The sequence below is a fragment of the Zingiber officinale genome, chromosome 1B (genome assembly GCF_018446385.1).
Source record: "Zingiber officinale cultivar Zhangliang chromosome 1B, Zo_v1.1, whole genome shotgun sequence".
Taxonomy (NCBI): Eukaryota; Viridiplantae; Streptophyta; class Magnoliopsida; order Zingiberales; family Zingiberaceae; genus Zingiber; species Zingiber officinale.
Window position 1 is genome coordinate 50,138,064 of NC_055986.1, and position 72,089 is coordinate 50,210,152.

General features: G+C 40.0%; 2 protein-coding genes and 1 long non-coding RNA gene across 3 annotated transcripts; 2 read left to right on the plus strand and 1 right to left on the minus strand.

Moving 5' to 3' along the window:
* Nucleotides 1-27,500: 27,500 nt before the first annotated feature.
* Nucleotides 27,501-27,820, minus strand: LOC122056164. The gene is made up of 3 exons (XR_006133059.1): nucleotides 27,744-27,820; nucleotides 27,604-27,661; nucleotides 27,501-27,519 (listed from the first exon to the last, which is right to left on the minus strand). It is a non-coding gene; the product is annotated as an uncharacterized LOC122056164 (long non-coding RNA).
* Nucleotides 27,821-28,435: 615 nt separating this feature from the next.
* Nucleotides 28,436-45,316, plus strand: LOC122038293. The gene is made up of 2 exons (XM_042597960.1): nucleotides 28,436-28,495; nucleotides 44,951-45,316. Exons 1-2 carry the CDS (start codon nucleotides 28,436-28,438, stop codon nucleotides 45,314-45,316), a joined length of 426 nt encoding a protein of 141 aa, XP_042453894.1.
* Nucleotides 45,317-45,723: 407 nt separating this feature from the next.
* On the plus strand, nucleotides 45,724-47,320 carry LOC122038299 (sulfite exporter TauE/SafE family protein 3-like). Its single transcript, XM_042597975.1, has 8 exons — nucleotides 45,724-45,948; nucleotides 46,046-46,205; nucleotides 46,387-46,587; nucleotides 46,674-46,738; nucleotides 46,810-46,839; nucleotides 46,922-47,005; nucleotides 47,095-47,181; nucleotides 47,264-47,320. Exons 1-8 carry the CDS (start codon nucleotides 45,724-45,726, stop codon nucleotides 47,318-47,320), a joined length of 909 nt encoding a protein of 302 aa, XP_042453909.1.
* Nucleotides 47,321-72,089: the final 24,769 nt, after the last annotated feature.

Genomic DNA, 72,089 nt, shown 5'->3' on the forward strand with positions numbered 1-72,089 from the left:
TTAACACTCCTCCATAGTTATGACTTCATCTCCTAAAGTAAACACAAAACCCCGAGGTCGACTTACTATTGTCCCTATCTGATTGGATGTCAAAATCCGTGTAACCCACAGGGATCAAATTATCTACCTTGTAAACTAGCATATAATCTCTAGTCCCTCTAAGGTACTTTAATATATGCATTACGGCAGTCTAGTGTCCCGGTCCTGGGTTACTTCGATATCTGCTAACTATGCCCTGGGCATAATAGATATCTGGTCTCGTGCACAACATAGCATACATTAGGCTTCCGACAGCCAAAGCATAAGGATCTGCCTTTATGTCCTCTATCTCCTTTGATGTCTTCAAAGATATCTCTTTAGATAAAGCTACTCCATGCTGAAAAGGTAAGAAAACTTTCTTGGAGTTTTGCATGCTAAAACAAGCTAGAATAATATGAAGCTCGGGATAAGCACAACATTCTTTTCTTGTGATCACTCTGATCCCGAGAATATGTGTGCATTCTCCCAAGTCTTTCATATCGAATTGCTTGGACAACCATACCCTTACTTTCGACAACACTTTGATATTATTTCCAACTACCAAATATGTCATATATGTTGGTGCAACATCCCTCAGGTCAAGGTTGACCTGGTTGACCAAGCTGAGTCTTGGTTTGAGTTTAGATGTTTGACAATAAGATATTGATTGAAGAAGAGTCAAGTTGGTCAAGGGAGTGACCGGATACTTGACTGGGAAGTCCTAGTGAGTGAAGCTAGGCAGATGGAAAGTCCTAGTGAGTGAAGCTAGGCAGATGGGAAGTCCTAGTGAGTGAAGTTAGGCAGATGGAAAGTCCTAGTGAGTGAAGCTAGGCAGATGGAAAACCCTAGTGAGTGAAACTAGGTGAAAGTCCTGGTGAGTGAAGCCAGGCAAGGGAAAATTCAGATGGATCAAGGATGATCGGACATCTGGTGTTGGGAAGTCCAAGTAGGTCAAAGGATTGACTAGATACTTGGCATGAGGAAATCCAGATGGGTCAAGGTTGACCAGACATCTGGTGGAAGTCCAAGTAGGTCAAGGGAGTGACCGGATACTGCACGACTAGAAAAGTCAAGTGGGCAAAGGAACACCAGGAAGTCAATCCAGGGCATCTGGATCGATCATTGCATGATCCAAGGAATTGGATTGATCCAGCGATCGAACTTGGGTCGAACAGAAAGGATCTGGATGGGTCGCTGGATCGATCCAGACCCTGGATCGATCGCTGGATCGATCCAGATCCTTTCTGTTCGACCCTGGAAGGATCTGGATCGATCCAGCGACCGATCCAGGGTCTGGATCGATCCAGCGACCGATCCAGATCCTTTCTGATCGACCCTGGATCGATCGCCGCGCGATAGGCGCCGGATCGATCTGTGGATCGATCCAAAGCCTCCCCGATCGATTGGGAACATTTGAATCGATCGGGTTCCGACCGTTGGCGTCGATTTAAGCTGCAGGCGTGCGATGGCTGCGGCATCTCTTCTCCGATTCACTCCAGATCTTTCGCCAACTTCCCCACAGCGCTCTCAAAGATCAGATCGCCAGTTCTTGAAGGATCTTGGAAGCTTTCCAAGTCAAGAGGCGGATCAAAGGCAAGAAGAGAAGCTAGGGTTAGGGTTTTCTGTACTCATTGTAAGCTTTGCGCTTGTATTTAGTTTCCCTTTCCTTTCTTCTTGTACTGAGAGTCTTGTAGGGCTTCTCCGCCCTCGGTAGTTACCGAAAAGGAGTGTTTTCATAGTGGAGGGTGCGTGCGTGGTGTGGATCCTTGGATTAGTCACCTCTTGTGAGGTGGATACCAAGTAAACCAACCTTGTTAGCGTTGTGTGTTTGTTTCTGTTATTTTCCGCTGCATATCCTTGAAGAAACAAGCCACGCCGAGCGACGAGGGAGCAAAGAGCTATTCACCCCCCCCCCTCTAGCTACTTTTGGTCCTAACAAGTGGTATCAGAGCCCGGACTGTCAGAAGGTTTAACCGCCGACTGTGCACAAGAGCTATGGTCTGATTGAGCCATGTGGGTACAATATTGACCTCGAACAAAGAAAGTGGGGGCTCCTATGTTCAGATCAAGAGGACTAGACACCAGGCAGGATGTCCTAGTTGCGACTAGGCAATGAAGTCCTAGTAGGTCGGGTGGACCGAGGGGCAGGAAGACCTGGTGGGTCGAGGATCGGACGTGGGAAGCCTATGGTCCTTTGTTTGAGGGGGGGATTGTTGGGGTTGCAAGGTTGCAAACATAGTCCCATATTGGAAACACATGGGAAAGATCATGGGTTTATAAGAGAAAAGATATCTCCATTGGATGAGGCCTTTTGGGTAGAGCCCAAGAGCAAAAACCATGAGGGCTTAGGCCCAAAGTGGACAATATCATGTCATTGTGGAGATATCTAAATTCTTTTCGATCCTACAATTGGTATCAGAGCGAGGCCGCTCTTCACCGGAATCATCGCCGGAAGGGTCAAGCATAACAAGAAAAGCTAGAGGGTGAAGAAGTTGGAGCAAATTCTTCAAGTTCAAGACTTTATCAAGCTCAACTTCAAGATGCAATTCCAAGATGGACTTGGATTTGACACAAGGGTGGCTCCACCATACACGTCTACAAGTTTCGATTCTTGGAAATCAAGAATCGAAAATTTTCTTATGATGGAGATAGAGCAATGGTTTGCTCTAATGGAAGGCTTCAAGGCTCCAAGAAATTCAAAGGGCAAAGTTCTCAAGAGGAGCAAGTGGAGCCAAGAGCAAGTCCAAAGGTGCGAGGCTAATGACAAAGTGACCAAGCTTTTGGTCAATTTATTGCCAAGCACCATCCTTTGCAAAATTGGAGAATTTGAAGATGCAAAGGAATTATGGAGCAAATTGGACAAGCTTCATAAAGAGATCCCCTCCACTGTACAAGATCATGAAGAATCCAGAGAGGGTGACTCTTTGAAGCAAGACCAAGAGGAGGACTCCGAGGTTGAGAGATGCTCAACCTCCGAAGAAGAGGAAATCCAAGAAGCTTCATCCTCAAGGGAATGCAACGAAGGGAACAAGGAGGGAGCATACTCCTTGTTTCATGTTCAAGATGATGAAGCCTCCACCTCTAGGATTGAGGGGGAGCAATCCTTGGTGACGCCGGATCAAGAAGAAGGAGAAGCTTCGACATCCGGGTCAAGTGAAGAAGAAGAAGGTGGTGCCACCTCCGAAATTCAAGAAATAGCAAATGGAGGAGGAAGTGCCAACCCTACACAAGAAGGTATAAATGTTTCAATTAAAAATAAAAATCATATAATATGTTTTGAGTGTAGGGAAAGTGGGCACTACAAGAGCAAGTGTCCCAACTTGGCCAAGAAGAAGGACCAAGTGGCACAAAAGGGCAAGGAGAAGCCCAAGGAGATCATCCCCGGAACAAAAAGGAGCAAGGAGCACATTGTGTGCTTTTCTTGCAACCAAAAAGGGCATTACCGAAGTCAATGCCCCAAAGGGAAGAAGATGGTCAAGGCTCAAGGAGGCATTAGTCAAGGGGGAGCCTCCAAGGTAAAGAAGAAGGTAACATTTATTGAGCCTACCCCTTTACATTATGGTAAAAAGCATGATAGTTCTAACTTTTATCATTTTAATGCGATTTACCATAAGAATAGGAAGCATGAGGGCTTTAAGGAAAAGCATGTGGCCCTACATGCCAAAACTACTACACCTAAGGCTAGGAATGTAGGTAAAAGTCTAGGCAAGAACTCTAAGGATTGTAGTTACAAGCCTAGAAACAAAAATGCTCATGAACTTAATGGAAAAACAAAAACTAAGGACTTAGTGATGGAAAATCAAGTCTTGAGGTCAAGACTTGATAAAATGGAAAAGACCCTAAAAAGGATGGAAAATATCCTATTAGGGCAAAAAGAGCATAACCTAGGTTTAGGGGTACAAAAGCCATCCAATGGCCATAGAGGTTTGGGATACAAACCAAAGGCTAAGAAGGATGTGCCCACTTACCATAGAGTTCCATATAGTTATGGAACAAACCCTAGGTCTATAGGTCAAGTCAAAAATACTAGGGAAGTCATCCCTAAGAGTGTTTTTGCAACAAACGTGACGAAGGCTTCTAAGAAGTCTAAGAAAGTCACAAACAAGGTCACAAGGGAGGCTATCCCTAGAGTTGACCTAGAAAATGTGACCAAGGCTTCTAAGAAGCCAAACAAGGTCACTAGGAAGGTATCTAGGGAAGTTATCCCTAGTGAATATCTAGAGCATCCAAGGAGCACCAATAGGTGTTGGGTTCCTAGGAGCATCTTCTCTACCCCATAGATGGGTTAGAGAGTGTCAACTCTGATTAGAAGGGTAGTTAACCCAACTTTGAGGAAATTGACACTCAAGGAGCATTTTCAAGGTTTTTGTTAACCTTTGAAAATGAAATGAAATTATTATTTACTCCTTGAAAGAGTAAAATGTGCCTAATGGTGGAAGAATTGATTTTAATCTTAAATGGCACATATTGGGAAATTCATAAGAACTACCAAGTTGGGATTTTGGTATGCTCTTAGGAAATTTAAGGCAATCCGGCCCTTAATTTAACTGTGCTACTCTTGTGGAAAAATGAAATATGCCAACATTTGAGGAATATGCTTAATTTCAATTGGCAAAAATTAATCAAGGGAAGTAGAAATGCCAATTTAGGCTTTGGCATTTTCATGAAGCACTTTAGGGCAATCTAGGTTTAAGTTGTAAGTTTAGCTAAGATTTCAAGGATACTTAGATAGTTAATCTAGGTATATTTTATTTAGGCTAAATCTTGCCATGATTGTTTGTCTATCATATGCCATGACATCATGTCTATTTTTGCATTCATGTTTTATTATGCAAAATCCAAAAATACCATGTCATGACATTCATACATCATGTAGTTATAGGAATCTTTCTTTTGAAAGTTATTTTATTTTGATGTATGCCATAACATTATCATGCATTAGTTTAATTCCTTGTAATTAAGGACAAATGGCATTTAACAACACTTATTAACGAGTGACATCCTAGGTGGATGTCAAATATCTCTAAAATGCCTAGATAGATATGCATGATCCCTAGTTCAGGGCAAAACCAAAATCTACATCTCACAAAGACTATAAGGTGACTTGTATGTGGTTTAGTGCACATTAGATACAAGTGAGATGTTAGGATGATGAACAAAGCTTTAGATGTTGATTTAGTGCATTCTTTTGAGCTTTTAGGTTCATCAAAACACATAGTTATGTGTTTTTCCCATCATTGGGAAAGCTAATGTACAAGTCATGTGCATTATGTCCAAGGAACATGATGGGATATTGGTTTTGAAAATGTTTTTAAAATGTTTTTGGAAAACCTTGGTGAAGACTATCTTTTGATAGTAATCACCGTTGAATAGTTAGACACAAACTTGAAGAAAACGCTAAAGTTTTTGCAAGTTTTCAAGTTTGTGTCAATCTTTGAAAATATGAAGTATTTTCATAGAAAACTATTTTTCCATGATTAAGTATGCCCTAAATAATGTCTACACGAAATTTCATGATTTTTGGATTTTTGTAGAATTTTCTAGGGGTTTCTGAAGTTGGCTGAATTTAAAATTCAGCAACTATCAGAGGCTCCGATCGATCCATGGATCGATTGGAGTGCCTGAATCGATCCGTGGATCGATTCAGAAGGCAACTCTTGCGAGCAGAAGCTCGCTGGATCGATCAGCCGATCGATACACACATCCTGAATCGATCAGTGGATCGATTCAAATAGGTTGAATCGATTGGAACCCAACTCCAATCGATCCAGGACGCTGATTTTGGCTGGGAATGTCTGATTTCAGCACTCTAAACCTATTTTAGTCTAGGTAACCATTCCAAACCCCTTAAAATATATTTGTATACATAAAAAGGGTGTTTTCGTGTTGAAAACAAGGATGGAATGGTTAAGGAAGACCTCATTGAAGTTTAGGTTGAGGTTTGTTTCAAATCTTGAACATTTGAACCTCAAAACTTCTAAATCTGGGTTTCCTAAAGGTTTAGGGATTCCAAGTCATTGTTGGTGCAATGACAGAAGTTACCACCATGTCTTTAGGGGGAGGGACTCTTTAAAGGCATGAAAATTATTTTTCATGAACCTTGGAAGGTGGTTAACCTTCTTTAAAGAAAATGCTCATGGACGAGCTTTTGAACTTGAAATGGGGAGTGGATATCCTCATTATTTCAAGTGGAAACTCAAGTGGTTAGAAAATGCTCAAGGTTGGGTATTTGTCTACATTGAGGGAGAAGTTAAGGATAAATGAAGGGTATGGGACCTTCATTGTCGTGTTGATCACAACGAGTGATGTTGTGAACAACGATGAGCAACTCTTCAGGGGGAGAGTTGTCAACAAATGGATTTGTTGATGTATACCCAAAATTGGGGCATGGGTTGATGTGTGCCCAAAGATGGGTTGATGTGTTTTATCAGTAGGGGTTTGATGTGTGCCAATAGGGGAGAATGAAAGGACTTGTGAATGGGAGTAAGTTAGGCTTTCATTACCTAGAGGGAGTTTGCCCTCTTAGGGGGAGAATGAAGAGTCTAACTTATGTGTTCATTACCTAGTGGCATGAAGAATGAGGCTATGGGATTAGCTTAACTTACATGTGGTATTGTAAGTGTTATTGTGGTATTGTCAAACATCAAAAAGGGGGAGATTGTTGGTGCAACATCCCTCAGGTCAAGGTTGACCTGGTTGACCAAGCTGAGTCTTGGTTTGAGTTTAGATGTTTGACAATAAGATATTGATTGAAGAAGAGTCAAGTAGGTCAAGGGAGTGACCGGATACTTGACTGGGAAGTCCTAGTGAGTGAAGCTAGGCAGATGGGAAGTCCTAGTGAGTGAAGCTAGGCAGATGGAAAGTCCTAGTGAGTGAAGCTAGGCAGATGGAAAACCCTAGTGAGTGAAACTAGGTGAAAGTCCTGGTGAGTGAAGCCAGGCAAGGGAAAATTCAGATGGATCAAGGATGATCGGACATCTGGTGTTGGGAAGTCCAAGTAGGTCAAAGGATTGACTGGATACTTGGCATGAGGAAATCCAGATGGGTCAAGGTTGACCAGACATCTGGTGGAAGTCCAAGTAGGTCAAGGGAGTGACCGGATACTTGGCACGACTAGAAAAGTCCAAGTGGGTCAAAGGGATTGACCGGACACTTGGTGGGAAGTCCTAGCAGTCAAGGGTGACCAGATGCTAGGCATGATGTACCAACGGGTCAAGGTTGACCGGATGTTGGTTTGGGAGTCTTGGAACTTGGTTTTGGGCAAAAAGCGCCGGATCGATCGTGATCGATTCAGAGCCGGATCGATCGTGGATCGATCCGTGCTTTTCAGAAGCCTCGGATCGATCCGTGATCGATTCAGATGTCCCAATCGATCGCGATCGATTGGGACGCTGCGATTCGCGGCGCTCTGGATCGATCCGTGGATCGATCCAGCGCTGAACAGAAGCGCTTGGATCGATCTGTGGATCGATCCAAAGCCTCCCGATCGATTGGGAACATTTGAATCGATCGGGTTCCGACCGTTGGCGTCGATTTAAGCGGCATCTCTGCGGCATCTCTTCTCCGATTCACTCCAGATCTTTCGCCAACTTCCCCACAGCGCTCTCAAAGATCAGATCGCCAGTTCTTGAAGGATCTTGGAAGCTTTCCAAGTCAAGAGGCGGATCAAAGGCAAGAAGAGAAGCTAGGGTTAGGGTTTTCTGTACTCATTGTAAGCTTTGCGCTTGTATTTAGTTTCCCTTTCCTTTCTTCTTGTACTGAGAGTCTTGTAGGGCTTCTCCGCCCTTGGTAGTTACCGAAAAGGAGTGTTTTCATAGTGGAGGGTGCGTGCGTGGTGTGGATCCTTGGATTAGTCACCTCTTGTGAGGTGGATACCAAGTAAACCAACCTTGTTAGCGTTGTGTGTTTGTTTCTATTATTTTCCGCTGCATATCCTTGAAGAAACAAGCCACGCCGAGCGACGAGGGAGCAAAGAGCTATTCACCCCCCCCTCTAGCTACTTTTGGTCCTAAAAAATATACGTATAGTACAAGAAATACCACCACGTTTTCATCACACTTCTTGTATACATAAGACTCATCCAGACACTGAATAAATCCATAGGTCTGGATTTACTTTATTAAACCGGATGTTCCAAGACCTTGAAGCTTTGCTTCAGTCCATAGACCGATTGAGCTTACATACATGATGCTCTTTGCCCTTTGCAATGAACCCCTCTGGTTGCTTCATATAGATGCTTTCTTCAAGACTTCCTTTAAGGAAAGCTGTCTTGACATCTTCTTGTCAAATCTCATAATCCATATGAGCAACAATAGATAAAAAAATCTGGATAGACTTAAGCATGACTACCGATAAAAACTTTTCCCTTTTCAAAAAGCCTTGCTTTGAAAGTTTCAACTTTCCCGTCTGTCCTTCTTTTTCTATTGTGGACTTAATGGCTTTTACACTATTTGGTTATTATACAAGCTCCTAGACTTCATTAGAATACATATATTCTAATTCTGTATTCATTGCTCTTTGCCAAGATGCTACATCCTTATCTTGGAGTGCTTCATCATATCTCCGGGGATCAGGTTCATGTTCACCAGGGATCAAGTCCAAAGACTCTCCCAAAACATGAATTTTCAGGTCGCCTAACACCCCTCCCACTACAATGAGGCACTGTCTGTAATTGTGTATCATTTGTAATATGTATTGTAGTTTCTTATGATATCTCATCTTGTACAGTTGGTACTAGATTAGACGTGTCCTTTATTATGTTATTAAGAACAAATTTACTTATGGGTTTGTAGTTCATTACATAGTCCTCTTCTAAAAATTGGACATTGGTGCTAACCATGACCTTCTGATTTTTAGGACTATAAACCTCCTTTCGTTTCTCTAGGATAACCCATAAACAAGTGAACTCCTGTCCATCTTATCAGTGTCTCCCTTTAGCACATGTGCTGGACTACCCGAATCCGAATATGCTTCAAATTAGGTGTACGCCTATTCTGCAATTCTATATGAGTAGAGAGTTCTGACTTAGAATGTATTATGTTCACTTCTGTTTCCAGAGTATATCCTCAAAACGAATTTGGTAATTTTCTGAATAACTCATCATCGATCTAATCATTTCTATAAGAGTCCTATACCTTCTTTCTACTACACCATTCTGTTGGGGTGTACCAGGTGCAGTTAGTTGGGATTGAATCCCGACTTCTGATAAGTGACTCCTAAACTCTCCCAAGAGGTACTCGTCACTACAATCTCACTGTAGTGTCTTGATACTTTTACCTTGACATTTCCCCACTGTTAGGATGTATACTAAAAGCCTAGCTTTTGGTATAAACATTTATCTAGAAATAAGAATCACATTGGTCAAATGTTTACATTTATGATAAATGTAGTTGCTCAATTAATTTATATTGAAGATAACATGGTGTGTGGTGTCACACACAGAAGATCATGTTATCGGTTCCTTATAAATTATAAACAGTAGCTCATGACCAAGATGGAAAGGAACAAACCATTGGAAGGTCGTAGTGTAATTAGGTATTAGTTTATCTTAACTATATAATTACACTAGTACACTTAGAGTGTATTGAGTAGGACCATTTGAGTTCATTCCTTTTATACTGACTTTATAAAGGAACAAAGGCCTCAGTTATTATGGAAGTGTGTGCTCTTAATCCTAATATAATAACAAGCACATATATTTGATATTTATTTCTTTAATTTATCAATGGGTGAGATTTAGTTCGATGAATCAATAAGCCCGATAAGTTGGGAAATGATATCACTTATAGTGTGTGTTGTTGATTATAGAAGGAAACTGTGTCCTAGAGATACTAGGATGAGAATGTCCCCAAGAGGAGCTCAAAAGGATTGTCATGTTAAACCCTGCAGGTGGACTTAGTCCGACATGACGATGAAGTTGAGTGGTACTACTCTTGGACCTAGATATTAATTAAGTGAGTTGTCAGTAACTTACTTAATTAGTGGACATTTGTTATCTTAAACACAGGGAGACTAACACACTCATAATAAGAAGGAGCCCAAAAATGTAATTTGGGATTGGTGCGGTAGTTCAATAATAATTCTCTAGTGGAATGAATTATTATTGATAAAATTAAGTTGTGTGTTCGGGGCGAACACGGGATGCTTAATTTTATCGGGAAACCAAAACCAATTCCTCCTCTCGGTCCCTATCGTAGCCTCTTGATTATAGAGTACTATACCCACCTATACCCACCTTCTTACCCATCCTATAGGGGGCCGGCCAAGCTAGCTTGGAGACCAAGCTAGGGCCGACCATGTTTTGGTTCATGGGTGAATTCATGTGGCCGGCCCTAGCTTGAACTCAATCTTAGGTGGCCGGCCCTATTAAAATAAAAAGGAATTTTATTTTTAAAATTTTTCTTATGTGGATAACATGATTTAAAAGAGAGTTTAAAAATTTAAAAATTTCCTTTTATAAGATTCTACAAAAGATTAAGAGAAGAGTTAAATCTCTTTCCTTATTTGTAGATTAAAAGGTTGATTTTAATTTTGGTAAAAACTTTCCTTTTAATCATGTTCATGATTTAAAAGAGAGTTTAAAAATCTCTTTTATAAAGCTTCTACAAAGATTAAGAAAAGACTAGATATCTTTCCTTATTTGTAGATTGGAAGAGATTTTAATTTTTAAAGATAACTTTCTTTTTATCCACATGTTTAAAAGAAATATTTTAATTTATAAAATTTCCTTTTTATTGACCATCATGAAGGAAAATTATTAGAGAAATTTTTTATAAAATTTCCGAAACAAATTAGGAAAGTTTTAATTCTTGATTGAATTAAATTTCTTTGCTTGGTTTAAAGTGGCCGGCCATTGTTGATGAGAAAAGGGAATTGATTTTTAATTAAATAAATTTTCCTTATCAAAGGCAAAGAATTAAGGAAATTTTTATTTAAATTTCCTTATTTGCCAAGGCCAAGGATTATAAAAGAGAGGGTAGAGGTGCCTTCATGGCTAACAACTCTATTATTTTTCTCTCTCTTTTTCTTCCTTGGTGTGGTCGGCCATCCTCTCCTCCTTTCTTCTCTTGATGGCCGAACCTCATCCTCTTGTGGAGACTCATATGGTGGCCGGATCAAGTTTAGAGAAGAAGAAGAAGAAGGAGAGAAAGAAAGCTTTGTTTCTAGCATCCCTTGGAGCATGGTGGTGGTGGCCGAACCTCTTCATCCTAGAAGATGTTTTGATGGCCGAAACTTGCAAGGAAGAAGAAGGTGCTTGGCGGTTCTCATCTCGGAAGATCGTTGCCCACACAACGTCCGAGGTTAGAAGAGGAATACGATAGAAGATCAAGAGGTCTTTCTAAAAGGTATAACTAGTATTTTTCCTTTCCGCATCATACTAGTTATTTTTGGAAATAATACCAAATACAAGAGGCATACGATTTTAGTGTTTCGAATTTGTTTTCGATATAGTGTTCTTTTGTTTTTCTTTTCCTTGTGATTTGATTGTTCTTTTCGGTTGACCTAAAGTTATTTTAGGAAATTAAATATTAGCTTTCCATAAAAGGTTTTGTCTAGTCGGTGGTGGTTGCTCCCATATCCAAGAAGGCCATGTACCTCGCCATGTCAGTACTGAGAACCAATTATGAAAATTAATATTTAATGGAATTAATAACTTAAGGTGATTTGGATCGAACGTGTTAAGTTCCGCAGGAGATCCAAGTCTAAACCTAAAAGAATAAATAGATTAAGTTTTGGATCAAACGTGTTAAGTTCCGCAGGCGATCCAAAATTTAATTTAAAAGAACACATGGTAGCTAGGAAAATGTTCAGACCTTTGTACAAAATTTTTGTACAGTAGAACCTCTAGGTTTTCCGAGTAGCAACCAACAATTGGTATCAGAGCTAGGGTTTTGCCTCTGTGTATTTGGTATTAGTTTAATTATGCACATGTCATACATAATTTAGGCAGGTTAATAGTAGGATGTGCTAACTTTGTGGATGCAGGATCCAACTATTATGGCTTATAGTTATTATGTGTGTGATTGGACCCTTGGACATGTCAAGGGCATTTTATTGTGTGTGCATGATTGTATCATAAAATACAGCAGGAGCTGTATTTAGTTTTATTAGGATTTTATTTTTTGATCTAGTTACATGTACATTCCTTTTATAGAATATAGGATCGATGGATGTAAATTTTATTTTATGTTCGATCTAGTTTACATGTACATTCCTTCGAAGAATATAGGATCAAAATGTAAAATTCTATTTATGTCGCGAATCGAATCTTGCAAAGCGTGGAACCTTCTAAGGACCAGAGGCGCAGCGGAACTAGGAGCAAGATGGATGCGAATATGGCAGCAGCTTGGGATGGCAGCAGCTTGAGATGACAACACACGAAGGACAACTAGAGATAAAAGCCATAATAGTTGAAAATTAGATTTTCTATTTATTGCTTTTATATTATGCTGTGTGTGCATGTTAGTTTACATATTTAGTAGGCTAGCATAGTTAAAATTCCTCATTTATAAATAACTAAGTGGGAGAGGGATTTTTAAGTAAATCCCATGGTCTCCATTACTGGTTTGTAAGTGATGCAAACAAGCTTGCTGGTTCTAAGTGCCTTCCTCCATAACGGATGAGCTTGTTTGTGGATCACTAGAACAGACTTCCATTTTTGGATGACTATAGGAAGTTAATTAAGAGCGTGTGATCTTCCCCAACGGAAGGGGCATAATCTTATTAATGGACTTAGTGTCAAGTAATGGTATACACTTAGACACATCTAATAGTATCCTCCCCATCGGAGTCACTGCTATTATTTGTGTGACCAAATGAAACCAACTATTAATTTGTCATAAAACTAGGTTGACAAGATAATAAAATTAAAGGGTTAAAACCCCTCTTACAAATGATTGATTTTGTATACGTCCACACTAACGTGGCATACAAAATTAACGGTGTTTGAGATAATTTTATTTGTCATAAAGTTAGGTTGACAAGATAATTAATGGGTAAAACCCTCCTCTTACAAATGTTGATTTTGTATACGTCCACACTAACGTGGCATGCAAAATTCATGGTGTTTTGAGGTGTTGGTAAATTTAAATAGTATTGTTAGAGGAATCAATATTATTTTAAATATAGAGTCTTGACCAAATATTTGATCAAAGACAGACCAACTATTAATTTTATTTGTCATAGGTTGACAAGATAATAAAATTAATGGATAAAATCTCTTTTTAGAATTTGTCCACACTATCGTGGCATACAAAATTCATAGGGATTTTGAGATGTTGGCCTTGACCAAATATTTTTGTGATTCTTAGGTTTTCAAATGATTAATCAATTCCCTAGTTGTTATACTTTAGAATAGACTTAATTGTCCCAATTTGTAATGATTGGAAATAGGACTTGGACATTAAGGTAGACTGTCTTCTTAGAACTAAGAACAATATAGGTGTATTTAATTCATTAGTTGAAACATGTTTAGTGGTGTTATCTACCAGAACCTGGAGTGTAGATACAGATGTCATTAATCATGTCCGCAATTCATTGCAGGGTTCCAGGAAACCCGGCAACTAAATGAAAATTAAAACACCGTCCACATGGGCACTACTGTAAAAATGGTAGTTGTTGCAGTGGGAGATGTTTATCTTTTGATAAGAATAAAACATGGATTTTTGAGTAATTGTTTTTATATACCAAGTTTAGAAAGAACTAGTTTTCAGTTTCTAAACTATTCAAAGAACTTGATATTCTACCTCTTTTACTAACAAAGTTGTTATTAAGAAAAAGAGGGAAGTTATCTGTTCTGGTATGTTGGTTGGCAATTTAAAAATCCAATAACTCCCACGATGCAACAAATGGAAATTAGTAACACTTCTTCTAACTTTAAGAGAAAGCAACCTTCAGAAATGAACCAATTATATCTTTGGCATCTAAGGCTAGGTTATATTATCTTGAGTAGGATTCATTGGTAGCTGATGAACTATTGGGTTCATTAGTATTAGAAATCTTTCCAACCTATGAGTCTTACTTGGAAGGAAAAATAACCAAGAAGCTTTTAAGTCTAAGGGGTATGGAGCCAAAGATATGTTGGAATTGGTTTATTCTGATTTGTGTGATCCTATGACTATCCAGGCAAGAGGTTGTTTCAAATATTTCATCTATTTGAGATATAAATACATTTACTTTATGTGCCGCAAGACTAAGTGCTTTAATTAGTTCAAAGAGTACAAGTCTGATGCGGAGAAATGATAAAGTAAAAGTCACTATGGTAAGATAGTAGTGGCAAGTACCTCTTGGGAGAATTTAGGAGTTACTTATCAAAAGTAGGGATTCAATCCCGACTAACTGCACCTGGTACACCCCAACAGAATGGTGTAGAAAAAGGAAGGTATAGGACTCTTATGGAAATAAGTAGTTTGATGTGTTATTTAGAATATTACCAAAATCATTTTAAGGATATACTCTGGAAAAGGAAGTGAATATAGTACCTTCCAAAGTTAGAACTCTCTACTCATATAGAATTGCTGAATAGGCGTAAGCCTATTTCGATGCATATTCGGATTCAGGTAATCCAGCACATATGCCGAAGAGAGACAATTCACTTGTTTGTGGGTTATCCTAGAGAAATGAAAGTAGGTTTATAGTCTTAAAAATCAGAAGGTCATTGTTAGCATCAATGACTGATTTTTAGAAAAGGACTATGTAATAAACCACGTGCCCATAAGAAAATTTGTTGTTAAGGAAATAATAAAAGACATGTCTAATCTAGTATCAAATGTACAAGATGAGATACCACAAGGAAACTGCAACACGTATCACAAATGATACACAATTGCAGAAAGTGCCTCGTCGTAGTGGGAGGGTTGTTAGGTAACCTAAAAAGATTCATGTTTTGTGAGAGTTTTTGGACTCGATCCCTGGAGGACATGAACCTGATCTCCGGTCATATGACGAAGCACTCCAAGATAAAAATACAGCATCTTGGCAAAGAGTAAATGAATAAAAGAATTAGAATATATGTATTCTAATAAAATCTGGAAGCTTGTAGAACCACCAAATGGTGTAAAAGCCTTTAGGTGTAAAAAGTTCTATAATAGGAAAAGAGGGATAGACAGGAAGGTAGAAACTTTCAAAGCAAGGCTTGATGAAGAGGAAACTTTTTCACTGGTAGCCATGCATAAGTCTATTCAGATTCTTTTATCTATTTAGCAAGTGGATGTCAAGACAGCATTCCTTAATGGAAGTCTTGAAGAAAGCATCCATATAAAGCAACCAGAAGGGCTCATTGCAAAGGGCTAAGAGCATCTTGTGTGTAAGCTTAATCAGTCTATGGACTGAGGCAAAGCTTCAAGATCTTGGAACATCCGGTTTATCAAAGTAATCCAGACCTATGGATTTATTTAGTAACCGGATAAGTCTTGTGTATACAAAAGGTGTGATGGAAGCGTGGTGGAATTTCTTGTACTATACGTAGAAAACATTTTTGGTAGTTGGAAACAATATCAAAATGTTGTCAGAAGTAAGGGTATGATTGTCCAAACAATTCGATATAAAGGACTTGGGAGAATGTATATATTCTTGAGATCGAAGTAATAAGGGATCGCAAGAAAAGAATATTTTACTTATCCCAAGCTTCATACATCGGAAAAATCCTTGCTTGTTTTAAGCATGCAAAACTCCAAGAAAGGTTTCTTACATTTACAGGATGGATAACTTTATCTAAAGATATGTCTCTGTAGACATCAAAGGAGATAAAGGAAATAAAGGCAGTTCTTTATGCTTCGGCTATCGAAAGCCTAAAGTATGCTATGCACAAGATCAGAAATCTGTTTTGCCAAGGGCATAGTTAGCAGATATCAAAGTAACCCTGGACAAGGATAGTAGACTGCAGTAAAGCATATATTGAAGTACCTTAGAGGCACTAGAGATTACATGCTAGCTTACAAGGCAGTTAATTTGGTCCCTGTGGGTTGCATGGATTTTAACTTCCAATCGGATAGGGACAATAATAAGTCAACCTCGGGGTTTTGTGTTTACTTTAGGAGGTAAAGTCATAACTATGGAAGAGTGATAAGCATAGGTGTTTTTCTAGATTCCACCATAAAAGCTTAGTATATGGCAAGCCTCTAAGGTAGCCATAAAAGCTGAATGACTCAATAACCTCAAGATAGACTTAGATATGATTTCTGGTTTGTCCAAGAATTATTACAATTTATTGTAATAATATTGGTGCAGTAACAAACTCGAAGAAACCATAAGTCTATAAGGCAAGTAAACACAATAGAGCGCAAGTACCACCCAATACGAGAAATCGTATAAACGAGGAGAAGTTGTTGCCGCCTAGATTGCATCAGGTGATGACCTATAGATCCTTTCACTAAGGTCCTTAAGGCAAGAGCTTTTGATGGGCATGTTGAAGGATTGGGAATCAGATGTATGGCAGTAGATATAACAGCTTAGTCTTTTAGTATAAGTGGGAGATTGTTAGGATGTATACAAAAAGCCTAACTTTTGGTATAAACATTTATCTAGAAATAAGAATCACATTAGTCAAATGTTTACATTTATGATAAATGTAGTTGCTCAATTAATTTATATTGAAGATAACATGGTGTGTGGTGTAACACACAGAAGATCATGTTATCGGTTCCTTATAAATTATAAACAATAGCTCACGACCAAGATGGAAAGGAACAAACCATTCGAAGGTCGTAGTGTAATTAGGTATTAGTTTATCTTAACTATATAATTACACTAGTACACTTAGAGTGTATTGAGTAGGACCATTTGAGTTCATTCCTTTTATACTGACTTTATAAAGGAACAAAGACCTCAGTTATTATGGAAGTGTGTGCTCTTAATCCTAATATAATAACAAGCACATATATTTGATATTTATTTCTTTAATTTATCAATGGGTGAGATTTAGTTCGATGAATCAATAAGCCCGATAAGTTGGGAAATGATATCACTTATAGTGTGTGTTGTTGATTATAGAAGGAAACTGTGTCCTAGAGATACTAGGATGAGAATGTCCCCAAGAGGAGCTCAAAAGGATTGTCATGTTAAACCCTGCAGGTGGACTTAGTCCGACATGACGATGAAGTTGAGTGGTACTACTCATGGAGCTAGATATTAATTAAGTGAGATGTCAGTAACTTACTTAATTAGTGGACATTTGTTATCTTAAACACAGAGAGACTAACACACTCATAATAAGAAGGAGCCCAAAAATGTAATTTGGGATTGGTGCGGTAGTTCAATAATAATTCTCTAGTGGAATGAATTATTATTGATAAAATTAAGTTGTGTGTTCGGGCCACGGGATGCTTAATTTTATCGGGAGACCAAAACCAATTCCTCCTCTCGGTCCCTATCGTAGCCTCTTGATTATAGAGTACTATACCCACCTATACCCACCTTCTTACCCATCCTATAGGGGGCCGGCCAAGCTAGCTTGGAGACCAAGCTAGGGCCGGCCATGTTTTGGTTCATGGGTGAATTCATGTGGCCGGCCCTAGCTTGAACTCAAGCTTAGGTGGCCGGCCCTATTAAAATAAAAAGGAATTTTATTTTTAAAATTTTTCTTATGTGGATAACATGATTTAAAAGAGAGTTTAAAAATTTAAATCTTTCCTTTTATAAGATTCTACAAAAGATTAAGAGAAGAGTTAAATCTCTTTCCTTATTTGTAGATTAAAAGGTTGATTTTAATTTTGGTAAAAACTTTCCTTTTAATCATGTTCATGATTTAAAAGAGAGTTTAAAAATCTCTTTTATAAAGCTTCTACAAAGATTAAGAAAAGATTAGATATCTTTCCTTATTTGTAGATTGGAAGAGATTTTAATTTTTAAAGATAACTTTCTTTTTATCCACATATTTAAAAGAAATATTTTAATTTATAAAATTTCCTTTTTATTGACCATCATGAAGGGAAAAATTATTAGAGAAATTTTTTATAAAATTTCCGGAAACAAATTAGGAAAGTTTTAATTCTTGATTGAATTAAATTTCTTTGCTTGGTTTAAAGTGGCCGGCCACATTGTTGATGAGAAAAAATTATTTTTAATTAAATAAATTTTCCTTATCAATGGCCAAAGAATTAAGGAAATTTTTATTTAAATTTCCTTATTTACCAAGGCCAAGGATTATAAAAGAGAGGGTAGAGGTGCCTTCATGGCTAACAACTCTATTATTTTTCCTCTCTCTTTTTCTTCCTTGGTGTGGCCGGCCATCCTCTCCTCCTTTCTTCTCTTTGATGGCCGAACCTCATCCTTCTTGTGGAGACTCATATGGTGGCCGGATCAAGTTTAGAGAAGAAGAAGAAGGAGAGAAAGAAAGCTTTGTTTCTAGCATCCCTTGGAGCATGGTGGTGGTGGCCGAACCTCTTCATCCTAGAAGATGTTTTGATGGCCGAAACTTGCAAGGAAGAAGAAGGTGCTTGGCGGTTCTCATCTCGGAAGATCGTTACCCACACAACGTCCGAGGTTAGAAGAGGAATACGATAGAAGATCAAGAGGTCTTTCTAAAAGGTATAACTAGTATTTTTCCTTTCCGCATCATACTAGTTATTTTTGGAAATAATACCAAATACAAGAGGCATACGATTTTAGTGTTTCGAATTTTTTTTCGATATAGTGTTCTTTTGTTTTTCTTTTCCTTGTGATTTGATTGTTCTTTTCGGTTGACCTAAAGTTATTTTAGGAAATTAAATATTAGCTTTCCATAAAAGGTTTTGTCTAGTCGGTGGTGGTTGCTCCCATATCCAAGAAGACCATGTGCCTCGCCACGTCAGTACTGGGAACCAATTATGGAAATTAATATTTAATAGAATTAATAACTTAAGGTGATTTGGATCGACCGTGTTAAGTTCCACAGGAGATCCAAGTCTAAACCTAAAAGAACAAATAGATTAAGTTTTGGATCAAACGTGTTAAGTTCCGCAGGCGATCCAAAATTTAATTTAAAAGAACACATGGTAGCTAGGAAAAGGTTCAGACCTTTGTACAAAATTTTTGTACAGTGGAACCTCTAGGTTTTCCGAGTAGCAACCAACACCCACATCATCCCTGTACTCTTTAAACTTATCAAAGCACTTAGATTTACGACGCATCAAGTAAATGTACCTGTATCTTGAATAGTTGCCTATAAAATAGATAAAATATTTGAATCCACCTCTTGCCTGGATAGTCATAGATCCTCACAAATAAGAATGAACCAATTCCAATACATCTTTAGCTTTATACCCCTTAGACTTAAAATCTTCTTGGTTATTTTTCCTTGCAAGTAAGACTCGCAGGTTGGAAAGATTTCCACTACCAATGAACCCAAAAGTTCATCGGCTATTATCCTTTGAATCCTACTTAAGTTAATATAACCTAGCCTTAGTTTTCAAAGATATGATTAGTTCATTTTCGAAGGTTGCTTTCTCTTATTAGAGTTAGAAAATATGTTATTAATTTCCATTTGTTTCATCGTGGGAGTTATTGGATTTATAAATTGCCAACCAACGTATCAGAACAGATAACTTTCCATTTTTCTGTTGGACCCCGTGGTAGTTTTGATGTGATCAACCAAGTTTAGGTTAGGTCCTATTTGTCTTATCCCTATGTCTAAGTGTGCAGGGACTTAGGAGCGCAGGAAGTCGAGCGGAAGACGCAGCTAGCGAGAAGGACGGCACGGGAAGGGAGCCGACGGGCTCGGTGCGTCCGAAGGATGAGAGAGCTGCGGAAGAGTATACCGGTGGGCGTGATGAACGTACGTGGCGTTCGAGGGATGTAAAGCCGGGACGGAAGACTGCTCGAGGAGAAGGCCGGGAATTGGGTTCGGGTGAGCCATATTCCGGTTGGCCGAAATCACCCAAAGAAGCTGAACGAGAGCAAGTCAACTGAAAGTTGACTTGTCAATGGTTCGATCGATCGAACACTCTAATTGGTCGACCGAACCCCTTTGCATCAGAGCACAGCAGTTGGTGACACGTCAGCATCACATCAGCCAACGGTGAAGTGATCGGTCGACCAAACTTCATGATCGATCGATCGAACCCAAGTTTATCCAAACACCAGGCAGGAAGTCCTAGTTGCGGCTAGGCAAGGAAGTCCTAGTAGGTCGGGTGGATCGAGGGGCAGGAAGACCTGGTGGGTCGAGGATCAGGCGTGGGAAGCCTGTGGTCCTTTGTTTGAGGAGGGTAACTTTTAGTTTCAGGCAATTCACCCCCCTCTTACCAGTCCCCGCTGCACCAACAAGTGGTATCAGAGCCCAAAAGCCTCAAAAGGACTAACTGCCGTCTGAAGCACAAAGATCAGAACAATGGCCGGTGCGAACATTCATCCCCTAAAGTTCGACAGAGATTTTGCTACATGTAAGCGAAAAATGGAGGTATTTTTTAAAACTGAATTTGATATACTTTTAATAATGAAATATGGATATGCAGCGCTGAAAGATAAAGAAGAAAACACGTGGAGCAAGAAGGAGCAAGCCGATTTTGTCGCCAACGGAAAGACAGAATTCCACTTGCTTAGCATGCTACCACCACAAGAGGTAAGTCAAATCGGAAGCTACGACTCCGCGAAAGACCTCTGGGAAAAATTCCTGGAGCTTCACGAAGGTACCTCGGAAGCTAAGCTAGCGAGGCGCGACATCCTCCGGACTCAACTTACGAACCTTCGGATGAACCAAGGCGAGAAGGTAGCGCAACTCCAAGCAAGGATCAAAGAACCGATCGCGCAACTAACCAATCTTGGAGAAGAAGTAACAAACCGGGACTCGATCCGGTACGCACTCAACGCCTTCCCGAGAATTCCCGAGTGGGCCTCCTTAGTAGATGCGTACTACATCTCTAAGGACTTCGAGGTAAGTACTCTAGAACATTTGTTTTCTACTTTTGAACTTCACGAATCTCGAGTCGCAGAGCCCATTGGAGTAGAGAAGACTAGTCAGAACATTGCCTTAAAGGCAAGAATAAACAGTTTTGACTCCGAAGCCTCGGTCGACGAATCCGAAGCGGCTCTACTGGTAAGACGCTTTAATAAATTTTTTAAATCTAATAAATTTAGATCACAGTTGAAAAAGCTCCAGCAAAAGAAAAGGATGGTTCGTTGTTAAAATTGCAACGACGAAGGACATATCAAAGATGACTGCCCAAAACTGAAGAGCAAAAGTAAAGAAAAGAGTAAGAAGCCAGCTCGACCCAAACACAACCTAAAGGCCACGTGGGATGATTCATCATCCTCCGAATACGAAGTCGAAGAATTCTCGGGACTAGCACTGATGGCCAACCATCAGTTAGAAGAAATGTCTAGCTCAGAAATGAGCATAGATGAAGGGGGATCATCGCAAGACGAGGTAAGTAAGGTACGAGCCCTAAACCCTAAATAGTCCTTTCGTTTTATTAAAGTTATTTCTAAAGAATTAGATAAAATAGAAAAATAAAATGAATATTTGAAATCAGAAAATGAAGTTTTAAAATTAGAAATTAAAACATTGAAAACTGATGCATGTTTTAAAAATATTTTTCCACATTCAAAAATAAAGTTATATGGAAAATTAAATTGGTACATAAGGAAGAATCAGGGTCAACTTAGGAAAATACCAAGAAACTATGTACCCCCTAAATTTTTGAGTAACCCAGTAGGAAGGAATCTATACTGGATTCCAAAATCTTTACTAAATTAAAACTAGATAAGTTTAGAGCTTAACAGCGAGTAAATTAAACAATGAATTTCTTTATGAAGCTTTGTCTAAGGAAGTGGTTGTTGCTCCAATAATCAAGAAGGCCTAGTGCCTCACCATGACTTGGAAGCTGAAATATTGAAATAAAATGTTCAATTAACTTTCTGATAAAAGCATTAAAATTAGAATTAAATAGTGCTTTGAAAAGTTCTTTTTAAACATTTCCTTAGAAATTCTTCAAAAAAAAATTTTCTTAGTTAAATTTTTTTTTGTTAAACTTAGAAATTTTCAAAAGACTTTGACAATGTTTTTTTGTACCCCGTTTTTACTGTGATCAAAGGAGGAGGATAAGTGTAAGTTCAGTTAATTTTTTTTTTTTACTAAATTTTGATGTTGCAATTACTTCAAATTGCAAATTTATTTCTAAAATGTTAAGTTTAGTAATTTCTTTAAATTACTATGTGTTTGTGTTTGTTAGCTAGAGCCCTAGAGCCAATCATTTGATGATTGTATTTTTGGACTTGTTGTATCATATTCTATATAAATAAAGACATTTGATTTTTGGTTATTATACTTACTTGTATTGGTGCCAAATAAACTAAGTATAATAACGTCCTTGAGTAGAAGGTTCTTACCTATATCAATCGATTGGTTGAATCGATAGTGAGATGATATAGGGAACACTACTCTTAATCATTCCTAGTCGAGTATTAACATTCAGGGACAATGTTAATGCAATAAGACTAGCATGTAGGTCAACTCGATGACTTGATCTCACAAGTCATGGATATAGAGATATCAAGTTGACACATGGATATGCATTAGAGAATGTATACTAAATGACCCGCCATGAGAAAGTATCATGGATCGTTATATGAGTGTCATATACTTTCTCATGTGGCTATTAGTATGACTACTAGTCCTTAGACCTGAAGTCACCATGGTTCCCTACATAAGGAGTTATGTACTTTGGTTTTGTCAAACGTCACCCGTAATTGGGTGGACTATAAAGGCGATTACTGGGTATGTAACAAATTATGCGGAGGGATGTGAGTGATGTAGATGAGATCTATCCCTCCTATATGACGGGAGCAACATCGATATTCTTGATAGAGTGAGATCATGAAGTGCATGGCCATGCCCAAATGAGTCAATATGAGATATTGAGCTCATTTGAGTGAGTCTACTTGGAGTTCAAGATTTCGATTGATTAGAGGATGACACGGTCTATGCCTCACATTAATCAATCTAGATGTCTAGGATAGAAGGACACTTGTCATATTTTGTGAGGAGTCACAATTAGTAGTCACAAAGGTGATGTTGGATCTCAACATTCTTGTAACATTGGGTAGTAATGATGTGTTGCTAGATACCGCTCATTACTTATGCTCCTAAATGGGTTTAGGGGCATTGCCAACGTTACAAGAACCTATAGGGTCACACACTAAGGACAATTAGATGGAGATTAGGTTCATATGATGAACCAAGAGGATTAGATTCATTTGATGAATGAAATTGGATTAAGAGTAATCCTAATTGGGCAAATTGAGTTAGACTCAAGTTGATTCATGTGTTTAATGAGTCTAATTTGGATTATGACTCATTGAATCAATTTAATTAAATGAATTAGATTCATTATATTAAATTGGCTTGAATTAAATGGTTGGATTAGATCAACCATGAGAGAGATTAAGTCAAGTTTGACTTGACTTGAGAGGAAGATGAAGAGTCAAGTTTGACTTGACTTTATGCTACCTCATTGGTGAGTTGGCATTGATTGGTCCAATGATGATTCTCCACATCATCATGGTTGCTTAAGTAGGATGCCACCTCATGGGAGTTATCAAGAGTTGTGACTCTTGGCATTCCATGGAGGTTACACATCTCTTAATGTGGCCGGCCACATTAATAGGAGGATGAGTTTCATTTTGGTGAGTTCATCTTCTTCCTTGCTCCAATTTTGCTCTCCCTCTCCTCTCCTTGGCCGAATCTCATAAGGTGCTAGCACACCTTGTTTTGGTCATCTCCACCTAGTGTGTTCGTGTGGATACGTATAGAGAGTTGTCTACGTTGACAACTTTGAGATCCGGCAAATCTTGGACGAGCGGAATACGAAAAAAGGCACGCATCGAAGGTATAACCTTTTTTTTTATTTTGTAGATCTAAGTGTAGATCTAGGTAGAAACTCGTATTCGTATGTTTTTCAAATTTTTCTTTGCACGGATCCGTTGGCTAGGGGCTTTCGGGGTTTCCGCGACGCGAAAAAGCAGTTTTCGCGGTCCGAAAAATCCAACAGTGGTATCAGAGCCACGTACGAAGACGAATACGAGTTTATTTTGTGTTTTATGAAAACTTTTCAGTTTTGTAATATTCTGTAAATTTATGATTTTTATAGTTTTTATGGGTATTTTTCTCGTAGAAGCGAAGCACAAGTGTTTCGATACTTGTAGGCTTCGACTACCGAGAAGAATTTTCCAAAACGGCCAAGTTTCACCTCAAAACTTTTGGGGACAGCGGGCTAAGGCACTGTTAGATCGCAATGGAACCCTCGCGATGGTTAGATCACGGGTAGGGGCGCTGCCCCTGGCCCCGCAAAGGGATTCATTCCGCGATTGCGCCCGAAAATCGCTAAACGGAACCGCCGGGAAATTGTACTCGTAAAAATTGTAAAAATTATAAAAAAAAATTATATAAAATTATAGAAATATATAATTTTGAATTATATATTATTTTTGTGATAGTCATGGCCCAAAGACCTAATTCGATTGGATAATTTGTGTTGTAATTCATAATACGGCCTGCGTGCCGTGATGTGATGTGCGTGTTGTATTTTATTTTATTTTTTTCGTGACCTGCCCGTCGTGCCTTTCTCTTTTATTCTTGTTGTAAATTAGATTTAGACTCGAATGTAACTCGAGTTTCAAAATGTAATGTAAATTTTGAAGCGGTGGAAGGTCCACTCAAGACGGAGTTACGAGGAAGGCGCGAGCAACACAAGGTGGTCAAAAGGAAGGCGCTTGAGAAGCTGTTGACCTTAGGTTGACCATCCGATCTTCTCATTGGCTTGAGAAGATCGTAGTAGGGCCATGACATAATCACAAAATTATTTAATTAATTACTTTTGTGTGTATGTGATGCATGCTAGTTAATTAAGTAATTAATTAGTGCCTAACGATTAGATTAGATCTAAGTCGTGCACATGATGCACCCTTCGATTAGATTAGATCTATCGAGTATATGATACACATCATCGTTTAGATTAGATCTAAATCGCGACAACTCGTAATGCCTACCATGCCGTGATACCTACCACTACTTCGATCGCATGTTGTTGTTGAATCTGCCAAAGCAAAGCAACACATACAATCTTGGTAGGGAACGGAGGGACAATCTTAGTCCCGCCTATCAACGCATGGGTGAGTACAACTCAATTAGATTGAGTAACTAGTTAACTCAATTGGATTGAGTTTAACTATAGGCATTATCCAATGGTTGGTAGATAGGTCACACTACAACAAAAACCTTCATAGACATCAGTTTTCCACCGGTGTCTATTTCATTTTCGACCGATGTCTATGAAGCCGATGTTAAAAGTCTGCCATTTTAGACATCGGGTTAAAACCGGTGTAGTATCACTTAACGACACCGGTTTTACAGCGGTGGAAAACCGATGTAATATTAGTTAATAACACCGGTTTTACAGCCGTGGAAAACCGATGTAATATGTATATTTTTTTCACAAATTTGATTTCCGAAACCATGAAAAACCGACAATAACAAAAAAAAAACACAAATATTCACAAATTATACAAATATTCTTCATTCAATAATATCCATAAAATACACAAATATTAACAAATTATATAAATAATCTTCTTAGAACAATATCCATAAAATACCCAAACATTCTTTTTACATCAAAAGCTAGCTAATAGATATACTATCCCTAACCATTAATGGGTACCCCACGGAGCAGTAGGCCTCACTTCCTGTCCAGATCCAACATTCAATCCTTTCCCTAGGTCCCATAGCATAGTTCAGTGGTCGGCTCTGAAGTCCTCAGTGGTAGAAGTCCGACCCCATTCTCCTTTTCTCGTTCGCTCCTCCCTTTTCCCAGTCATCCCTCTTCCCTGTCATCTGTGCAATTAGTTTGTAAATTCAAATAACCAGAACACGAGAAAAATATACATATTCAATGACATTCAATAAAATATATAATATAGTTAAACAAAGTGAAGACCTTGACAAAATTAAGACTCCAATGGTTTAGTCATGCATATTGCATAGAGTTCAATTGAGGAGTAAGAACTAAGAACCATATAGCTGACCAAATAGTTAGCAAAAATATGGGTTCATTGATGTTGATAATATATTTCTCTGTCCTATTTACTAATAACCACCTGATATGGGTTCATTAAAAATTTTTGTCATATTTTGTCAAAATTAGAATCAACTAGCTATAGACTGAAACTGAGCCTAAGCAGAATCAGAATCATAAACTTGCTGAACAATCTTGGGCATCCTACAATAGATTATCCAAAAGTTGCAGAACAAAGTTGTAAAAAGTAGTAAAAGATTTGCAACTCTTATTCGATGCATAACAACAATTTTGATTTTGACACACGAGGCATTAACACCTGTTTTAACTTGACGCTATCTACTTGATAAAGTCAAGCAAAGACATTTACCTTCACTTCGATCCTTGAATCCTCGAATAATACATGCAAGACTCCAAGGCCTTCCACCAGAGCATGCTTTTGCTCCACCTTTTAATATGCCATTGTGTTGCTTCACTCTGAGAATATGTCATCTTTTGTCAAACAATGGGAAGGGTTTCACTTACATATGCACGAATCTATATATTCATCAACAACATCTTCCTGCCAGACGAATCTAATGAAGGTAAAGGCACACAAATAATACAAAAAAAAATTCTTCTGAGTGTGTGTTTCAGATTTAGAAAATATTTCAGTGGCATGTAAGTCAGAAATCAGTACTTAACAAATTAGAAAAGCAATCATCTTTAGAGATTTGTCAAGGACACATTTAACTAGCACCTTATCTGGACATAATATAGGCATTGGACATGTAATCAAAACCCCATCTATTTCGATAAGAACAAAATAAATTAAGGAAATGTATACAAGCGGGAAGTTCTCAACATTCCATAAGAAAAAATCCATGATCATATTTGTTAGACTTCAAATCCGAGGCCAAAAGCTTGCACAAGGTCATTAAAGACTCACGCAAGGTCATTCAAGCTTGACAAATACAACCCGGTATTCAGGAATGGCAGCTATATAAGGAGTAGATGCACCTGTCTCATTTTCATCCTGAAGTAACTTATCCAACTCCGGCCAAAGAAGCTCCCTCCTGAAAGTACAGTTGATATTTCATATTCCACACAGGAGTAATGAGATAATGATGGGCAAAAGAGAAAAAAAATAGAAAACTAAAAAATAGCAGTAGCCGACATTAAAATTTGGATGGCATGCATAAAAATTTGCTGATACTACATACCATGCAGAGAAGTCATCCTCAATACCCTGATCATCATCTCCCAACCCCACTTGGACAATGTTCTTGGCGCCTATGCAGAGGAAAAAAAATATAGAAGAATATCCAAGTACGAATGATGCTAAATTCATTAAACACATCTACAAACTTGCACATGACTACTACATTACAGTTGTATGTATGAAACTCACAGATAACATATCTACTCAACTGTTCATATTAACAATTTCATATTGCTGATTAAAATGTTCATATTGCTGATTGCCCAAACTAAACACACCAAATTGAAGATTTTCCAACCAGGTTCCTCTTTCTTTCCCCTATAAAAACTAATAATCAGCAATCGATCAAGGCAAAAGGATTATTGGTAGAATAGATTAACTAAATGTGCATGTTTCCAGAACCTCTGTAAACCATTTGTAGAACCGGGCAGCATTATCAGTAGGCTCGCCATCTCCATACCTAAAGAAAACAAAGGGATCAGCTCGAACTTTGAGGAAACTGATCGTTTATAAAAACAAAAAATTCCTGGCTTTCAACTTACGTAGCCAAGAAGAACAAAGCCAAGCTCTCCTTTTTCAGGTTCTCCTCGTACTCATCATCCTCAGTAGCATATTCGTCCTATAATTGAGGAAACTAACTACAGATCAGTCAATTAATCAGTAGTATTTCCAATGATCTGAAACAGAAGGAAGATAATCTTACGATATCCATGACTTTAAATATGGCATTAGGGTACCGTGCTTTTGCCTCCTCAGCCAGCGCCTAGAAGGGGGGAAAATCTAAGATCATGGGAGAAAAATTCAAAAAATGAACTACTCGGATAAAAACCCTAACCTTCGCGAACCCCTCAGCCGTCCTAGTCTGCGTCCCGAAGAAGACGGTGGCCTTCTTCTTCCCTTGGTCCTCCTTTGTATCCATCTGGGTCTTCACCACTAGCGGCTTCGGCGGCTCGACGGGCTTCCTTCCGCTCGATCGCCAGACGAAGAAGATTTCCACGCAACCGACAAGCATGACGATGACTATGCTCAGGACGACGATCAGCAGCCAGTTCTCCACGAACGCATCCCCGGTGCTGGAATCGAGCCCATATCCGTCGGAGAGGGAGGCGATGACGACCGACAAGAGATCAAGGGACGACGCCTTCTCGGAACCTATCTGCATCTTGGCGGATCGAGCGGTGAATCGGAAGCACAGATCTCCGATCTCTGTTTCTGTCTGCTTCGAATTGGGAGAATGAAGGAGGTCGAGATTGGGTCGGCGATGGGAGGGGAGGAGAAGGTAGAGGCAGAGAAGGTGAGTCGCCTGAAGGCGGCTCTCTCTCTCTGCCTCCCGTGGACGGCAGCATATAGGGTTAGGTTAGAGGGAAGAGTTGAAAATTTTAGCTAAGTATTGGTGGGAAAATTATCATAGACATCGGATTTTAAAAACCGATGTTAAAATCGGTGTCTATTAACGAAAAAACGGGGGCTCATAGACATCGCCTAAAAAACCGATGTCTATGAGCGAAAATCTGCGCTCAAAGACACCGATTTTTGGAAAAACCGGTGTAAAATACTCAAAGACATCGGTTTTTGCTTAAAATCGTTGTTGTTCCACTGATGTCTATGAAGGTTTTTGTTGTAGTGTCAAAATCACGTTTATATTAACTCTTGGGCGTATTAGCCAAAGCTAACTCGAGTTTTAATATAAATGCGGATTTTATCCTATAAACAAGAGTTGGATAGAGATGTAATTGGTAATTAGTTACCTACCGATCATACTAAGTCTTGGGCGTATTAGCCAAAGCTAACTCAAGGGTTAGTATGATATGGATCTTGTCCCACATGAATTATAGAATTCAGTGGGAGCATCATTTAGTTAAAGGCCTAATTAAATGATTTAAAGAATATGATATTTATTTTCTATATTTTTCTGTTGTAGATAATCATGACGTCAAATACGAACACTTTCTCCCTGCGATCTGTTCTTGAGAAGGACAAGCTCAACGGAGCAAATTTCCTGGACTGGTATAGGAATTTGAGAATTGTTCTCACCCAGGAACATAAACTGTACGTTCTGGAGCAGGCCATTTTGGAGGCTCCTCCTGCCACTGCCCCGCGAGCTGACCGAGATGCTTTCAAGAAGCATCAAGATGACGCATTAGATGTATCTTGTCTAATACTAGCGACCATGAACTCTGAGCTTCAGAAGCAACACGAGTTAATGGGCACTTACGATATGGTTGAACATCTTCGTCAACTGTATCAAGGTCAAGCGAGGCATGAGAGATTTGAGATCTCAAGGGCACTGTTTCAGTGCAAGATGTCCAGTAGGCCCATATGTACTCAAAATGATTGGGTACATAGAGAACCTACAAAGGTTGGGGTTCCCACTTGGCCAAGAGCTGGCCACTGACTTGATCTTACAATCCTTGTCGGATAGCTACAGTCAATTCGTTCTAAACTACAATATGAACGAGATTGACAAGCCACTGCCCGAGCTGCTTAGTATGTTACGAACTGCTGAGCTGAACCTTAAGAAGGCTAAGCCCAACACTGTTCTGATGGTTCAGAAACATAAGGGCAAGGGCAAGCCCAAAGGCAAGGGAAAGTCCCAAGCCAAGGGCAAAGGCAAAGCACTGAAACCTAAAGGAGGGGTCACCAAGGATGCTACCTGCTTCCACTACGGTCAGACCGGGCACTGGAAGAGGAACTGCAAGGTATACTTGGAGGATCTTAAGAAGAAGCGAAGTGAGACTTCCACTTCAGGTATATATGTTATAGAAGTCAATCTATCTATTTCTACATCATGGGTATTAGATACTGGATGTGCTTCTCACATTTGTACTGATGTGCAGGCGCTGAGAAATAGCAGGGCATTGAAAAAGGGTGAATGGAGCACGGGTTGCTGCTGTTGCTGTAGGGACTTATTTTTTATCTCTGCCCTCTGGGCTTGTACTAGAGTTAGTCGATTGTTGTTATGTGTCTGCATTAACTAAGAACATTATATCAGTTTCTTGTTTGGACAAGAAAGGTTTCTCGTTTACAATAAAGAACAAATGTTGTTCCGTCTATTTAAACGATATGTTCTATTATAGTGCACCTCTGATAAACGGACTCTATATTCTAGACCTTGAAAGCCCTATCTATAACATAAATACCAAGAGGTTCAAGTCAAATGACCTGAACCAAACCTACTGTCGCTCAGGTCATATAAATGACAAGCGCTTATCCCAGCTCCATAAGGATGGTTTGCTGGACTCATTTGATTTTGAATCTTATGAGACGTGCGAGTCATGCCTACTAGGCAAGATGACCAAGACTCCCTTTAGTGGGCACAACGAAAGAGCGACTGATTTGTTAGGACTCATACATAGTGATGTATGTGGCCCTTTCAATATCGCTGCTAGAGGCGGTTATAAGTACTTCATCACATTTACTGATGACTTCAGTAGATATGGTTATGTGTATTTGATGACACATAAGTATGAATCCTTTGAAAAGTTCAAAGAATTCAAGAATGAAGTACAAAACCAGCTTGGCAAGAGTATTAAGATACTTCGATCCGATCGAGGTGGAGAATACCTTAGCCATGAGTTCCGTGACTATCTAGCTGAGTGTGGGATTCTATCCCAACTCACTCCTCCTGGAACACCACAGTGGAATGGTGTATCCGAAAGGAGGAATCATACCCTATTAGATATGGTACGATCTATGATGAGTCACACAGATCTTCCGACATACCTTTGGGGCTATGCTTTAGACACGGCAGCTTTTATACTCAACCGAGTTCCATCTAAGGCCGTGATAAAGATACCATATAGGATATGGTCTGGGAGAGATGCCCAGGTGTCTTTCATGAGGATTTGGGATTGTGAGGCTTACGTTCAACGTCAAGTCTCAGACAAGTTAGGACCCAAATCCGACAAGTGCTACTTTATTGGATATCCCAAGGAAACTAAGGGATATTACTTCTACATTCCCAGTCAGCACAAGATAGTTGTGGCAAAGACTGGAGTCTTTCTAGAAAGGGACTTTGTTTCTAGAAAGACTAGTGGGAGTACATTCGATCTTGAAGAAGTTCAAGATGCGGATCCTAGCGCTGAAGCCTCGATGGAAGTTGAACTGGAACCACAAAGTGTTGAGGATGATGTTGTTCCACAAAGAGTTGAGGAACAACAACCAGTTCAAGTAGACCTACCTCTTCGCAGGTCTGATAGGGTACGTCGTCTGCCTGAGAGATACTCATTTCTCATGTCTGACCATGATGACGTTGTGCTCATAGAGGATGAGCCTACCACCTATCAGGAAGCTGTGATGAGATCAGATTCCGAGAAATGGCTAGAAGCCATGATATCCGAGATGGAATCCATGTACACCAACCAAGTATGGACTTTGGTTGATCCACCTGAAGGGGTAAAATCCATTGGGTATAAGTGGGTCTTTAAGAGAAATACTGACATGGATGGACTTATCTATAAGGGTCGCTTGGTAGCTAAAGGTTTCAAGCAGATTCATGGTATTAACTATGATGAAACCTTTTCTCCAGTAGCGATGTTTAAGTCCATTCGGATCATGCTTGCTATTGCAGCTTACCATGACTATGAGATATGGCAGATGGATGTCAAAACCGCGTTTCTGAATGGAAACCTACTTGAGGATGTGTACATGACACAACCTGAGGGTTTTGTAGATCCATAGCATACTAGCAGAGTATGCAAGCTGCATAGGTCCATTTATGGACTAAACAAGCTTCTCAGAGCTGGAATCTTCGATTTGATGATGCAATCAAACAGTTTGGTTTCATCAAGAACGAAGATGAACCTTGTGTCTACAAGAAGATTGTAGGGGATATAGTTGTCTTCCTCATATTGTATGTGGATGACATACTACTCATTGGGAAGGACATCCCTATGCTTCAGTCTGTCAAGACCTGGCTAGGGAGTTGCTTCTCAATGAAGGACTTAGGTGAGGCATCCCGCATTCTAGGGATACAGATCTATAGAGATAGATCTAAGAGATTGCTTGGCCTAAGTCAGAGTACATACATTGACAAGGTACTCCTACGGTTTGCCATGCAGAACTCCAAGAAGGGATTTCTGCCGATGTCATATGGCGTGAGTCTTTCGAAGACTCAAGGTCCCTCTTCTAGAGAGGAGAGAGACCGCATGGATCAGATCCCTTATGCCTCAGCCATAGGATCGATCATGTATGCCATACTATGTACTCGACCTGATGTCTCATATGCTTTGAGCATGATAAGCAGATACCAGTCAGATCCAGGTGAAAGTCACTAGATAGCGGTCAAGAATATTCTTAAGTACTTAAGAAGGACTAAAGAATATTTCTTGATATATGGAGGCAATGATGAGCTAGCTGTAAAGGGTTACAGTGATGCCAGCTTCCAAACCGATCAGGATGATTACCGATCGCAGTCAAGGTTTCTATTTTGCATTAATGGTGGTGCTGTCAGCTGGAAGAGTTCGAAGCAGGACACAATAGCTGATTCTACAACAGAGGCCGAGTACATTGCTGCATCAGAGGCAGCAAAGGAGGCAGTTTGGATTCACAAGTTCATCACTGAACTTGGGGTGGTTCCTAGCATTGCTGACCCTATTGAGCTCTATTGTGACAACAATGGAGCTATAGTACAGGCGAAGGAACCTCGCTCACACCAGCGGACCAAACACATACTACGACGCTTCCATCTCATTCGAGAGATCATCGAGAGAGGAGATGTGAAGATTTGCAGAGTACGTACAGAGGCTAACATCGCAGATCCCTTGACCAAGGCTTTGGCACAGAGGAAGCATGATGGTCACACTAGGTCATTGGGGCTTAGAGCCTACACTGATTGGCACTAGTGCTAGTGGGAGATTGTTAGCTAGAGCCCTAGAGTCAATCATTTGATGATTGTATTTTTGGACTTGTTGTATCATATTCTATATAAATAAAGGCATTTGGTTTTGGTTATTATACTTATTTGTATTGGTGCTAAATAAACTAAGTATAATAACGTCCTTGAGTAGAAAGTTCTTACCTATATCAATCGATTGGTTGAATCGATAGTGAGATGATATAAGGAACACTACTCTTAATCATTCATAGTCGAGTATTAACATTCAGGGACAATGTTAATGCAATAAGACTAGCATGTAGGTCAACTCGATGACTTGATCTCACAAGTCATGGATATAGAGATATCAAGTTGACACATGGGTATGCATTAGAGAATGTATACTGAATGACCCGCCATGAGAAAGTATCATGGATCGTTATATGAGTGTCATATACTTTCTCATGTGGCTATTAGTATGACTACTAGTCCTTAGACCTGAAGTCACCATGGTTCCATACATAAGGAGTTATGTACTTTGGTTTCGTCAAACGTCACCCGTAACTGGGTGGACTATAAAGGCGATTACTGTGTATGTAACAAATTATGCGGAGGGATGTGAGTGATGTAGATGGGAACTATCCCTCCTATATGACAGGAGCGACATCGATATTCTTGATAGAGTGAGACCACGAAGTTCATGGCCATGCCCAAATGAGTCAATATGAGATATTGAGCTCATTTGATTGAGTGAGTCTACTTGGAGTTCAAGATTTAGATTGATTAGAGGATGACACGGTCTATGCCTCACATTGATCAATCTAGATGTCTAGGATAGAAGGACACTTGTCATATTTTGTGAGGAGTCACAATTAGTAGTCACAAAGGTGATGTTGGATCTCAACATTCTTGTAACATTGGGTAGTAATGATGTGTTGCTAGATACCGCTCATTACTTATGCTCCTAAATAGGTTTAGGGGCATTGCCAACGTTACAAGAACTTATAGGGTCACACACTAAGGACAATTAGATGGAGATTAGGTTCATATGATGAACCAAGAGGATTAGATTCATTTGATGAATCAAATTGGATTAAGAGTAATCCTAATTGGTCTAATTGAGTTAGACTCAAGTTGATTAATGTGTTTAATGAGTCTAATTTGGATTATGACTCATTGAATCAATTTAATTAAATGAATTAGATTCATTATATTAAATTGACTTGAATTAAATGGTTGGATTAGATCAACCATGAGAGAGATTAAGTCAAGTTTGACTTGACTTGAGAGGAAGATGAAGAGTCAAGTTTGACTTGACTTTATGCCACCTCATTGGTGAGTTGGCATTGATTGGGCCAATGATGATGCTCCACATCATCATGGTTGCTTAAGTAGGATGCCACCTCATGGGAGTTACCAAGAGTTGTGACTCTTGGCATTCCATGGAGGTTACACATCTCTTAATGTGGCCGGCCACATTAATAGGAGGATGAGTTTCATTTTGGTGAGTTAATCTCATTCATTCCTTCATCTTCTTCCTTGCTCCAATTTTGCTCTCCCTCTCCTCTCCTTGGCCAAATCTCATAAGGTGCTAGCACACCTTGTTTTGGTCATCTCCACCTAGTGTGTTCATGTGGATACGTATAGAGAGTTGTCTACGTTGACAACTTCGAGATCCGACGAATCTTGGACGAGCAGGATACGAAAAAGGGCACGCATCGAAGGTATAACCTTTTTTTTCTTTTGTAGATCTAAGTGTAGATCTAGGTAGAAACTCGTATTCGTATGTTTTTCAAATTTTTCTTTGCACGGATCCGTCGGCTAGGGGCTTTTGGGGTTTCCGCGACGCGAAAAAGCGGTTTTCGCGGCCCGAAAAACCCAACAGTGTTTACCCTAACCTGAACTTGGGTTGATGCACATCAAAAAGGGGGAGATTGTTGGACCCCGTGGTAGTTTTGATGTGATCAACCAATTTTAGGTTTGGTCCTATTTGTCTGATCCCTGTGTCTAAGTGTGCAGGAACTTAGGAGCACAAGAAGTCGAGCGGAAGACGCATCTAGCGAGAAGGACGGCACGGGAAGGGAGCCGACGGGCTTGGTGCGTCCAAAGGACGAGAGAGCTGCGGAAGAGTAAACCGGTGGGCGTGAAGAACGTGCGTGGCGTTTGAGGGACGTAAAGCCGGGACGAAAGAGTGCTCGCGGAGAAGGCCGGGAATTGGGTTCGGGTGAGCCCTATTCCGGTTGGCCGAAATCACCCAAAGAAGCCGAACCATAGCAAGTCAACTGAAAGTTGACTTGTCAATGGTTCGGTCGACCAAACACTCTAATCGGTCGACTGAACCCCTTTGCATCAGAGCACAACCGTTGGTGACACGTCAGTATCACATCAGCCAGTGGTGAAGTGATCGGTCGACCGAACCTCATGATCGTTCGACTGAACCCAAGTTTATCCAGAGACTCAGTCGAGCAATTTGATCGGGCCAACTCAGCTGGAGACCGTTGGCCGATCGGTCGACCGAACATAAGGATCGGTCGACCGAATCCAAGCTCGATCCACAGAGACTGCACCTGGATGGAAGACTGGGTAGGTACAGCAGGTTCGGTCGACCGAACCTGGGGATCGGTCGACCGATCCCTCTCGAGTCAAAACCTGATCCCGAAGATCATGTCATCCGATAAGCTCTAGAACCCCTATATAAAGGAGGGTCTCGGGCAGCTTTTAAAGAGAACGAAAATGAACGAAAAAGCAACTCTTGTACTCTCATTCTCTTAGCAACTACTATTGTCAAAGTGTAAAATGCTTCTCCGCCTTCAGAGAAGGAGACTCTTTTCGTGCACCTTTCCACCGCCTTGGATTAACAACCGTCTCGGTTGTAACCAAGTCAAATAGCTGAGTTTCATTTCTTTTCTGTTATTTTGTTTTGTTATTAAGTGTTGCTTTATTTTTAGAGTTGAAAAGCTTTGAGGAGGGTAACTTTTAGTTTTAGGCAATTCACCCCCCTCTTGCCGGTCCCCGCTGCACCAACATTTTCCTTGATAACAACTTTGTTATTAAAAGAGGCAGAATATCAAGTTCTTTGAAAACTTGGTACGTAAAGATAATTTTATTCCTCTCAGAAGATAAACATCTCCCACTGCAACAGCTGCTACTTTTGTAGTAGTGCCCATGTAGACGGTGTTTTCCCTTTCATATAGTTGTCGGGTTTTCTGGAACCTTGCAATGAATTGCCGACATGATTAGTGGCTCCTGTATCTACACACCAGGTACCAGTAAATAACACCACTAAACATGTATCAACTAATGAATAAAATACACCTTTATTGTTCTCAGTTCTGAGAGGGCAGTCCACCTTAATGTCCAAGTCTTATTTCCAATCATTACAATTGGGACTACTAAGTCTATTCTATAGTATAACAGCTAGGGGCTTGACAAACATTTGAAATCCAAAGAATCATAAAAATATTTGGTCAAGACCAACACCTTAAAATCCCTGTGAATTTTATATGTCACGATACTGTGGACGTATACAAAATCAAAGAGGAGATTTTATCCATTAATTTTATTATCTCGTCAACCTAACTTTATGACAAATAAAATTAATAGTTGGTCTATCTTTGATCAAATATTTGGTCAAAACTTTGAATTTAAAATAATATTGATTCCTCAAAACAATATCATTTAAATTCACCAACACCTCAAACGCAGGGAATTATGCATGCCATGTTAGTGTGGACGTATACAAATTCAACATTTGTAAGAGGAGGGGCTTACCCATTAATTTTATTATCTTGTCATCCTAACTTTATGACAAATAAAATTAATAGTTGGTTTTCCTTTGGTCACGCAAAACAATAGCAGTGACTCCGTTAGGGAGGATACTTTTGAATGCGTCTAAGTGTATACCATTACTTGATACTAAGTCCATTAAATAGGATTATGCCCCTTCAGTTGGAGAAGATCACACGCTCTAAATAATTTTCTATAACCATCCATAAAGGAAGTTTGATCTAGTGATCCACAACAAACCCATCCATTATGGAGGGAGGCACTCAGAGCCAACACGTAAGCTTGTTGCATCACTTACAAACCAGTAATGGAGACCGTGGAATTTGTTAAAAATCCCTCTCCCACTTAGTTATTTAAGGTGAGGATTTTTGACTATGCTAGCATACTTCACATGCACACACACACATCACAGTAAATAAAAGCAATAAATATGGAAATTAATTTTCCAACTATTATGGCTTCTTCCATCACTGTCCTTCGTGTTGGAACCCTAAGGTTGTTTTGGTGTGATCAACAAGTTAAGTTAGGTCTTGTGTGTTTTAAACCTTCTGTCTAAGTGTGCAGGAGCTTATGAGCACAGGTAGTCGAGCGGAAGACGCATCTAGCGAGAAGGACGGCAGTCCGAGGGACGAGGTGCTGCGGAAGAGTACATCGGCGGACGAGAAGGAAGCGTGCGGTGGTTCCGAGGGACGAAAGTCGGAGCGGAAGATTGCTTGGGGAGCAAGAGACGCAGCTAGCGAGAAGGACGGCACACGGTGCATCCGAGGGACGAAGACTGCGGATGAGTACGCCGGCGGACGAGAAGGAAACACGCGGCGATTCCGAGGGACGAGAAGCCGGAGGGAAGCCCGCTCGAGAAGACCGGAAGTTGGGTTCGGGTGAGCCCTTTTCCGGATGGCAGAGATCACCCAAGCGAACGGATCCAGAGTAGAAGACCCGGACCGAGCCAAACCGAACCGGAGGTGAGGTCCCGGATGAAAAAACTCAACCGCTGTTGACTTTCGGCTCCGGGGCGACCGGTGCAGCTCGGGGCGCCCGGAACCCTTCCGGGCGCCCGGACCTGTTTTGTTGACCAGATTGCGTCAAATGCGATCTGAACGTTGGGGATAAAGTTTTATCCCCCCAGGGCACCCGGAACCCCTTCCAGGCACCCCGACTAAGGCTATAAATATAGCCTTGGTCCAGAAGCTTTTCATCAATTAAAAATAACTCATTGTAACAACACTTGTACACTCTCTCTAGTTTAGCTTCTCTAGTTGTGCACTTCACTGCTGTAAAAAGGCTTCTCCGCCAGAAGGAGATAATAGTACGACATCTTCCTTGGATTAACAACCTCCCCGGTTGTAACCAAATCAACTCTTTGTGAGCCTTTTACTTTCTGTTTTTTATTTACTTTATTTGATGCAAGTGTTCTGTTGAAAGTTCGAGAAGGTTTTTTTTTTATTTTACAGGGCTATTCAACCCCCCCCCCCTTTCTAGCCGGCCCAACGGTCCTACAAGTGGTATCAGAGCCGAGACGCCTCAGAAGGACTAACCGCCGTCTGAAGCAACAAAGAGATGGTCGGACCAAGCATCCACCCACCGAAATTCGAAGGGGATTTGCCACTTGGAAAAAGCATATGCAGGTATTCTTTACCACCGATATCGAATTAACTTTAACAATGAAACTTGGCTTTGAAGCTCCAGAGAACAAGGAAATATATCAATGGACAAAAAGGAGCAGGCCGACTTCGTGGCGAACGGTAAGACAGAATACCATTTGCTAAGCGTTCTTCCGCCTCAAGAAGTCAACCGGATCGGGAACTATAACTCCGCAAAGGAACTTTGGGAGAAGTTCCTCGAGTTGCACGAAGGAACGTCCGAAGCCAAGCTCGCTAGACGAGATCCGCTTCGCAATCAGCTCACCAGCCTGTGACTTGGGGAAGACGAGACAGTCACACATCTGCACTCCAGAATAAAAGAAATCATCACCAGACTCACGAATCTCGGAGAAAAGGTAAGTAACCGAGATTCGCTCAGGTACGCGTTAAATTCATTTCCGAGAAATTCAAAATGGGCATCACTAGTAGATGATTTTTACATTTCGAAGGACTTAGAAAAAATTTCATTAGAAGAATTTTTTTCAACATTTAAAGTGCATGAGTCAAGATGTGCAAGAATAAAGGAGCCCAAGAACAACGTCTCCCTGAAAGCTTCGAGAGATGAATCTGAGTCGGAATCTTCTCTCAACGACGAGGAAATGATAATGATAAGAAGATTCAAGAAACTTTGTAAATCTAGATCTACTAACCATTTGTAGGGGAAAAAGAAAAGGACAATCCGCTGCTACCACTGCGACGAAGAAGGGCATGTTAAGGACAACTGGCCCAAGTTGAAGAATAAAGACAAGGAGAAGGGTAAGAAGCCTATCCAAAAATGAAACGCCCTGAAGGCGACATGGGTGTTGGAGTGTATACTAAAAGCCTAGCTTTTATAAACATTTATTTTTGAAATAAAAGAATCACATTGGTCAATATCTACATTTATTTGTTAAATGTAATTGTTCAATTAATTTATAAAGTAGATAAAATGGAGTGTGGTGTCACACTCAGGAGATCATGTTGTCGGTTCTATATAAATAATAAACAGTTGCTCACGACTAAAATGGAAAGGAACAAACCATCAGAATAGTCGTAGTGTAATTAAGTATTAGTTTATCTTGACTAATAAATTATACTGATACACTTTAAGTGTATTGAGTAGGATCATTTAGGTAAGTTCTTTTTGTACTGACTTAGTAAAAGAACTAGACCTTAGTTATTATGGAAGTGTGTGCTCTTAATCCTAATATAATAACAAGCACATATATTTAATATTTATTTCTTTGACTTATCAAAGGGTGAGGTTTAGCTCGATAAATCAATATGCCCGATAAGTTGGGAAATGATATTACTTATAGTGTGTGTTGTTGATTATAAAGGAATCTGTGTCCTAGTTATCTAGGTTGAGAATGCCCCCAAGAGGAGCGCATAAGGATTGTCATGTTAAACCCTGCAGGTGGACCTAGTCCGACATGACAATGAAGATTGAGTGGTACTACTCTTGGAGCTAGATATTGATTAAGTGAGTTGTCGGTAACTTTCTTAATTAGTGGACATTCATAATCTTAAACACAGGGAGACTAACACACTCATGATAAGAAGGAGCCCATAATGTAATTTGGGATTGGTGCGGTAGTGCGATAATAACTCTCTAGTGGAATGAGTTATTATCGATGAAGTTGAGTTGTGTGTTCGGGGCGAGCACGGGGTACTCAAGCTCATCGAAAGGCCAAAACCAATTTCTCCTCTAGGTCCCTGTCGTAGCCTCATTATAGCCTCAAGTCCATCCAAATGTAAGGCTCTTCTTTGTGTCCAAGAAGGGGGCCAGACCATTGCTTGGTGACCAAGCATTGGCCGGCCACATCCTCTTATAGGGGCCGACCCTATTGCTTGGTGACCAAGCTTGTAGGGGCCGGCCAATATTAATTCAAATAGGAGGGTTATTTTGAATTTTTAAAATCTTCTCTTTGTAGAAAACTATAAGTTTTAAAAGAGAGATTTTAATTTTTAAAACTATCCTTATTTGAATTAGGTCACATGTTTTAATAGAGAGTTTTAAAAGTTTTAAAACTTTCCTTTTTTAATCATCCTCATGGTTTAGGAAAAAAAGGGAGATAAGTTTTAAAATTAAAATTTTCTATCATCATGTTAAAAAAGGAAATTTTATAAGAGAGTTTTTAAATTTTAAAACATGGTTTTAATTTTTAGAAACTTTCCTTTTTTAACTCCTACTTTAGGAAAGAGAGCTTGTAAAATTTTATAAGAGTTTTTTCTCTTGTAAAATTTTATAAAAAAAAATATTATTTTTCCTTTCCTAAATATGGTGGCCGGCCACCTTGCTTGGTGCCCAAGCAAGGGGCCGACCAAAACATAATCCTAAACTAAATAGGATTGTTCACAACCATTGATTGGTGATTGATTCAATCAAGAGGAAAGAAAAGGAAAAATAAAAAGGAAAAAGGAAAAACTCTTGGATGATTTTATTTTTTGTAAAAGGTTTTTCCTTATTTGCCTTGGGCAAGTAATATAAAAGAAGGGGTGAGGGGGCTTCATGAGATACAATTCTTATTCTCTTGCTTGGAGATCATCAAGTGGCTGGCCCTCCCTCTCTTCTCTCTTTTCCCTTTTGCTCTCTTCTCCTTGGTGGTGTTGGTGGCCGGATTTTAGAAGAAGAGGAGAAGCGCTTTTGGGTGGTGTTCATCTTGGAGGATCGTCGCCCACACGACGTCCAAGGCGAGGCGAGGAATACGACAGAAGATCTCGAGGTCATTAGCTTATAAAGAGAAGGTATAACTAGTAGTTTTCTTCCGCATCATACTAGTTATTTTCTTTGTAAGAATTCTAAATACAAGTGGCAATTAGATCTAGTGTTTCGAATTTATTTTTCGAGTATGTGTTTTCTTCTTTTTTGAATTTGTGATTCGATTGTTCTTTTTGGTTAACCTAGAGTTATTTAAGGAAATAAATATTAGCTTTCCTTAAAAAGCTTTGCCTAGGCGGTGGTGGTTGCTCCCATATCCAAGAAGGCCATGTGCCTCGCCATGCAGTCCTGGAAGCCAATTTTGACAATTAATATTTATGGAATTAATAACTTAGGTAGATTTGAATCAATAGTGTTAAGTTCCGCTGCGATTCAAATCTAAATCATTAAGAACAGATAAGTTAAATTTGGAATAAATGATGTTAAGTTTCGTCTGCAATTCCTAATTTAACTTCTAAAGAACACAATAGGTTATTTAAGGAAAGGTTCGACACTTGTACAAAATTTTTTGTACAGTGGAATCGGTACGTTTTCCTAGGACTAACCAACAATTGGTATCAGAGCTAGGGTTTGCCTCTGTATATTTTAAGAATTCAAATAGGTTATGCATATGTCATACATAATTAAGGCAGGATAATAGTAGGATGTGCTAACTCTTTGGTTGCAGGCTCCAACTATTATGGCATTTAGATATTGTGTGTGATTGGACCCTTGGACATGTCAAGGGCATTATTTTATGTGCATGATTGTATGTATAAAATACAGCAGGAGCTGTATTATTTTTAGAATTTTATTTTCGATCTAGAATACATGTGCATTCCCTCATGGAATATAGGATCGATATATGCAAAATTCTATTTTTGTCGCGGATCAGATTCTTGCGAGGCGTGGTACTTTTGGAGCACAAGAGGCACAACGGAATAAGAAGCAAGATGGATGCGACAACTCGATCCGATGGCGGTGGCTAAAGATGGCAGCAGCTAGGGTTGGAGCATACTGAAGACAGTGAAAGGAAAAGACATAATAGTTGGAAAATTAATTTCCAAATTTATTGCTTTTATTTACTGTGATGTCTATGTGCATGTGATGTATGCTAGCATAGGTTAAAATCCTCATTTTTAAATAACTAAGTGGGAGAGGGATTTTAATAAATCCCATGGTCTCCATTACTGGTTTGTAAGTGATTCAACAAGCTTGCGTGTTGGCTCTGAGTGCCTCCCTCCACAACGGATGAGTTTGTTGCAGATCACTAGATCAAACTTCCTTTTATGGATGGTTATAGGAAATTATTTAGGAGCGTGTGATCTTCTCCAACTGAAGGGACACAATCCTATTTAATGGACTTAGTATCAAGTAATGGTATACACTTAGACACATTCAATAGTATCCTCCCCAACGGAGTCACTGCTATTGTCTTGTGTGACCAAAGTAAAACCAACTATTAATTTTATTTGTCATAAAGTTAGGATGACAAGATAATAAAATTAATGGGTTACACCCTCCTCTTACAAATGTTGAATTTGTATACGTCCACACTAACGTGGCATGCAATATTCACGGTGATTTGAGGTGTTGGTTAATTTAAAATAGTATTGTTTGAGGAATCAATATTATTCTAAATTTAGAGTCTTGACCAAAGTTCTTTTTGTGATTCTTAGGATGACTTTCAACCCACTGGCCATTATACTGAAAGAGAACAAACTTACTGGTCCAAACTATATTGATTCAAAAAGAAACCTGGACATAGTTCTTCCTGCTGAAAGCTATAATTTTGTGTAACGCCCCGCCTTCTACTGACTAGGCTGTAAGGCCGAGGGTTACATTATGCTAAACTATTCTTGGGCTATCACTAAGCACATAGGTGCGGAAAAGCTGAAATAATTAAAACTCCCTGCTATTTACTATAAAATCTAGAAATTATACCCAGAATACACTTCTGAAGTTGTACATATGCTAAAGAAAGGAACTTAACTTTCTATTCGATCAAAAAGATGAAATTAGACACTTCTAGCTGAAATCAGACATTCCAATCGATCGGTTGATCGATTGGAGTTGTCTGATCGATCCACTGATCGATTCAACGTGCTACTGTGCACGGAGTCAATTCTGGATCAATTGGATGATCGATCCAGCCTGGCCAATCAATCCGATAATCGATTCAGAGGCTCTCTGTTCGCGGAAATTAAATTCCCGATCGATCGGCTGATCGACCCATGGCCTATCGATCAGCTGATCGATTCATCAATTTTCTGTACGCGGCAGATCGCTTCCCAATCGATCGGCTGATCGATTCAATAGCGTTCTGTACGCGGGGATTTCTTCTAATCGATCGGCTAATCGATTGAGGACTCCTCAATCGATCAACTAATTGATTGAGTTTCTGATTTCTGCAGAAATCCCACCCGAACTCGTACAGGACCTTCAGAAATTAAATAAAAGCATAATACCACTACTAAGCATGTCATTACTCATGGTTAGCTGTCTAATATCAGGACAACTAATAATCTAAGCACATTTTCATAGTTCAAGACACTTAAACATCTAAGAATGCGGAAAAGTAACACTATAAGAAATACTAAGTCTTTAGACTTGCTAGTCACCAAGAATCTTTATTCCAAGTTCCTTCGCACACACAACTTATCGCATTGTCCTCCAGCCTCCACTAATCCATCTTCCCTTTACCTTTATCTGCAGTATAAGGAAAAAGAAACTATAAGCTTGGGAGCTTAGTAAGAACCATCTACCTCACAAAACATGCATTCGAAGAAATCATGCTTTCAAAAGATGCTATTTGAAATTCATGCTGATGATCATGCTGAAAAAGCTAAAACATGGCATATGGACATACAAGTCATAGAAATTAAAAACTGAACATAAAGCTATTTGTTATATCGATAAGAAAACTAAACTGAAGCTGAGCTATTTTCACATATCTGGTTTGTGAAGTTTAAAAACTATTTTCATAATAGGTAAACATAATAATCATGCTGCTGATGGGCCCGGCAATTGTACTTGCTATGCGGGTATCCCTAACTAGGCACGAGGTAGCAAGTCCCGAATCTAGTAGGGGTACTAGGTTATCTAAATCTAGGGACGACTATGGGAGCCCAACCCAAGGACAACTAAAAGTCCAGTACAGTGCCACTGATAAAGTAAAATACTGATTTATAAGCTAATTTATCTTATCTTGTTCTAACTAGGTTATCTGAACCTAGAGGCGACTATGGGAGCCCACCCATTGGACCGTAGTCCCATATAAACTGAAGCAACACTACAAGAAAATTGGGATTCTACAACACTTAAACGACAACGCTTTTTATAAAAATCGTTGTCTATTTTTTTTTAACAACGCTTTTAGTGAAAAGCGTTGTTTATTTCATTATTTTTTTATTAATAGACAACGCTTTTTTAAAAACCGTTGTCTATTAGTGATTTTTACGGGTCAAAGACAACGCTTCGTAAAAAGCATTGTCTATTAGACCTTTTTTTAGTGTCTACGACAACGTTTTTTAAAAAGTGTTGTATATTGTTAAGTTCTCATCTAAATCTTGATTAATACAAACAATTGGATCTAGGTAAGGAGTAGAAAACCCGAACCCTTCTCCCAACTCCTATCTTTCGATCGTTTTTATCCCGAACCCTTCTCCCAACTCCTCATCTCACGCGGCCTTCTCCATCCAACTCCTCTCCGGCAAACCCATCTCTGGCGAACCCCTCTCCGCGAACCACTCCTCTGAACTCCTCTCCGTCAAGACCACACCTTCGTCAAGCGGCAAATCCTGGTGCTGAGGCGATCGACCACGGCAGATCCCGGTGCTGAGGCCTCCTCTCTTCCCTGCCGCCGCTTCCACTTTCCACCCAGAAAAACCCTTCCCCTCAGCCTCCTCTCCTCTCTTCTCTCCTTCCTTTACGTTCGATCCAATCAGATGTCGGCTTCCTCCCGCGCCCCATCAACAGCGCCGCCCTCGTTCGGCCCTCGTCGACGGGAGAGCTGCAATCGTCAGAATATGCTTCCCTGCTTTGGCCTGGGCGAACATTCTCTACATCAAGGGCGGGAACTACAACGCACAGGTGGTGATCCCCGATGACAAGCCGGATGAGTCGCTGCTACGGAGGTTCACGAGGGAGGTGATGAAGGCGAGGGTGCTCCAAGAGTGCAAGATACGGAGGTGATTCGAGAACACTGTGGAGAAGAAGAAGCGCATGGTCCAGGACGCCGCCCGCAAGAATCGGAGATGGTATGTCTCGAACTTTCATTTCTTTAGGTTTTCCATTGGTTCTGCTGATTTCAGATTCAAGAAACTACTTTAATTATTTAAACCTCTCTGCTCGCTCCCCGAGGGTGTCGCCTGGCCTCTGCCATCTTCTTAATTATCCTCCCTTTCTGGCTGAGTTCCTTATTCTGTTCCTTGCTTGGTGATTTGCTATTATGGAAGGGCCAAAATTGGTCGTAATCCCATAACGTTGATGTTTTTATTTAGGCATTTGATATAACCTGCCAGGAAAGCGAAAGCTAGGATCTTTCGTTGCGTTCGTAGCCAAAGCTCACGGCGAATGAGCAAAGGTGAGGAACCGTGCAGATGGAATGGAAATGGCTGGGAAAGTTGGGGTCGGCGACCGTGCTTGGATTAGTTTGCCTCTTGGTATCATTAGCGGTGGTGTCGTCGGAGCGGAGCATTAGAATTGAGGGGTTGAGGGGGACAAAGCGTACTGTTCAGGAAGAGGATATTGAATCTAATTATATTGCAAACTCGCTTCTTTTTCTATGGCAGACTGATAAAAATTCTTACAAACCTGTTTGGCCGGTAAACTTTCTGTATTCTTTCTCTGGTTGGTTGTTTGCATGAGATCGATCAAGTTTTGTGATTAATGAAGGCTTTTTCCCTCACTTTTTAGCGATAGCCCATGGAATTCGGGTGGAAAATTGCGGTGGGTTCCATGATTGGGTTCTTTGGAGCAGCGTTTGGTAGTGTCGGGGGAGTTGGTGGGGGTGGAATTTTCATGCCCATGCTTGCTCTCATCGTTGGTTTTGATCCCAAGTCTACTACAGCAATCTCAAAGTGTAAGAAAATTTACCCCCCAAATTCATGTATTTTGGATTTCTATGCATTCCTTTTGTTTCATTGTTAATCGATGTGTTTTTGTGGCGTGTGTTTTTTATGCCACTGAGGCCAAGTTTTTGTATGGTTACGTGACAAGATGAACTCATTCTTGAGTAATGAAATCTTAATGTTCATGGGCAGGCATGATTATGGGTGCAGCTGGTTCTACTGTTTACTACAATCTTAGGTTGAGGCATCCGTCTTTACATATGCCCGTCATTGACTATGATCTAGCTTTGCTCATTCAACCCATGCTTATGCTAGGGATCAGCATCGGCGTCATTTTTAATGTTGTCTTTCCTGATTGGATGGTCACCGTCCTCCTAATTGTCCTATTTATCGGTAATTTATCATTCAATGTGGATGATCATTCTCTTCAGTTAAAGATGAAAGGTCATTCTTGATGTCCTTTGGCTAGAACAATTTAGGGACCTCGACCAAGGCTTTCATGAAAGGTGTTGACACATGGAAACTGGAGACAATTCTTAAAAGGGTAAGATCCTTTTAATTCTCAATCAATATTGTGCAACTCATTAACTCTCATCTGTTTGTTAATTATTTCAGGAGGCTGCTAAATGCTTGGTACCCAGTGGGGTAAGGATACATAAATGTTGATACAATGTTCTTTGGTTTTTAAGGCAGGTTGCTCAATATGAAAATCATCTTTGTTGAAGAGCAGGAAGACATCGAGTATGAACCTCTTCCTATGACTCCTACTAACACGGAACAAAAAGGTGCAGCAGTGACAACAGAACTGGAGGTAGTATGTTAGCACATTTGTGAAATCCATGCTTCCATCTTCCAAATTTGCTAACTCTAACTTACTGGACTTCATGTCTCTAAATGCAGGTTCCACTTCTTCAAAATATATACTGGAAGGAGCTCGGCCTGCTTGTGTTTGTATGGATGTCATTTCTTGCACTACAAATTGCAAAGGTTAGAGACTTGCGGCATGGTCTTCAGGACTGTTTTTTAACTCTAAAGCTAGGTGACTGAAGCCACTTTTCCTTTTCCCTAGAACTCTACAGCTACATGTTCCACATGGTATTGGATATTAAACTTCTTACAGGTATGATGGATTTTCCTTTTTACTCTTTCCCTCTAGTTATTTGGAATTTATGATATTTACGATATTATTTCTCTATGTTCTGGTAGGTATGATGAACCTCTTCGCCTCCCGGTGCGACGGAGGTGGTTCTTCAATGCTTGTTGTCGTCCATGTTTTTACAGATTTGGGAGATCATAGTTGCAATCACTTGGAAATACAGGACTTGAAACATATTATTGCTACTTTTGTAGGGGATACAGGACAGTCGAGATCAGTACACTAAGGAGCGTCTCGATTCAGTAATTGATGAGAAATTGCTCATATTCTAAATGTTTCATTTTAGCTTTCTTTCTGCAAATACTGTATGCATTTTAGAATGGAGAAATTACAAGCTTTCTCTGCATATTAGAAACTGCACAGTTTGAAGAATGCAGTTTAGAAACTGCATGCATTTTAGAATGCAGTTTGAAGAAACGTTGTCTTTCTACAAGCAAAGCTTTCTTTCTGCAAGCTTTATTTCTGCAGTTTGAAGAAACGTTGCATTTCTGCAACAACAGTGCTTTTTGCAAAAAACTGTTTGTAGAGAGGAAAGCGTTTCATTTCTGCAAGCTTTCTTTCTACAGTTTGAAGAAACGTTGTATTTCTGCAAGCTTTCTTTCTTTCTTTCTTTCTTTCTTTCTGCAAGCATTTCATTTCTGAGTAATGAGTTTTGGTTCATTTATAGAAAATAGCTAGTAGAAGTAATTTTTTGGTTCAAACTATTCATTGTAATTTTTTGTTTATATTTCAGGCCAACTGTTCAATCTGTTCAAAGCTTACAAAGATCCTAGACAAAATCCAATTGCTTATTCCTGTAATAGATTGAGAAAGACAAGCTACTTCTTCAGTATTGTGGTAGTAATTACTGTACTGTTTTGTTCCGTTCTCAAGCCGATAATAATTTTTGAGTGTAGCTAGTAGAAGTAAACAGATTGTTGGCTTCGAGGTCAGCTAGTTATTTTGTACTCTTTTGTTTTATTTGTGAATATCACTATCTACTTTGAAATAGAATTAGTGTTAATTTTGATATTTACTAGCTTCTCATGTAATTAAATACTAATATTACTTCAATGTCAGAATTCTATTATTTTGTTATGAGTTTGAAATCATTAGCTGAGTTGATTATATGTAAAATTCGAATCTAGACATGGTAAAAGAAAAATAATAGTTTCGTAAATATAAAAATAATTATTTTTAAATATTTTTTTAATTTTTTTTCTTTAAAACGACAACGCTTTTAAAGCGTTGCAAAAAGTATTGTCTTTGTAAAAAAACAACAATGCTTTTAAAGCGTTGTAATAGTGTTGTCTTTGCAAAACATGACTACGCTTTTAAAGCGTTGCAAAAGCGATGTCTTTTCTACCAAAAACAACACTTTAAAAGCGTTGCAAAAGCGTTGTCTTCGCTACAAACGACAACGCTTTAAAAGCGTTGTCGTTGAGCAGACTTTTAACAACAGTGCCTTTAACAACGCTTTTTCATGCACAAAGACAACGCTTTAAAAGCGTTGTCTATTAGCTTTTTTCTTGTAGTGCAAGACTGTACATGCTATTTAAAATGCATCTATAGCATTTAACTGAGTTATTAAAATGCCTAGGAGGGTAGATGCTAAGGTGACATACCCAGGATGCTAAGGTGAGTTATTAAGATGCATCTTGGTACATCTTGGTGGAACCAGAATGCATCGCATAAGGAGTCCTATGAGCCTCGTCTAGGATCTTCCTCCGTAGTTCCTCCTGATCTGGAACACATAGTATGTCACCAAAATGCAATACCCCACTATCAGATACTTTGAACTCTCCACTTCCTGATTCTGCTAACCCTTGCTTGATTTTCTGATTTTCAGGGTCCTGATCCTGAGCTGTCTGGATGTCACCAAGCAGGGTAGATGCTAAGGTCATAGTAGAGAGCTGCCCAACTATCAGGTCAAGACCAAAATCTGTAATCTCCTTCTGTAGGGGCGGTGACATGGCTTCTAGGGATAGTAAGGTGGCAATGGACTTCCTGCTAAGTGCGTCTGCCACCTTATTGGTTTTTCCTGGGTGGTAGAGGATGTCTATGTCATAGTCCTTGACTAGCTCGAGCCATCTGCGCTGTCGCATATTCAGATCCTTCTGAGTGAAGAAGTACTTCAGACTCTGATGATCTGTATACACTCTACACTGAGCTCCATACAAGTAATGTCTCCAAATTTTGAGGGCGAAGACAACTGCTGCAAGCTCAAGGTCATGAGTAGGGTAGTTCCTCTCATAGTCCTTGAGTTGTCTGGAGGCATAGGCGATCACCCTGTCATTTTGCATCAGTACTGCTCCTAGTCCCAATTTAGAGGCATCACTGTAAATATCAAAGCTGTCTGTGTTTTCTGGCAGAGTCAGAATGGGAGCACTGGTCAATCTTCTTTTTAGCTCAAGGAAGCTGTTCTCACAGTCCTCTGTCCACTAAAATTTTCTGTTCTTCCTGGTGAGAGCTATCAGTGGGGAGGCTATCCTGGAGAAATCCTCTACAAATTTTCTGTAATAACTTGCTAGTCCCAGAAAGCATCTGATTTCACTGGCGTTCTTAGGCCTTTTCCAGTTACTCACAGCCTCTATCTTATTGGGGTCTACCATGACACCATCCTTGGAGATGATGTGACCCAGAAAGGATACCTGATCGAGCCAGAATTCACATTTCGTGAACTTGGCATACAGCTGGTTCTGCTGAAGGGTCTGCAGTACTATCTTCAGGTGCTCTGCGTGTTCTTCCTGAGTTCTGGAATAGATAAGAATGTCATCGATGAATACGATAACAAACTTATCTAAGTATTCTCTGAATACCCCAGTTCATGAGGTCCATGAAAGTAGCTGGAGCATTCGTCACGCCAAAGGGCATGACTACGAACTCATAATGTCCGTATCTAGTCCTGAAAGCTGTCTTGGGTATGTCACCTTCTTTAACTTTCACCTGGTGATATCCCGATCTAAGGTCTATTTTAGAGAACACTGCTGCTCCCTTTAGCTGATCAAACAGGTCATCTATTCTGGGAAAAGGATACCTGTTCTTAATCGTGACTTGGTTTAGTGCCCGGTAGTCTATACACAGGCGCATGCTCCCGTCCTTCTTCTTCACGAACAACACAGGCGCTCCCCATGGTGAGTGACTAGGGCGTATGAATCCCTTGTCAAGCGGCTTCTGTAGTTGCTCCTGAAGTTCCTTCAGTTCTGCTGGAGCCATGCGGTAGGGCGCTTTGGAGATGGGATTCATACCGGGGATGAGTTCTATCTCAAATTCAATCTCTCTGTCCGGTGCTAGGCCCGGTAACTCCTCAGGGAAGACTGCTAGGTAGTCACATACAACTCGAACCTCTTCTAGCTTTTGGTCCTTGTCCTGACTGGTATTGACTACATGTGCTAGGAACCTTGTACATCCTGAATCCAATAGTTTCTGTGCTTTCAAAGCTGAGAGAAACTTCTTGACATTTCTCTTTGGTTCTCCGATGTACCCAAACTGCACTCCTGCTTCAGGTTGGAATACAACTTTCTGTTTACGACACTCTATAGAGGCACCGTACTTGATCAAAAAATCCATTCCCAAGATGACATCATAGTCAGTCATATCTAGCACTATCAGATCACCAAAAAGCTCTCTATCTGCTATAATGACTGGCACTGCTCAGAGCCTGTGCGTGGATGCCATGATTTCTCCTGAAGGTAATATTATCAAAAATTGACCACTAAGTACATCTGGAGGTATTGCTAACTTTTCGGCACATGCCCTGGATATATAAGAATGGGTTGCCCCAGTATCGAATAAGACAGTTGCATTTTTCTGTAAAATACTGATTTGACTTATAACAACTGTCGAGGCATTCGCTACGTCCTCTCTGGTGAGTGAGTAGATCCTCGCGTTCGTTGTGGCTGAGGGGGCTTCTAGTCTGCCTTGGCTGATGCGTGGACCATCTAAAGCATCCTGCATCTGGTGCGACTGTGCTGGCTTGCCTCCGTACTGAATCGGCTGTGGTGAGGGAAAACTGGTCTTGTTCGGACATTGCTTAGCCATATGCCCTTCCTGGCCACATTTGAAGCATCCTCGTGTGCCCTTGTGACAAACTTCGGGGTGGAATTTCCCACAAGTAGAACACTTGGGATAGCTAGGCTGTTTACTAGCTGGTCCTCCTTTTGGGTAACTCCCTGGTTTACGTTTGTTACCGGAGTTCCCTTTCTAGTTAGAGCTGTGGCCCTGGTGTTTCTGAGTACTTGAGCCTCCTTGGCCTTTGGACTCTGAGAAGGCTTGCTTCTGCTGCTTGATGTCGTTCTGGTAATGCTCGGTGATCAGAGCACTACTTACTAGTTCTTCAGTGGTTTGCGGCCTATGAACGCCGCCGGCCACGTTCAGTGCTATTTCCGGCCTTAGCATTTTGAGCATCAACCGGACTCGTTCTCTTTCAGTGTTGACTAGTTCGGGGCATAGACGAGCCAGTCTGTTGAATTTCTTTACGGCCTCCTCAACTGAAAGGTTGCCCTGACGAAATTCGGTAAACTCGTCGTAGTGGCGGTTTGTGACCCGCATGTGAAAGAACTCTTCAAAGAATTCTCTCTCGAAGTCAGCCTATGTCATCTGGTTCACTGGGTGCTTCGCTCTGATCCTCTCCCACCACATACGTGCGTCTCCTGTCAGGCAGAAGGAGGCGCATTTCACCTTTTCATACTTTGGCCAGTCCAGAAGCTCCATCGTACTCTCCAGTGTTTTGAACCAGGCTTGGGCGTCCCATGGTTCACTGGTGCCTGAGAAGTTCTCTGACTTGATTTTCTGCCACTGGATCAAATAGGCTTCTCTCCTTGCCCCTGCTGCTGGGGCTACTAGTGCTGTAGGTTGAACTGGTGGAACCTCTATCACTACTGGGGTTGCTAAATTAGGTTCCTGAGTGGCGGTGGGAGTGCTCTGCTGATTAGCCCTTAGGGTGGCTATCTCCTGTTATTGTTCAGCTAGTTGCTTCTGTAACTGAGCTACTACTGCTGTAAGGTCTGGGGGAGGCACTGAACTGCCTGCCTCATGCTGGGGCTCAGTAGCTGGTGCCCTTTTAGCTGGGCGTCCTCGTACCATTTTCTATAGAGATAGAGGATATACATAACTAATACAATCATGTTTATATAACTACTACTATCATATTAGATGCTATCATATATGAACATGCTTTAGTTATCTATAAACATGAAAGCAAGAAACATAAATAAAGTGAGAGATATTCTTCCTTGGAAGCTGCAGGTTCAATGCTGATGTGTGTGTGGATGAAGTATGAAACTTTGCTCTGATACCACTCTGTAACGCCCCGCCTTCTACTGACTAGACTGTAAGGCCGGGGGTTACATTATGCTAAACTATTCTTGGGCTATCACTAAGCACATAGGTGCGGAAAAGATAAAATAATTAAAACTCCCTACTATTTACTATAAAATCTAGAAATTATACCCAGAATACACTTCTGAAGTTGTACATATGCTAAAGAAGGGAAATTAACTTTCTATTCGATCAAAAAGCTGAAATTAGACACTTTTAGCTGAAATCAGACATTCCAATCGATCGGCTGATCGATTGGAGTTGTCTGATCGATCCACTGATCGATTCAACGTGGTACTGTGCACGGAGTCAATTCTGGATCGATCGGCTGATCGATCTAGCCTGGCCAATCGATTCGATAATCGATTCAGAGGCTCTCTGTTCGCGGAAATTAAATTCCCGATCGATCGGCTGATCGACCCATGGCCTATCGATCAGCTGATAGATTCATCAGTTTTCTGTACGCGGCAGATCACTTCCCAATCGATCGGCTGATCGATTAAATAGCGTTATGTACGCGGGGATTTCTTCCAATCGATCGGCTAATCGATGAGGACTCCTCAATCGATCAGCTGATCAATTGGGTTTCTGATTTCTGCAGAAATCCCACCCGAATTCGTACAGGACCTTCAGAAATCAACTAAAAGCATAATACCACTACTAGGCATGCCATTACTCATGGTTAGCTGTCTAATATCAGGACAACTAATAATCTAAGCACATTTTCATAGTTCAAGACACTTAAACATCTAAGAATGCGGAAAAGTAACACTATAAGAAATACTAAGTCTTTAGACTTGCTAGTCACCAAGAATCTTTATTCCAAGTTCCTTCGCACACACATTTTATCGCATTGTCCTCCAGCCTCCACTAATCCATCTTCCCTTTACCTTTATCTGCAGTATAAGGAAAAAGAAACTATAAGCTTGGGAGCTTAGTAAGAACCATCTACCTCACAAAATATACATTCGAAGAAATCATGCGTTCAAAAGATGCTATTTGAAATTCATGCTGATGATCATGCTGAAAATGCTAAAACATGGCATATGTGTTGGTGCAATTTCCAGTAGGTCAAGGTTGACCTAGTTGACCAAGCGTAAACCTTGGTCATGGTTTCGATGTTTGACAATACAGAAAGATATGTAGACATGGACAATGCAGGTGCAGTTGTCCATGCGGAGAGATACTGATCAGGGTCTGATCAGGTTGGATGAAGAAGAGTCAAGTAGGTCAAGGTTGACCGGATACTTGACTGGGAAGTCCTAACTGGGATGTTAGGCAGTTCGGAAAGTCCTGGTGAGTGATGTCAGGCAGTTCGGAAAGTCCTGGTGAGTGAAGCCAGGCAGTCGGGAAGTCCTGGTGAGTGAAGCCAGGCAGTTGGAGAAAGTCCTGGTGAGTGAAGCTAGGCAATTGGGAAAGACCTGGTGAGTGAAGCCAGGCAAGGGAAAGACCTAGTGAGTGAAGCCAGGAAGTTCGGAAAGTCCTGGTGAGTGTAGCCAGGCAGTCGGAAAGTCCTGGTGAGTGAAGTCAGGCAGTTGGAGAAAGTCTTGGTGAGTGAAGCTAGGCAATTGGGAAAGACCTGGTGAGTGAAGCCAGGCAGGGGAAAGACCTAGTGAGTGAAGCTAGGCAGTTCGGAAGTCCTGGTGAGTGAAGCCAGACAAGGGGAATCCAGATGAGTCAAGGTTGACCAGACATCTGGTGAAAAGTCCAAGTATGGAGACTTGGCATGGGTAAAGTCCAAGTATGGAGACTTGGCACGGAAAAGTCCAAGCAGGGAGCTTGGCATGGGAAAAGCCCAAGTATGGAGACTTGGCACGGGAAAAGTTCAAGTATGGAGACTTGGCACGGAAAAGTCCAAGCAGGGAGCTTGGCACGGGAAAAGTCCAAGTATGGAAGCTTGGCATGCGAAGTCGAAAAGGGCTCGGTAGCTCGTTCTCCGGACTAGGTCAGAGAGGGCTCGGTAGCTCGTTCTCTGGACCGGATGGAGTCGGAGAGGGCTCGGTAGCTCGTTCTCTGGACCGGACGAAGTCGGAGAGGGCTCGGCAGCTCGTTCTCCGGACTAGGTCAGAGAGGGCTCGGTAGCTCGTTCTCCGGACTAGGTCAGAGAGGGCTCGGTAGCTCGTTCTCTTGACCAAGTAGGGTTTAGGGTTTAAACCGATCGTCCGTGACCAATCCGATCGGGTTATCGATCGGTCTGGTGACCGATCAGTAACCAAACAGAAGCATTCTGTTGCTTATCTGATCGGTCAGCAGACCGATCAGTGATCGATCAGAAGGAGATCACCTTCGGGAGGGAAAGGTCCTGATCGGTCATGGGACCGATCAGGGAAGGACCTGATCGGTCCACATGACCGATCAGGGAAGGGCCTGATCGGTCTTGTGACCGATCAGGATGAAGCCTGATCGGTCCACGTCCTAGTCGTTGCGTAGCAACGGCTAGTTTCTTCTGTGTATTCTTCGCAGGTTATAAAAGGGGTTGAGGAGCTACTGTTCTAGGTTACTTCTTCCTTCTTGCTTCTGCTTCTTGCTGCACTTGAGCTTTACTGAGCTCTCTGCTTCGTGAAGCTTCGTGTGAGCTTCCCCGGCTGGTCAGCTGCTGCTGTTCTTCCGTGAAGTTGCTGCTTCGACAACGGAAACCAGTCGAAGGCAAGAAAGGTGTTTTACATTCATATTGTTTGTAGTTCTTGCTGTATTTCTATCTTGTTGTTGCAAGTTATTGTGGCGAGGTTTCTCCACCCAGAAGGAGTTGTTATTAGCCGGTTTTCCGGGGACTCATCCACCGACAGATTGATAGGCTTCGTCCACCTCACGGACACGCCGAGGAGTAGGAGTTTATCTCCGAACCTCGTTACATCGCTGCGTGTTGAGGTTTGATCTTCTTGTCTTTGTTTCTTTGTTTTATTTTCCGCTGCGCTAACTCGACTTGTAGAAAGAAACGAAGATTTGGGGTCGGCTATTCACACCCCCCCTCTCTAGCCGCGATCATCGGTCCTAACAATATGGACATACAAGTCATAGCAATTAAAGACTGAACACAAAGCTATTTGTTATATCGATAAGAAAACTAAACTGAAGCTGAGCTTTTTTCACATATCTGGCTTGTGAAGTTTGAAAACTATTTTCATAATAGGTAAACATAATAATCATGCTGCTGATGGGCCCGGCAACTGTACTTGCTATGTGCGCATCCCTAACTAGGGCCGAGGTAGCAAGTCCTGAATCTAGTAGGGGTACTAGGTTATCTAAACCTAAGGACGACTATGGGAGCCCAACCCAAGGACAACTTAAAGTCCAGTACAGTGCCACTGATAAAGTAAAATACTGATTTATAAGCTAATTTATCTTATCTTATTCTGACTAGGTTATCTGAACCTAGAGTTAGGTTATCTGAACCTAGAGGCGACTATGGGAGCCCACCCATTGGACCGTAGTCCTATATAAACTGAAGCAAGACTGTACATGCTATTTAAAATGCATTTATAGCATTTAACTGAGTTATTAAAATGCCTACTGTAGCATATAATCGTACTAGTCATTTTATCGAGCACCTGGTGTGCTCTAACTCTGTATACGGCTGTACTTAAAACATAAGAGCGAACTAAGGACATAAAAACCTAAGATTAGCTACTTATACTGCAGGTGAGGGGTTACTTACTTCCTGCGCTAAGTTTTCTTACAATCCAATCGCTAGGTTTCCGGAGAAGAAGATCTCCTCGGCGATCCTCTTTCGTCTAAGTGTTCTTCTCGTGGAGAGGAGCGTCCTCGTATCGAAGACGTCGCCGGAAGGTGCTCCTACGACCCTAGGGATGGAGCCCTAGTTCTCTTGGGCTTGGGCGCCGAGAAGTTGAGGAGGAGAGAGGTTCGGCGGTGAGGGTTTGAGGGTGAGGAAAGTTGTCGATCAAAATAATAAATCCCCACTTAAATCCCCTATTTATATTAAGTGATTAATACGACCCAATTTGCCCATAAATAAAATTGTTCTCCTCTTTTTTCAGCACACCCCTGCTGAGGCCCCTTGCTTACTAGAGTCACCCTATAAGTCATAGAGTCCATAGGTTGCGGGTTCAATTTCCGCTTAGGCTGTTTTACGTTTTTATTTAATTTTGCTACTTCTGCTACTCCAAAAATTCTATAAAAATATTCAAAAATTCCAGAAAAATAATAGGATATTTCTAAAATTTATTTGAGAATTTTCGGACATTACAGTTTATGTTGACTGAGGCTTGCCCTGATACACCTGACGGTGACTCTACCCCAGAGGAGATTGAGTATCATAAGAAATGGGTAAAAGCTGATGAGATGGCGCAGTGTTACATTTTGGCATCAATGTCAAATGTATTGTAACATTAGTATCAAGATTTACCAACAGCTTATGATATAATGAACAATCTCAAAGAACTCTTTGGGCATCAGAGTCGGACTGCTATGCAAGAGGCAATGAGAAAGCTAATGACAACCACCATGTCTGAGGAGACACCCGTAAGGGACCATATCTTCAAAATGATGGCTTATCTGAATGAAATACAAGTCCTTGGAGGAGAAATTGATGGGGAAACCCAGGTCGATATAATTCTCCAAACGCTACCCAGAAGTTTTGAGCAGTTCCGCCTGAACTATAACATGAACAAAAGAGCGGAACTTCTGACAGAACTACAGGCAGCAGAAGGAATATTTCGTCACAGTTCTCAGATTCACTATGCTGAAAATGGTTCTACTTCTAAGTCGAAAGGCAAGAAGAAGAAGAAACAAGTCTTTTCAGCAAAGAAGGTGAATAAACCTCAAGGTATAGGACAGAAAGATGGAATGAAGAAGCCGAAGGGAAAGTGCTTCATCTGCAAGCAGTCTAGACATTGGAAGGCGGACTATCCTCGTAGGAATCAGAACAGTAAAGGTATATCTCATACTCTAGTAGTTGAAACATGTTTAACGGTGTTATCTACCAGCACCTGGTGTGTAGATACGGGAGCCACTGATCATGTCTGCAATTCTTTGCAAGGGTTCCAGGAAACCTGGCGACTATTTGATGGAGAGATAACTGTCTACATGGGCAATGCTACTAAGGTGGCGGTCGTTGCAGTGGGAGATGTCTACTTATCATTTGATAGGAATAGAAATTCGATTTTAAGAAATTGTCTTTATGTGCCCAGTTTTAGAAAGAATTTAATTTCATTTTCTAAACTATATTTGGATGGATATTCTGTTTCCTTTAGTAACAATGTCGTTATAAAGAGAAATAAGGGGATTATCTGTTCTGGTACATTGGTTGGCAATTTATACACTTTAAATCCAATTTCTCCCACAAAGTAAAATATGAAAATTAATAACGCATCTTCTAACTCTAATAAGAGAAAAGAACCTTTGGAAATGAACCAAACGTATCTTTGGCATCTAAGGCTTGGACATATTAACTTAAGTAGGATTCAAAAGCTTGTAGCCGATGGACTCTTGGGTTCATTAGAGTTGGAAAATTTTCCAACATGTGAATCTTGCTTAGAAGGTAAAATGACCAAGAGACCTTTTAAGGCCAAGGGGTATAGAGCCAAAGATGCATTAGATCTAGTTCATTCTGATTTGTGTGGTCCTATGTCTATCCAGGCTAGAGGTGGTTATGAATACTTCGTCTCTTTTATAGACGATTATTCAAGATACGGATATATTACCTGATGCGCCGCAAGTCTGAATTCTTTGACAAGTTCAAAGAATATAGGGCTGATGTGGAGAAACGTCTTGGTAAAAGTATCAAGACACTACGGTCTGACCGTGGTGGCGAATACCTCTTTGGAGAGTTTAGGAATTACTTATCAAAAGTCGGGATTCAATCCCAATTGTCTGCACCTGGTACACCCCAACAGAATGGTGTGGTAGAACGAAGGAATATGACTCTTATGGAAATGGTCAGATCGATGATGAGTTATTCATAATTACCAAATTCGTTTTGGGGATATGCTCTGGAAATAGCAGTGTACATTCTGAATATGGTACCTTCTAAAATAGTTTCTTCTACTCCCATGGAATTATGGAATGGGCGTAAGCCTAGTCTGAATCATATCCGGATATGGGGTACTCCAGCACATGTGCTGAAGGGAGATACTGACAAGTTGGAATCATGTACAGAAGTTAGTCTTTTTGTGGGATATCCTAAGGGAACGAAAGGTGGTTTGTTTTATAATCCTAAAAATCAGAAGATCATTGTTAGCATCAATGCTCGATTTTTAGAAGAAGATTATGTAATGAACCATAAACCCATGAGTGAAATAGTTCTAGAAGAAATTAGAGAGGACATGTCTACTTTAGTACCAACAGTACAAGATGAAGTACCACAAGAAATTGCAACACGAGTCACACATGATACACAGCCAGAGACAGTGTCTCGTCGTAGTGGGAGGGTTGTAAGGCAACCTGAGAGATTCATGTTTTTGAGAGAATCTTCGGACTTGATCCTGGGTAAACATGAACCTGATCCCTGAACATATGACGAAGCACTCCAAGATATAGATGCAGTATCTTGGCAAAAGGCAATGAATTCTGAAATAGAATCTATGTATTCTAATAAGGTTTGGGAGCTTGTAGAACCATCTGATGGTGTAAAATCCATTGGATGCAAGTGGATCTACAAAAGGAAAAGAGGGATAGATGGGAAGATAGAAACTTTCAAAGCAAGGCTTATTGCGAAAGGGTATACTCAAAAAGAGGGAATCGATTATGAGGAGACTTTTTCACCGGTAGCTATGCTTAAGTCTATCCGGATACTCTTATCCATTGCCGCTCATATGGATTATGAGATTTGGCAAATGGATGTCAAGACAGCTTTCCTCAAGACACCATATGAAGCAACCAGAAGGGTTCATTGAAAAGGGCAAAGAGCATCTAGTGTGTAAGCTCAATCGGTCCATTTATGGACTGAAGCAAGCTTCAAGATCTTGGAACATCCGGTTTAATGAAGTAATCCAGTCATATGGATTTATTCAGTGTCTGGATGAGTCTTGTGTATACAAGAAGTGTAACGGAAACGTGGTGGTATTTCTTGTACTATATGTAGATGATATTTTGTTAATTGGCAACAATGTCAAGGTATTATCGGGCGTAAGGGTATGGTTGTCCAAACAATTTGATATGAAGGACTTAGGAGAATGTGCACACATTCTTGGGATCAAAGTTATAAGGGATCGCAAGAAAAGAATGTTGTGTCTATCCCAAGCTTTATATATAGATACAATCCTTGCTCGTTTTAGCATGCAAAACTCCAAGAAAGGTTTCTTACCTTTTAGGCATGGAGTAGCCTTGTCTAAAGAGATGTCTTCGAAGACATCAAAGGAAATAGAGGACATGAAGGCAGTTCCTTATGCCTCGGCTGTAGGAAGCCTTATGTATGCAATGCTGTGTACGAGACTGTTAGTTAGAGCCCTAGAGCCAATCATTTGATGATTGTTGTATGGACTCATTGTATCATATTCTTGTATATAAATAAAGGCATTTGTTTTAGTTATTATACTTACTTGTATTGGTGCCAAATAACTAAGTAAAATAGTGTCCTTGAGTAGAAGGTTCTTACCTATATCAATCGGTTAGTTGAATCGATAGTGAGATGATATAGGGAACACTACTCTTAATCATTCCTAGTCGAGTATTAACATTCAGGGACAATGTTAATGTGACGAGACTAGCATGTAGGTCAACTCGATGACTTGATCTCACAAGTCATGGATATGGAGATATCAAGTTGACACATGGGTATGCATTAGAGAATGTATACTGAATGGCCCGCCATGAGAAAGTATCATGGATCGTTATATGAGTGTCATATACTTTCTCATGTGGCTATTAGTATGACTACTAGTCCTTGGACCTGAAGTCGCCATGGTTCATAAGGAGTTACGTACTTTGGTTTCGTCAAACGTCACCCGTAACTGGGTGGACTATAAAGGTGATTACTGGGTATATAACAAATTATGTGGAGGGATGTGAGTGATGTAGATGGGATCTATCCCTCCTATATGACGGGAGAGACATCGATATTCTTGATAGAGTGAGACCACTAAGTGCATGGCCGTGCCCAAATGAGTCAATATAAGATATTGAGCTCATTTGATTGAGTGAGTCTACTTGGAGTTCAAGATTTAGATTGATTAGAGGATGACACGGTCTATGCCTCATATTGATCAATCTAGATGTCTAGGATAGAAGGACAATGTCATATATTGTGAGGAGTCACAATTAGTAGTCACAAGGTGATGTTGGATCTCAACATTCTTGTAACTTGGGTAGTAATGATGTGTTGCTAGATACCGCTCATTACTTATGCTTCTAAATGAGTTTAGGAGCATTGCCAACGTTACAAGAACCTATAGGGTCACACACAAAGGGCAATTAGATGGAGATTAGGTTCATTTGATGAACCTAAATGATTAGGTTCATTTGATGAACCTAAATGATTAGGTTCATATGATGAACTAAATTGGATTAAGAGTAATCCAAAGTAGGCTAATTGAGTTGGACTCAATTTGGTTCATGTGTTAAGTGAGTCTAATTTGAACTTAGACTCATTTAATCAATTTAATTCAATGAATAGAGATTCATTAAATTAAAATTGACTTGAACCAATGGTTAGATTAGATCAACCAAGGGAGAGAAGTGGTCAAGTTTGACTTGACTTGAGAGGAAGATGAAGGGTCAATTTTGACTTGACAATTTGCCACCTCATTGATGAGTTGGCATTAAGTGGTCCAATGATGATGCTCCACATCATCATGGTTGCTTAAGTGGAATGCCACCTCATGGGAGATTCCAAGAGTTGTGAATCTTGGCATCCCATGGAGGTTACAATTCCCCTTAAAGTGGCCGACCACTTTTGATGAGGAGTTAATGCATTTTTGTGTGCTTGTGTGAGTAACTCCATCATCTTCTTCCTCTCTAGTTTTCTTCTTGCTCTCCCTCTCCTCTATTACTGATCTCTAAGGTTGCTAGCACATCCTTAGAGGTTCTTCTCCATCTCTTGCTTGTGTGGATACACATAGAGAAGTGTCTACTTTGACACTTTCGATATCCGGCGAACCGAGGACGAGCGGGATTGCGAAGGGCTTCGCATCAAGGGTAAATTCCTTCTCCTTGTAGATCTAGTTTAGAACTAGTGTAAGAAACTCGTACTCATAATGTTTTTCAAAATTTTAATCTTCGCACGGATCCGGTGGCTGGGGTTTCGGGGTATCCACAACGCAAAAAGCGGTTTTTGAGGCCCGAAAAGCCCAACAGAGACCTGATATCTATTTTTCTATGGGCATGGTTAGTAGATATCAGAGTAACCCTGGACAAGGACATTGGACTGCGGTAAAGCATATATTAAAGTACCTGAGAAGGACTAGAGACTATATGCTAGTTTATCAGGCAGATGATTTGCTCCCTGTGGCTTACACGGATTCGGACTTCCAATCAGATAGGGACAATAGTAAGTCTACGTCAGGCTATGTGTTTACTCTAGGAGGTGGAGCCATTGCATGGAGGAGTGTTAAGCAGAAATGCGTCTCAGACTCAACCATGGAAGCTGAGTATGTGGCAGCCTCTTAGGCAGCCAAGGAAGCTGTATGGCTAAGGAATTTTCTAATGGACTTAGATGTGATTCTTGGTTTGCCCAAGATCATCACAATTTATTGTGATAATAGCGGTGCAGTTGCAAACTCGAAGGAACCTCGAGCCCAGAAAGCAAGTAAACATATAGAGCGCAAGTGCCACCTAATACGAGACATCGTCAAGCGAGGAGAAGTTGTCATCGCCAAGATTGCATCAGCAGATAACCTGGCAGATCCTTTCACTAAGGCCCTTCTGGCGAAAGCTTTTGATCGGCATGCGGAGGGGATGGGAATCAGATGTATAGCAACAGATATGGCAGCTTAGTCTTTTAGTATAAGTGGGAGATTGTTGGAGTGTATACTAAAAGCCTAGCTTTTGTAAACATTTATTTTTGAAATAAAAGAATCACATTGGTCAATATCTGCATTTATTTGTTAAATGTAATTGTTCAATTAATTTATAAAGTAGATAACATGGAGAGTGGTGTCACACTCAGGAGATCATGTTGTCGATTCTCTATAAATTATAAACAGTTGCTCACGACTAAAATGGAAAGGAACAAACCATCAGAATAGCCGTAGTGTAATTAAGTATTAATTTATCTTGACTAATAAATTACACTGATACACTTTAAGTGTATTGAGTAGGATCATTTAGGTAAGTTCTTTTTGTATTGACTTAGTAAAAGAACTAGACCTTAGTTATTATGAAAGTGTGTGCTCTTAATCCTAATATAATAACAAGCACATATATTTAATATTTATTTCTTTGACTTATCAAAGGGTGAGGTTTAGCTCGATAAATCAATATGTCTGATAAGTTAGGAAATGATATTACTTATAGTATGTGTTGTTGATTATAGAAGGAATCTGTGTCCTAGTTATCTAGGTTGAGAATTTCCCCAAGTGGAGCTCATAAGGATTGTCATGTTAAACCCTACAGGTGGACCTAGTCCGACATGACAATGAAGATTGAGTGGTACTACTCTTGGAGCTAGATATTGATTAAGTGAGTTGTCAGTAACTTATTTAATTAGTGGACATTCGTAATCTTAAACACAGGGAGACTAACACACTCATGATAAGAAAGAGCCCATAATATAATTTGGGATTGGTGCGGTAGTGCGATAATAACTCTCTAGTGGAATGAGTTATTATCGATGAACTTGAGTTGTGTGTTCGGGGCGAGCACGGGATACTCAAGCTCATCGGAATGCCAAAATCAATTTCTCCTCTAGGTCCTTGTCGTAGCCTCATTATAGCCTCAAGTCCATCCAAATGTAAGGCTCTTCTTGATGTCCAAGAAGGGGGTCGGACCATTGCTTGGTGACCAAGCATTGGCCGACCACATCCTCCTATAGGGGCCGACCCTATTGCTTGGTGACCAAGCTTGTAGGGGCCGGCCAATATTAATTCAAATAGGAGGGTTGTATTTAATTTTTAAAATCTTCTCTTTGTAGAAAACTATAAGTTTTAAAAGAGAGATTTTAATTTTTAAAACTATCCTTATTTGAATTAGGCCACATGTTTTAATAGAAAAATTTAAAAGTTTTAAAACTTTCCTTTTTTAACCATCCTCATGGTTTAAGAAAAAAAGGGAGATAAGTTTTAAAATTAAAATTTTCTATCATCATGTTAAAAAAGGAAATTTTATAAGAGAGTTTTTAAATTTTAAAACATGGTTTTAATTTTTAGAAACTTTCCTTTTTTAACTCCTACTTTAGGAAAGAGAGCTTGTAAAATTTTATAAGAGTTTTTTCTCTTGTAAAATTTTATAAAAAAAAAATTATTTTTCCTTTCCTAAATATGGTGGCCGGCCACCTTGCTTGGTGCCCAAGCAAGGGGCCGGCCAAAACACAATCCTAAACTAAATAGGATTGGTAATTGGAGAAGCTCTTTTGGGTGATGTTCATCTTGGAGGATCGTCGCCCACACGACGCCCAAGGCGAGGCGAGGAATACGGCAAAAGATCTCGAGGTCATTAGCTTACAAAGAGAAGGTATAAGTATTATTTTTCTTCCGCATCATACTAGTTATTTTCTTTGTAAGAATTCTAAATACAAGAGGCAATTAGATCTAGTCTTTCAAATTTATTTTTTGAGTTTGTGTTTTCTTTTTTTTCGAATTTGTGATTCGATTGTTCTTTTTGGTTAACCTAGAGTTATTTAAGGAAATAAATATTTGCTTTCCTTAAAAGGCTTTGCCTAGGCGGTGGTGGTTGCTCTCATATCCAAGAAGGCCATGTGCCTCGCTATGCAGTCCTGGAAGCCAATTTTAGAAATTAATATTTATGGAATTAATAACTTAGGTAGATTTGAATCAATAGTGTTAAGTTCCGCTTGCGATTCAAATCTAAACCATTAGAAACAGATAAGTTAAATTTGGAATCAATGATGTTAAGTTTCGTCTGCAATTCCTAATTTAACTTCTAAAGAACACAATAGGTTATTTAAGGAAAGGTTCGACACTTGTACAAAAAATTTTGTACAGTGGAACCGGTACGTTTTCCTAGGACTAACCAACAGTGGGACGATGCGTTGTCCAAATCGAAAGTCGAAGCATTCTCCAGACTCACACTGATGGCGAGTCATCAAGACGACGACTGTGATTCATGCTCTTTTGAAATGAGCATCGAGAGCATCAATGAAGGGGGAGACACGTCAGAAGAAAGCAGCAGATCAGGGGGAGAAATGGACAACTAGATCGACAAGGTATGTCAAGTACGATCTCTTCCTCCCGATAAAATATTTAAGTTCGTTAAACTTTTAACAAAAGATTGCTGCAAATTAGAGAGTGAAAATAAAAATTTAAAAGTAATTCTAGCTAAGTCTTGTCTCTTAGAAGAATTAGATAAATTAAAACTAGCAAATGAAAAATTGAAACTTGAAAATGATGATTTGAAAATTCAAGTAGATAACTTGAAAAACTATGCATGTTCATCTAAAACCAATTTTAGAAGATTTAATAATTTAAATTGGTACTTTAAATATCACCCGGGACAAATTAAGAACATTTCAAGAAAATATGTCCCTAAAATTTTTTTGGTTAATCCAGTAGGCTGGAACCTATATTGGGTTCCGAAGTCATGCTTAAATTAATTTTAAAATTAAAATTAGCGCTTTAAGTGAGAAAATTAAACAAAGAATTTCTTATGAGGCTTTGTCAAGGAAGTGGTTATTGCTCCAATAACCAAGATGGCCTAGTGCCTCGCCACAACCTGGAAGCCAAAATATTGAAATAAATGTTTAATTAACTTACTAATAAAGCATTAATGCAAGAATTAATTAATGCTTTAAACAGGTTATTCAAAACATTTTTTTCAATTTAGAAATTTACTTACTTAAAAAAAATTTTACTTAGAAAAATTTTCTTAAAAATTCTCAAATGATTAAAAAAAATTTCTTTCAAAAATAATTTTTACCTATAATTTTTTTTTAAGTTAAAAGATTTTATGAAATTAGAAATTTATGCTCAAATTACTTAAAAAATTTTTAAATTGCCTAAGTCAGATTTTTAAAACTTTACTTAGAAACTTTATTTAGAATTGTTTTTAACTTAGAATTTCTTTTAGATATTTTTTTCAAATTTACTAAATTTTTGACCCTTAGATTGTTTTTCTTGGAATCCCATTTTTTGTGATCAAAGGGGGAGAAGAGAAAGTATAAGTCTAGGGGGAGGTAGATAGATTTAATTTTTTCTTGTCTATCTTTTTGCCCTTAAATTGTAAATTAAGTTAATTTACTTAATTTTATTTAATGTTTATTTTAACCCTACCTTAAGTTGGGTTGATCACACCAAAAAGGGGGATATTGTTGGAACCCCAAGGTTGTTTTGGTGTGATCAACAAGTTAAGTTAGGTCCTGTATGTTTCTAACCTTGTGTCTAAGTGTGTAGGAGCTTAGGAGCACAGGTAGTCGAGCGGAAGACGCAACTAGTGAGAAGTGTTGGTGCAACATCCCTCAGGTCAAGGTTGACCTGGTTAACCAAGCTGAGTCTTGGTTTGGGTTTAGATGTTTGACAATAAGATATTGAGTGAAGAAGAGTCAAGTAGGTCAAGGTTGACTGGATACTTGACTGGGAAGTCCTAACTGGCAAGCTAGGCAGAAGGAAATCCTGGTGAGTGAAGCCAGGTGAAAGTCCTAGTGAGTGAAGCTAGGCAGAAGGAAATCCTGGTGAGTGAAGCCAGGTGAAAGTCCTAGTGAGTGAAGCTAGGCAGATGGAAAACCCTAGTGAGTGAAGCTAGGTGAAAGTCCTGGTGAGTGAAGCCAGGCAAGGAAAATCTAGATGGATCAAGGATGATCAGACATCTGGTGTTGGGAAGTCCAAGTAGGTCAAAGGGATTGACCGAATACTTGGCACGAGAAAATCCAGATGGGTCAAGGTTGACCAGACATCTGGTGGAAGTCCAAGTGGGTCAAAAGGATTGACTGGACACTTGGCACGACGAGTAAAAGTCCAAGTGGGTCAAAGGGATTGACCGGACACTTGGTGGGGAGTCCTGGCAAGGGAGTGACCAGATGCGAGGCATGATGTACCAACAGTCAAGGTTGGCCGGATGTTGGTTAGAGGTTTGGGACTTGGTTTTGGGCAAAACCAAGCGCCGGATCGATCCGTGGATCGATCTAGGATGTGGATCGATCGGATCGATCCGCATTCTTCCCGCCGGTCAGAAGCTTCGGATCGATCCGTGATCGATCCACAGATCGGGACGCGATGCTTCGCGCGATAAGCGCCGGATCGATCCGTGGATCGATCCAGCGCTTATCGCCAAAGCGCTCCGGATCGATCCGTGGATCGATCCAGCCTCCCGATCGATTCGAACATTTGAATCGATCGATCCGACCGCCGTGTTTAAAGCCGCAGCGAGCGTGGTCTTCGCATCCTTTACGAGCTCGTCTCGATTCATTCCAGCTCCTCCACACTCTCTACAAGCACGTGATCGCCAGTCTTGAAGGTTCTTGGAGGCTTTCCAAGTCAAGAGGCGGATCTATTGCAAGAGGAAGAAGTTAGGGTTAGGGTTTTTACTGCACATCTTGTAAGCTTTTGCTTAACTTGTATTTCCCCTTCTTCTTCTTGTATTGAGAGTGTTGTAGGGCTTCTCCGCCTTTGGTAGTTACCATAAAGGAGTGTTATTCATAGTGGAGGGTGTGTGCGTTGGTGTGGATCCTTGGATTAGTCACCTCTTGTGAGGTGGATACCAAGTAAAATCCTAGTGTTAGCGTTTTGTGTTTGTTTCTGTATTTTCCGCTGCACATCCAAGAAGAAACAAGCAACGCCAAGCAACGAAGCGCACCGAGCGAACGCGACGAGCTATTCACCCCCCCCCCCCTCTAGCTACTTTTGGTCCTAACAAGAAGGACGGTAGTTCAAGGGATGAGGTGCTGCGGAAGAGTACACCGGTGGACGAGAAGGAAGCGTGCGGTGGTTCCGAGGGACGAAAGCCGGAGCGGAAGATTGCTCGGGGAGCAAGAGATGCAGCTAGCGAGAAGGATGGCACGCGGTGCGTCCGAGGGACGAAGACTGCGGATGAGTACGCCGGCGGACGAGAAGGAAACACGCGGCGATTCCGAGGGATGAGAAGCCGGAGGGAAGCCCGCTCGAGAAGACCGGAAGTTGGATTCTGGTGAGCCCTTTTCCGGATGGCAGAGATCACCCAAGCGAACGGATCCGGAGTAGAAGACCCGGACCGAGCCAAACCGAACCGGAGCAGAGGTCCCGGACGAAAAAAGTCAACCACTGTTGACTTTCGGCTCCGAGGCGCCCGGAGCAGTCCGGGATGCCCGGAGCAGCCCGAGGCGCCCGTACCTGTTTTGTTGACCAGATCGCGTCAAACGCGATCTGAACGTTGGGGATAAAGTTTTATCCCCCCAGGGCGCCCGGAACCCCTTCCAGGCGTCCCGACCAAGGCTATAAATATAGCCTTGGTCTAGAAGCTTTTCATCAATTTAGGTACAACTCATTGTAACAACACTTGTACGTTCTCTCTAGTTTAGCTTCTCTAGTTGTGTACTTCACTGCTGTAAAAAGGCTTCTCCGCCAGAAGGAGATAATAGTACGACATCTTCCTTGGATTAACAACCTCCCCGGTTGTAACTAAGTCAACTCTCTGTGAGCCTTTTACTTTCTGTTTTCTGTTTACTTTATTTGATGCAAGTGTTCTGTTGAAAGTTCGAGAAGGTTTTTTTTATTTTACAGGGCTATTCAACCCCCTTTCTAGTCGGTCCAACGGTCCTACACTTCGCATGTTGCCAGCCCTAGGGATCATGTCGTCGGATCCATCGAGATTCCTTTTTCGCTGCGCCTCTGGTCCTCTACTAGCACCACGTCTCGCAAGGATTCGATCCGCGATAAAAATAAAATAAAATTTTACATATATCGATCCTATATTCCATGAAGGAATGTACATGTATTCTAGATCGAAAATAAAATTCTAAAATCCTAGGGCTAATACAGCTCCTGCTGTATTAGTTACATACAATCATGCACACACAAAAATAATGCCCTTGACATGTCCAAGGGTCCAATCACACACAACAACTATAAGCCATAATAGTTGGAGCCTGCAACCAAAGAGTTAGCATATCCTACTATTATCCTGCCTAAATTATGAATGACATGTGCATAATTAAATTGAAAACCAAACACACAGAGGCAAACTCTAGCTCTGATACCAATTGTTGGTTGGTCCTAGGAGGATCGTACCAGTTCCACTGTACAAAAATTTTGTACAAGTGTCAAACCTTTTCCTAAACAACCTATTGTGTTCTTTAGAAGTTAAATTAGGAATCGCAAACGGAACTTAACATTATTGATTCCAAATTTAACTTATCTGTTCTTAATGGTTTAGACTTGGATCGCAAGCGGAACTTAACACTATTGATCCAAATCAACCTATGTTATAAATTCAATTAAATATTAATTTCCAAAATTGGCTTCCAGGACTACATGGCGAGGCACATGGCCTTCTTGGGTATGGGAGCATCCACCACCGCCTAGACAAAGCCTTTTAAGGAAAGCTAATATTTAATTTTCTTATATAACTCTAGTTTAACCAAAAAGAACAATCAAATCACAAATTTGAAAAACAAAGAAAAACACAAACTTGAATTATAATTCGAAAAACTAGAATCTAATGCCTCTTGTGTTTGGAATTTATACAAAAGAAAAAACTAGTATGATGCGGAAAATAATTACTAGTTATACCTTCCTTTGTATGCAACGACCTCTTGATCTTCTACCGTATTCCTCTTCTTATTCCGGACGTTGTGTGGGCAACGATCTACTGAGCTGAGAACCACCCAAAGCCTTCTTGTCCTTGCAAGGTTTGGCCACCACAAGTACTCCAAGAATAGATGAGGTTCGGCCACCACCACCAAGCTCCAAAGGGATGCTTCCTTTCTCTCCTTCTTCTCCAAGATAGAACCCGGCCACCTTCAAGCTCCAAGAGATGATGAGGTTTGGCCAATGAAGAAGAAAGAAAAGGAAGAGGGAAAAACAATAGGGCCGACCACCACCAAGGAGGAAAAGAGAGGAAGAAATAGAATAGAGTCGTGTCACATGAAGGCACCCCTACCACCTCTTTTATATTCCTTGGTCTTGGAAAATAAGTAGAATTTAAATAAAAACTTCCTTAATTTCTTTTCCATGAAAAGGAAAATTTAAAAGATTAAAAATAATTTCCTTTTCATAGATATCATGGTCGGCCACCTCCAAGCTCCAAACAGGGAAATTTTTAATAACACAAGAATTAAAACTTCCTAATTTGTTTCCAGAAATTTATAAAAAATTTCTCTAATAATTTTTCCCTTCATGATTGGTTATAAAAGGAAATTTTATAAATTAAAATATTTCTTTTAAACTTGTGGATGATTTCCAAAAAGGAAAGTTTTCTTTAAAATTAAAATCTTCCTTTCAATCTATAAATAAAAAAAGATATCGAATCTTTTCTTAATCTTTTGTAGAAACTTATAAAAGGAAATATTTAATTTTAAAACTCTATTTTTAAATTATGAACATGGTTACAAAAAAGGAAAGTTTTATCAAAATTAAAATCTTCCTTTCAATCTATAAATTAGGAAAGATATCAAATCTTTTCTTAATCTTTTGTAGAAAGCTATAAAAGGAAAGATTTAAATTTTAAACTCTCTTTTAAAACCATGGAATCCACATAAGAAAAATTTTATAATAAAAATCTTTTTTATTTGCTTAGGGTCGGCCACACCATGCTTGGGCTCCAAGCATTGGCCGACCCCATCAACTTGGCTCAACCCTTGGCTTGCCCGACCCAAGCTTGGACTCCAAGCTTGCTTGGCCGACTCCTTTAGGTTGGGTAAGAAAGTCTGTATAGGTGGGTATAATTCTTTATATACAAGAGCCTACGATAGGGACTGAGAGGAGGAATTGGTTTTAGTCTCCCGATGAAATTAAGCTTCCCGTGTTCGCCCCGAACACCCAACTTAATTTCATCAATAATAATTCATTCCACTAAAGAATTATTATTGAACTACCACACCAATTCCAAATTACATTTTGGGCTCCTTCTTATCATGAGTGTGTTAATCTCCCTGTGTTTAAGATGTCAGATGTCCACTAATTAATTGAGTTACTGACAACTCACTTTAATTAATATCTTAGTTCAAGAGTAGTACCACTCAATCTTATTATCATGTCGGACTAAGTCCACCTGTAGGGTTTAACATGACAATCCTTATGAGCTCCTCTTGGGGGCATTATCAACCGAGATTTCTATGACATAGTTTCCTTCTATAATAAAAAACACACACTATATGCAATATTATTTCCCAACTTATTGGGTCTTTTGATTTATCGAGCTAAATCTCACCCTTTGATAAGTCAAAGAAATAAATACTAAATATATGTGCTTATTATTATATTAGGATTAAGAGCACACACTTCCATAATAACTAAGATCTTGTTCTTTTATTAAGTCAGTATAAAAAGAACTTACCTTAAATGGTCCTGCTCAATGGACTCAGAGTGTACTAGTGTAATTTATCAGTCAAGATAAACTAATACCTAATTACACTACGACTATTCCAATGATTTGTTCCTTTCCATCTCAGTCATGAGCTACTATTTATAATTTATAAGGAATTGATAACATGATCTTCTGTGTATGACACCACACACTATGTTATCTACAATATAAATTAATTGAACAACTACACTTAGCATATAAATGTAGATATTGACCAATGTGATTCTTATTTCTAAATAAATGTTTATACAAAAAGCTAGGCTTTTAGTATACATTCCAACACTAACATGATATCATCCACTAAATGATCAAAAGAGCATAGGAATCTATGAAATCTGAAATTATGCATTTATACAAGCTTTCAGAACTATAAGGAAGGAACTTAAATTAAAGCATTAACATAGTTGAAACATGCACAATTTGTAGGGGCCAAAACATGATATCCTTAGCAAGAAAACAAAACAAAACCTTGCAAGTCACAAAAAAATCCGAAGCCACACTAAACATAGAGGCTAAATTTAAAGAAATAACATTGTTGAGAACATGCTAAACTAAATTTCCTAATGCTAATAGGTCAACTATAGTAAGAAAATCATGCTAGGACATATAAAGAGCATGGGCACAATCAAAACTCATAACTGAATCTCAACCAAAACCAAATATGTAACCTACATAGTGCATGTAAGGTTATCTAGATAAGAAATAGGTAAAATCATAATCAACATCACAACTAGCAAAATTTTGAAATTTATCACTTAACCTAACATGGTGTCTAAACGTACATGAATTTAGGGAACTGATTGAAGCATAATAAAGTATAGAAACATAGAAACCTAAATTGGTTCTACATGAAATCTTATTTTGTTCAAATCCTAGGATG

What these genes read in the sequence shown, in the direction of transcription:
- LOC122038293 (XM_042597960.1), top strand. Translation starts at nt 28,436, where the DNA reads ATGAAGGAGGTCGAGATTGGGTCGGCGATGGGAGGGGAGGAGAAGGTA. An exon ending in AGAAGGTAGAGGCAGAGAAG is followed by an intron (nt 28,496 to 44,950) that starts GTGAGTCGCCTG and finishes CGACCACGGCAG; the next exon opens with ATCCCGGTGCTGAGGCCTCC.
- LOC122038299 (XM_042597975.1), top strand. Translation starts at nt 45,724, where the DNA reads ATGGAATGGAAATGGCTGGGAAAGTTGGGGTCGGCGACCGTGCTTGGA. An exon ending in CTTACAAACCTGTTTGGCCG is followed by an intron (nt 45,949 to 46,045) that starts GTAAACTTTCTG and finishes TTTTAGCGATAG; the next exon opens with CCCATGGAATTCGGGTGGAA. An exon ending in AATGCTTGGTACCCAGTGGG is followed by an intron (nt 46,840 to 46,921) that starts GTAAGGATACAT and finishes TTTGTTGAAGAG; the next exon opens with CAGGAAGACATCGAGTATGA.